Raw genomic sequence first — 72,089 nt, forward strand, 5'->3', positions numbered from 1 at the left:
TCATCTTCCATTCACCCCTAATAGTGGCAAAATATCTTCTACATCCAAAGAGACCATCTTCACACAATGCATAGTCTGTATCCCAGTGTGTGCTGTGTAGTGTCCTCCGCTGAAGCTGCCTTTGACCCTCTGGCACTGCTGGGTCTCATCATTGCCGGTCCATTAGGGATGCTAGAGTAGGTCTCCAAATGGGCATGCTTCTGCTGCACCACATTACTCCTCCCCATCACTGTTGGCCTGCATGGTCCCCTAGTGGCCAGGTCATGTCATGGCATGGGTGCCCTGTGAGTGAGCTTGTACCGGGGCTGCCCTTGACATGCCCCCCCCCCCCCCCCCCCCACCCCCCCCCCCTTCGGCAGAGAGGAGAGAGCAGACCGTCCGGATAGGGCATCAGGGGTACCAGCTGGTGCCAGCTGCGTGGGGAGGTTTCCAAGGTGGCAGACACCTGTCCTAACTTGCGCCCCCCAGCTCCCAGAATGCGTCAGCTGCTGCCCGGCAGACCCATCGTGGGGAAATGAGGCGCTAACCTTGAGGAGAAATGTTCCCAGCGTCACATTAAGAGAGAGCCTAATTGCCCAGTGCTACCACTGCCAAACGACATTAGGAAGTGGTGTCGTTTACTTTAACATAATGGCTCAGTGTGTTCTTTGGCCGAAGCTACTTTGCCTCTCTTAGATGCATCAACGTGACATCCATTTTGTCCCATCTTGACCAATCAACATGGAACTTGAGGACAATACTACAACTGCAGTTTTCTGAAAACTTTTAGGAGTACATCTAAAGGAACCAGTGGGACTAATGTCAGCATAAGAGAACATGCCACAGTAAAAAATAACTTCCAGTAACAGCATAGGTCTATGGGACTGCCATTCTTAAACTACTAACATCATTCATCCGATTTAGTAATTGTATTATTTATTTCCCTTTATCAGACCACATGGCGATACGACTGGGTCGGTAAATGACACATTAATACAGAATGCACTCAGTGTGATTAAATTAAACAAGCACACCCATTACATTATGCATACAGTAATAAGAATAGCCCTGACCGCTCTGCAGAGGTACAGTAGGCTCCGCCGAGACTGATCACATGTCTCGCTGCTGCATCAGATTTTGGGGCGCCCATTAGCAGAACAAAAATCACCTTTGATTTAATGAAAGGTCCTCATTTGCTTACCGGCTCCCCTCACTTATGGGCACATGGCTGAATTAAGCCCTCCCCCATCGTATAAGGGGGTGGAGACCTTCAGCGTCCTCACTCCTGCAGTATAATGTTGTGATAATTCTATGATCTGGTGTTTCAAGTCTGCAGGAGTGTCAGGAATCCACTGCAAGGTGCTTCTAATTGCAGATACACCTCAGCACTTGAAAGTAATGAATGTGAGCACGGTGAAACCTCCAAGGATCCACCGCTAGTAATATATCATCAGTTCTGAAAAGGGTAATTCGTTTCCCTTCGCCAAGCAAAATATTAGAAGTTCACATAGGGGGTTTATTATTAATTTATTCCTTCCCTCAATACATGATTTTGTAATTGAAGTGCTATGAATAAAGTGACCCATATATCTTAGTGAGCTCCTTGCCTTGACTAGACGTGGGATTTGAGCGTGTAAATATTGGTTGTAATGAGGAGCAACAAGGATGCTTGTTCTTCAAACAGACAGATGAAATGTTTGATTTGGAATGAAATATCTCCTAAGACATTTACAAACCATTTACAACTGTGTCTCAACTTCAAATCAGAGTTCTATCCTGAAGGTGCATATGGAAACCATAAAATATTAAGTAAAAAAATAATTAAGTAAAAAAGATTGTTATGATAACAATCTTCATGTACAATATGTTTCAAATCCAAGCGTACATGCACCATTCATTGGGCTCTTCACAGTATGTGTACCATGGCTATATCTATGCATCTAATCTAAATTATTCCTAAATCCCACTACACCAGATACCTCCTCAATACTTCACCTCCAGCCCCTAGGAGGTAATCGTGCCATAGGGACTTTGTGAAAACAGTCCAGGAGTTCACTTGAAGACCGCCTCTTACAGCAGGTCGACCTTTGCGGCCACCAAGCTGTTGACCCCAGCAACGTCGGGGTAACAAGTTCAAAGCCCAGCTGTCTGTCCGTGATCTCCCCCGTATATGCCATGGTCGTTCACCATGGGGCTACTTCCCCGCTGCTTGAGACTGAAGTAAAAAAAAAAAAAAAGGGACATGCCATGCTCTCCAAATGGTGCATTAAATTGCTGGAGTGCAGTTGAGTGAAGAGTGTGTTTGTGTGTTCACTAGATGTAATTTACAGCCTTGTGTTGAATGCTATAACTTCCAACCTTGCGCTGAGTGTGGCGACTGCACATGTCTTATGTGCTCTAACCTCCGCTGTAGAGTGAGCTTAACAATGTGCCTTTCACGGGCCAGATGATATCCTGCTGTGAAGAAGAGCTGGGACAGGAAGGTTAAGAGAAGGGCAAAAGAGAGGTATTTTAGATAGCCTTTTACGAGGTTCAGATAAAACAGAAATAGTTAAACCATCAAGTCAAAAGAAGTAGGAGAGATTTATAAAATGGTAATTGTTAAAAACACATATGGAAACATAACATTTTTTCATTGTATGTCATACTTCTACTTTTTGATCTAATTAAATCATCATACAGTAGCTCTATTTCTCACATCCACTCCTCTCTCATGTAATTTACAAAGAGAGCAGTGAGATGGGCGGCTGTTGAACCAGGGCCTCGGCAACCTGTCATCTGCACCGACCGGTGAGGAGGTGAGTTCCTTCTGGGGGAGTGATAGGGGAATGGAGGGGTCCGAGGGGCTGATAAATGAGTCTCTCCCTAACTCCATATGGTATGTGTTTTAAACTGTCTCCCCCTTGGCCGCTCCTCGTAGCGAGCCATCCTTCATGGAGAGTTGAGGGGAATTCTGCCTTACGTGGGGCCCCCTTTGTTGCCAGACCAGGCCCCCTGCATAGGCTCCATATGGATCTGTGTGTGTGCAGGTTGGCTGCTTTTCATAGATCGTTATGGCAGTCTTAGTTTTGGCTTTACGACAGGCAATATCAGGGGTTACACTGTGGCAATTTACCATTGGTGCATTATTATGGTATTTATGTGTATGGTGCTGTCAGCCTTACATTGTAAACAAGTCACTCTGGTCAACCTTCTGTTCCAGGAGGACAAAAAAAACATAGTTATACACACCCCAGTGCTTAAATCCATTTTCAGAAACAAATTCCAATAAATTCCACTCCTTTACCAAACACCCTCTCACGAAATCTCCTTTCTGTAGGAGTCAATGCAGTAAGATTTCATATAATCCCGCAATACATTGAAGCAAATACATGCAGAGCATCACACCTGCAATGCTAGTAAACTTCATAATGACAATACAGGGATGTGACCTTTGACACAAGGAGGAGCATCTTATAGCTCATTCTTCCATCTTATAGCCCATAATGCCATGGTGGGTGCTCAGCTCACCAAGCTACTCAGCACTCTTTAACCATCCAGCCGGACACATATGCCCTGCGGTTATTCCACTGGACCCTCACCGCCTCCTTATAATAGCCCCCCCCCCCCAGCCTCTCACTCTTTCCAATGTATTCTACTCATTGTTTACAGTACATGTGGGTCTAGAGTAATAATAAATAAGGAACGTGTGTGCCGTGCCAACATGATTGATTACGACAGGGAGGCAAGGTCAGGATGGAGGAACAGGCTAGGGCTGTCCGACTCATTGAGTTAACACTGTATCTGTGTTGTATGAATGTCACCAGCGATCCCGTGATTTATTACTACAACCACTGCTCCATTCTCTTTCTATCCCCAGTTTTATTTTTTGGGGTGTCTGACCAAGATACATGATTTTAGTAAAAATTAAGTCAATAGAATATAGACGTAATGCATTTGTATACATTCATATTCTGTAGATTTGCTATAAAATGTGAAAGAGATTGCAAATATATGAAGAATGGAGGAGCAAAGTACATTTTTCACCCATTTTCTTCGTGGTAACATATTACATTTGATATGAAGTAAAGTATACACTCTAAGTATTCATTCATTTGACTTATTTAACCAGGTTTGTCCTCTTAGTAACAGGAATAACAGACAGGCGTAGGATCTGCAAACAATGGCATTACAAAGTTTTAAAAAGATAATTGATTTGAATATCCAATAAATCCTATTATCAACTTCAACAGCAGTCCTTCAAAAAAAAATCTCTCTCTTGTATTCCTATTTATGCATTTTGATAGGATATAACCTTAAGTCTGTGGCTGGAAAAACAATGGCCCTTAGGACCTCTGGACTGCTCACTGTTTAGTGCATGTCAAGATGCCACCAGTCTGGACTGTTTCCTCTGGGAAGAGTGTAAGCAAGCTCCACGCTCTGTCAGTCATCCTAAAATGTTTCAGTCTGAAGATGGATGGTGACGACGTGTCACTGTTGCCTAACCGGACTTTCACTGCCGTGCCCATGTCCTGTTCCTATCAACCCAGCAACTGAATCCCTAGATATTGTCCATTTCGAGTTCCACAGCAGAATGACACAATAGAATTATTTCACTGGAGTAGCTCGTACTTGTTACAACACTGATCCATAGCGACATTATTGGTTCTCCAAATACTTACATTTATTTCATATTATGGATGAATGTGGTAGCTAAAAGGCTGCATCATTTGGAAATGCTAAATATCAAGAAGCACATGTAAATTCAAATAGCCTAAGTATGACTCAAAGGGCCTGACTCAAGAGGACCTTGACATGTAAAGTCTTAGGGACTGACCTTTCTATCTGACCTCCTCCAATATGTTTCCACAGGCAATTCCGTAATTCTCCAGCCAACATTTAAAGGCTTCCTGTTTAACAGGAAGTTCCCCATCACTCTGTGGGACCAGGAGCAGCGCTCAACAGCGCGAAACGAATGGCAGTATGCAGGAACCTGGTATAATTTATACCACGTCTCATCACCTCATCTCTCATATACCATGTGGATACACTCACGAACATGTCCACATGTGCGTACAAATGTGCTCACAAATACGTACACATGTATGAACGCACAAATAAAATGAACTTGTATTTGTCATATGCGCAAAATACAATAGGTGTAGACTTTACCATGAAATGCTTACTTACGAGCCCTTTCCCCACAATGCAGAGCTAAAAAGTAAGTAAAATTTGCTAAATATAAAAAATAAATAGTAACACAATAAAATAACAATGCTATATTTTTATTTAACTAGATAAGTCAGTTAAGAACAAATTCTTATTTACAATGACGGCCTAGAAACAGTGGGTTTAACTGCCTTGTTCAGGGACAGAATGACAGGTCTTTACCTTTTCAGCTCAGGGATTCAATCTAGCGACCTTTCGGTTACAATGCTCTAACCACTAGATAACTTGCCGCCCTGTACGCACTACTCTATACAAGGAGTAACGGTACCGTTTCAATGTGCAGTGATATAAGGTAGTTGAGGTGAGGTAATAAACTCAGCATAAAAATAAACGTCCTCTCACTGTCAACTGCGTTTATTTATAGCAAACTTAACATGTGTAAATATTTGTATGAACATAACAAGATTCAACAACTGACTTAAACTGAACAAGTTCCACAGATATGTGACTAACAGAAATGGAATAATGTGTCCCTGAACAAAGGTGGGGTCAAAATCAAAAGTCAGTAGTCAGTAGTCAGTATCTGGTGTGGCCACCAGATGCATTAAGTACTGCAGTGCATGTCCTCCTCATGGACTGCACCAGATTTTCCAGTTCTTGCTGTGAGATGTTACCCCACTCTTCCACCAAGGCACCTGCAAGTTCCCGGACATTTCTGGGGGAATGGCCCTAGCCCTCATCCTCCGAACAAACAGGTCCCAGACGTGCTCAATGGGATTGAGATCCGGGCTCTTCGCTGGCCATTGCAGAACACTGACATTCCTGTCTTGCAGGAAATCACACACAGAACGAGCAGTATGACTGGTGGCATTGTCATGCTGGAGGGTCATGTCAGGATGAGCCTGCAGGAAGGGTACCACATGAGGGAGGAGGATGTCTTCCCTGTAACGCACAGCGTTGAGATTGCCTGCAATGACAACAAGCTCAGTCCGATGATGCTGTGACACACCGCCCCAGACCATGACGGATCCTCTACCTCCAAATCGATCCCGCTCCAGAGTACAGGCCTCGGTGTAACGCTCATTCCTTCGACGACAAACGCAAATCTGACCATCACCCCTGGTGAGGCAAAACCGCGACTCGTCAGTGAAGAGCACTTTTTGCCAGTCCTGTCTGGTCCAGCGACAGTGGGTTTGTGGCCATAGGCGACGTTGTTGCCGGTGATGTCTGGTGAGGACCTGCCTCAGTCCAGCCTCTCTCAGCCTATTGCGGACAGTCTGATCACTGATGGAGTGATTGTGCGTTCCTGGTGTAACTCTGGCAGTTGTTGTTGCCATCCTGTACCTGTCCCGCAGGTGTGATGTTCAGATGTATCAATCCTGTGCAGGTGTTGTTACACGTGGTCTGCCACTGTGAGGACGATCAGCTGTCCGTCCTGTCTCCCTGTAGCGCTGTCTTAGGCGTCACAGTACGAACATTGCAATTTATTGCCCTGGCCACATCTGCAGTCCTCATGCCTCCTTGCAGCATGCCTAAGGCACGTTCACACAGATGAGCAGGGACCCTGGGCATCTTTCTTTTGGTGTTCTTCAGAGTCAGTAGAAATGCCTCTTTAGTGTTCTAAGTTTTCATAACTGTGACCTTAATTGCCTACTTTTTCCTAATTGCTGTTGTTGTCTTAACGACCGTTCCACAGGTGCATGTTCATTAATTGTTTATGGTTCATTGAACAAGCATGGGAAACAGTGTTTAAACCCTTTACAATGAAGATCTGTGAAGTTATTTGGAAAAACAGGGTCCTGAAAAAGGGACGTTTCTTTTTCTGCTGAGTTTATGTACATGTGGTAGGGGCAAAAGTGACTAAGCAATCAGGATACACAATAAACATGGTAGCTGTGTGTGTGTGTGTGTGTGTGTGTGTGTGTGTGTGTGTGTGTGTGTGTGTGTGTGTGTGTGTGTGTGTGTGTGTGTGTGTGTGTGTGTGTGTGTGTGTGTGTGTGTGTGTGTGTGTCAGTGGCGGCTCCTCGGAGGAGGAAGAGGAGAACCATCCTCCTCAGTGAAACATTAAAGTTATCCATTTTATATAAAACAATAGTACATATATTCACATCACCAAATAATTTATTTAAGGTCTACAGTACCCTCAACAGCACTCTGTAGGGTAGTACTTTCACTTACTTAGCTAGCAAATGCAGCTATCTAGTTTAGTCTACTCAAACACCCGGCTCAAACAGAGAGGGATGCTATGTAAGCTAGCTGGCTATGGCTATCCAACACTGGATTTCTTTCAAGTCAACGTAAGCTTTTGGTTTTATGAAATTGTTGCCTCCGGGGCCCGCCGGTGTAACTGCTAAACTGCTTGCTGACTGTACACTGTACTGCATGATTGTAGCGGGTTTACTAATGTGTTAGTTCTAGTAGTTATGTTGACTATGATGTTAGCTAATATGGTGACAACGATGTAGGCTGCATTTAGCGGTTATGATAGGTTTGGCTTGGAATTTTTTTGGGCTTGGACACAGACAGCTGATGTGTTGTGCACTGAAGTTCACAAGGGAAGGGAAAAGGTGAGAGGAGGAGAGCGCGTAGATGAGAGAAGGAATTATGCAACGATCAAAGGGATCATGTTGTTTGTATGTGGCTGGTATGAAAGTGAACTGTGTTTGTGTGTAATCAGGGGTGTATTCATTCCACCGATTCTGTTGAAAAAAGTTTCTTAAAGGGAAGCAAACGGACTGAAATGGGGATAAACATACATGCATTTGTCCAATAGAAACTTTCCTTTGCAACTGTTGGACTAATGATTACACACTAGATCAACTAGTTGCAGGCAAGAGTGTGCAAGGCGGTATTGAATGTGTCAATGTCTGTCACCTTGATTACTCACATTTCTCTCGACCTGTGCACCTACGTTGTAAACTTTCATTCATAGGCTAGGTTGTAGCAATCTCATGATGGGTATATGGAAAATTTGAGTATCATGTAGTAGTCTAAACCTATCAATGTTACATTGAGCTGGGTGAATGGAATATGATTGACAGTCATCCAATTTGGTGTAATAAAAAATCGTCCTCCCTCGTCTTAAATGGCACCGACCACCACGTGTGTGTGTGTTTGTGTTGAAGTGTCAGTGTAGTATGTGTGAGTCCAGTGACTGTGCATAGAGCCAGTGCCAGAGAGTCAGTGCAAGAAAAAAAAGGGGGTCAATGCAAATAGTCTGGGTAGCCATTTGATTAACTGTTCAGCAGTCTTATGGCTTGGGGGTAGAAGCTGTTCTCAAGCCTTTTGGTCCCAGACTTGGTGCTCTGGTACTTCGTGCTGTGCGGTAGCAGAGAGAACAGTCTATGACTTGGGTGCTGGAGTCTTTGTCAATGTTTAGGGCCTTACTTCTGACACCACCTGGGATATAGGTCCTCGATGGCAGGGAGCTCAGCCCCAGGAATGTACTACTGTCTTTAGCGCTTTAGGGTCAGATGCCAAGCAGTTGCCATACCAAGCAGTGATGCAGCCAGTCAAGATGATCTCAGTGGTGCACCTGTGGAACTTTTTGAGGGTCGGAGGGCCCATGCCCATGCATTGCCGATCCCTCTTCACAATTTTGTTGGTGTGTTTGGACAATGATAATTCCTTAGTGATGTGGACACCTAGAAACTTGAAGCTCTCGACCCGCTCCACTACAGCCCCATCGATGTGAATGGGGGTGTGCTTGGCCCTCTGTTTCATGTAGTCTACAATCAGCTCCTTTGTCTATCTGACATTGAGGGAGAGGTTGTTCTCCTGGCACCTGACCTCCTTCATCGTCGGTGGTCAGGCCTACCACCATGGTGTTGTCAGCAATCTTAATAATGGTGTTGGAGTCGTGCATGGCCACGCAGTCGTGGGTGAACAGTGAGTACAGCAGGGAACTATGCACGCACCCCTAAAGAGCCCCTATGTTGAGGATCAGCGGGGCGGACGGGTTGTTGCCTACCATCACCACCTGGGGGCGTTCTGTCAGGAAGTCCAGGATCCAGTTGCAGAGGAAGGTGTTCAGTCCCAGGGTCCTTAGCTTAGTGACGAGCTTGGAGGGCACTATGGTGTTGAACTCTTAGCTCTGGTCAATGAACAGCATTCTCACATACGTAGGTGTTCCTTTTGTATAGGTGGGAAAGGGCAGTGCGCAATTGAGATTGCGTCATCTGTGGATCTGTTGGAGCGGTATGCAAGTTGGAGTGGGTCCAGGGTGTCTAGGATGATGGTTTTGATGTGAGCCATGACCAGCCTTTCAAAGCATTTCATTGCTACAGATGTGAGTGCTACCGGGCGATAGACATTTAGACAGGTTACCTTGGCGTTCTTGGGCACAGGGACTATGGTGGTCTGCTTGAAATATGTAGGTATTACAGACTGGGTCAGGGAGAGGTTGAAAATGTCAGTGAAACCACTTGCCAGCTGGTCAGTGCATGCTCTGAGTTCGCGTCCTGGTAATCCGTCTGGCCCTGTGGCCTTGTGAATGTTAACCTGCTTAAAGATCTTACTCACATTCGTCCGGAACAACTGGTGCTCTCATGCATGGTTCAGTGTTGCTTGCCTCGAAGCGAGCATATAAGGCATTTAGCTCCTCTGGTAGGCTCGCTTCACTGGGCAGTTTGCAGCTGGGATTCCTTTTTGTTATCCGTTATAGTGTGCAAGCCCTGCCACATCCTACGAGCATCAGAGCCAGTGTAGTAGGATTCGATCTTGGTCCTGTATTGATGCTTTGTCTGTTTGATGGTTCGTCGGAGGGCGTACCACAATATTTTATAAGTGTCCGGATTAGTGTCCCATTCCTTGAAAGCGGCTGCTCCAGCCTTTAGCTCAGTGCAGATGTTGCCTGTAATCCATGGTTTTTGGTTGGGATACAGTATGTACGTACGTTCACTGTGGGGACGACGTCTTTGGCGCACTTATTAATGAAGCCGTGACTGATGTGGTAAACTCTTCAATGCCATCTGATGAATCCCGGAACATATTCCAGTCTGTGCTAACGAAACAGTCCTGTAGCTTAACATTATTCAGACCACTTCCGTATTGAGAGCGTCACTGGTACTTCCTTTTTGAGTTTTTGCTTGTAAACAGGAATCAGGAGTTTAGAGTTATGGTCAGAGTTACCAAATGGAGGGCGGGGGAGAGGTTTGTATGCATCTCTGTGTGGATTAAAGGTGATCTAAAGTTTTGTACGCATCTCTGTGTGGATTAAAGGTGATCTAGAGTTTTGTACGCATCTCTGTGTGGATTAAAGGTGATCTAGAGTTTTGTATGCATCTCTGTGTGGATTAAAGGTGATCTAGAGTTTTGTATGCATCTCTGTGTGGATTAAAGGTGATCTAGAGTTTTGTATGCATCTCTGTGTGGATTAAAGGTGATCTAGAGTTTTGTATGCATCTCTGTGTGGATTAAAGGTGATCTAGAGTTTTGTATGCATCTCTGTGTGGATTAAAGGTGATCTAGAGTTTTGTACGCATCTCTGTGTGGATTAAAGGTGATCTAGAGTTTTGTATGCATCTCTGTGTGGATTAAAGGTGATCTAGAGTTTTGTATGCATCTCTGTATGGATTAAAGGTGATCTAGAGTTGTGTATGCATCTCTGTGTGGATTAAAGGTGATCTAGAGTTTTTTCACCTCTAGTTGCACAGGTGACATGCTTTTAGAAATGAAGTAGAACGGATTTCAGTTTTCCTGCATTAAAATCACCGGCCACAAACACCTGCATCTATGCACCAACAGACACCACAGTCTCTCAATGACCGATAACTGCCAGCTAGTTATATAGTGGCCATAGACCACTCGTTAAAGTAAAGTCTCTACGACAATGTTTTTTTTCACACTTCTTCTTTTTCTCTCTCCTTTTCTCACTCACTCACTCACTCACTCACTCACTCACTCACTCACTCACTCACTCACTCACTCACTCACTCACTCACTCACTCACTCACTCACTCACTCACTCACTCACTCACTCACTCACTCACTCACTCACTCACTCACTCACTCACTCACTCACTCACTCACTCACTCACTCACTCACTATTTCACTGTGTTGTTATTGGAATGTGTGTGTGTGCTGGTGCGGACTGTGACACTGATGAATGACCAGCCGTGGCAGATTCATAGTCCGGATCCTGGTGCAGCTGGAGAGGAAACTAATGGCAAGCTGGGACTGTGGAGGTCTCAGAGCTAATACCTGTCTCTTCCATCAGGAGACCTGGGGGCATTTCTTCTCTCACCCAGCCAAATAAGAGCCACCCCCCATGCCGCTCCTACTTTTAACACCATTCTCCCCTCCAATAGGAGGATGCACACACACGAACGAACACACACACATGCATGCATGCTGTGGGCGGCTGGTGGCAGACTTTCAGACTGGTGTGGGTACTGTAGCATCTGTTGTTTGTGGGTGTCAATGTGTGGGACAAGGATGGCAACTATACTTAGGGTTGCAAAATTCCTGGAATGTTCAATAAATTCCCTGGTTTCCCTGAAATCCCGGTTGGAGAGTTCCCGGAATAAGCAGGAAATCCGGAATCCTCCAACCAGGATTTCTGGAAAACCAGGGAATTTATTGAAAGTTCCAGGAATCTTTCAACCCTAACTGCACCACATTTTGGCTTTAGCCCCCCGCTGCTCCACCTCAGTGCTATAGCAGCTTCTCTCTCTTTCTGTACTCCAAAGATGTAGTTAGAGATCTGCCTAATGTATTAGTAAATATATTACAGTAGTAACTTCCTATACATTCCTCTCATTAGGTTAACATACTCATCCAGAGAGAGGAGCTACAGGAAGTCATTAGTCAGTTTGGAGTGTGCATATGCTCCATTGACCTACACTATGTAAATTCCTGCATGCGATGCTGGGCCTGCATATGGCCAGAGTCCCCACTGCACTGGAAGCCCGTCCGGCATGGTGCCTCATTATACACCAGACTTCCCAGAGTCCTCTCTGTTCATTAGAGCGTTTCGTGTGCCATGTGACTTTAGTGGTCTGACGACCTGCGGTCAGGGTAAGGACGTAAAGATCTGGCGGTGTGTCCGTTTGTCTGTCCATTCGCTCGTTCACCCATCTGTCTATTTATCTGTTTGTCTGGCTACTGTATTGGACTCGATCCATCTGATTGTAATTTATCTATCTGTCTGGCAAATCATGGCTGCGGACAATGTATATTTTTGTGACTGTATAATCACTAGGAACAAGTTTTTAAAAATTGCCTTTTCAGCTGCTTGTCAGAATGAGATACAGTCAATGAGTTTACCTCCACGGCGACAACACAGTACTGTCAGCTCGCCACCATTCTCTGGTTTAATTGTTATTAATCTAGAGGAATTAAAATGTGTTTCACTGTCAGTTTTGTTTTCATGCTTTGACAAGCATGGATATCGTTTACATGCAAAGAGAAACTGTTGAAGAACATTTCCAAGCAATGTCACTGCCTATGCATCGCTCTCAGCAATTCCGGAGCACATCGCGATAAAGCCCATATTTGAATAGGAGTGTCATATCAAACACATTCATTAGGTTACAAGCTTCACTTGATTAATTATATCTGAAGAAAATTGTGGGCATTTCGGATCTTAGTCTGGTAGTATCGCCATGTGCCACGGATCCCTAATTTCCAAAAGAAAAGGGGGGGCTAGGGGATTTTTTTTCTCCCAGACTATCCAGGACAGCCTGCCCCTCTCCCAAAGGAAATGAACGTATTCAAATGTATCTCCATCAATGAGCACAGTAATTATGAATTCAGCACTAATTAGTAGATACACTACTTTCCTTGCATATTTGATTTCCACTGTGAGATGGTAATAAGGGAAGTGCCCATTTTTGTCCTATCTCGTAAAATTCCAGAATGTTGGAGAGGGGGAGGAGGAGGAGGAGAAGAAGGAGGGGAGGGGGCAGATGGCGAGGGGGGAACAGGGGATGCATTAAGTATGCATGGAAGTCGAAAAAATAAGTTTACAGATAATTGGTGTGGTTACTGCTGGGGCTAAAACAACACTGCTTACCTTAGTTAACATTCTGCTGGCTAAACATGCCTTTTAAAAGACACACATTGTATCACTATAGCTGTTCTCTTTGGGCCCCATTTTTCTCCTTGTTCAATACAAATACATATTTTTCCCCAGAAAAGGCACATCAAATTACTAATGTGAGTCTTTCTTCATGGTGCATGTACATGATTAATAATCTAAATGATTGAAAATGCGAACTCTTCTCTCCTTTCGCATGTTGTGAAAGAATATCTGTAAATGCAGTGCTTTCTTACAGTGCCGAGTGGCATGTGTTTTCCTGCAAGGGAAAGTGAGCACATACTGTATACATACTGTATATCAAAAGTTTGGACACACCTACTCATTCATGGGTTTTTCTTAAATGTACTATTTTCTACATTGTAGAATAATAGTGAAGACCTCAAACCTATGGAATAAAAATTAAAAAGTGTTAAACATATCAAAATATATTTTATATTTGAGATTCTTCAAAGTAGCCATCCTTTGCCTTGATGACAGCTTTGCACACTCTTGGCATTCTCTCAACCAGCTTCACCTGGAATGCTTTTTCAACAGTCTTGAAGGAGTTCCCACATATGCTGAGCACTTGTTGTCCTTCACTCTGCTGTCCAACTCATCCCAAACCATCTCAATTGGGTTGACGTTGGGTGATTGTGGAGGCCATGTCATTTGATGCAGCACTCCATCTCTCTCCTTCTTGGTCAAATAGCCCTTACACAGCCTGGAGGTGTGTTGGGTCACTGTCCGTTTGAAATACAAATGATAGTCCCACTAAGCGCAAACCAGATAGCATGGCGTATTGCTGAAGAATGCTGTGGTAGCCATGCTGGTTAAGTGTGCCTTGAATTCTAAATAAATCACTGAGAGTGTCACCAGGAAAGCACCCCCACAACATCACACCTCCTCCTCCATGCTTCATGGTGAGAACCACGTATGCGGAGATCATCCGTTCACCTACTCCGCGTCTCACAAAGACACGGCGGTTGCAACCAAAAATCTCAAATTTGGACTCATCAGACCAAAGGACAGATTTCCACCAGTCTAATGTCCAAAGTCTCTTCTTCTTATTGGTGTCCTTTAGTATTGGTTTCTTTGCAGCGATTCGACCATGAAGGCCTGATTCACGCAGTCTCCTCTGAACAGTTGATGTTGAGATGTGTCTATTACTTGAACTCTGTGAAGCATTTATTTGGGCTGCAATCTGAGGTGCAGTTAACTCTAATGAACTTATCCTCTGCAGCAGAGGTAACTCTGGGTCTTCCTTTCCTGTGGCGGTCCTCATGAGCCAGTTTCATTTTAGCGCTTGAGGGTTTTTGAGACTGCACTTGAAGGAATGTTCAAAGTTCTTGAAATGTTCCGTTTTGACTGACCTTCATGTCTTAAAGTAATGATGGACTGTCGTTTCTCTTTGCTTATTTGAGCTGTTCTTGCCATAATATGGACTTGGTCTTACACAATAGGGCTGTCTTCTGTATACTATACCTACCTTGTCACAACACAACTGATTGGCTCAAACACATTAAAAAGGAAAGAAATTCCACAAATTATCTTTTAACAAGGCACACCTGTTAATTGAAATACATTCCAGGTGACTACCTCATAAAGCTGGTTGAGAGAATGCCAAGAGTGTGCAAAGCTGTCATCAAGGCAAAGGGTGGCTACTTTGAAGAATTTCAAATATAAAATATATTTGTATTTGTTTAACACTTCTTTGGTTACTACATGATTTCATGTGTTATTTCATAGTTTTGATGTCTTCACTATTATTCTAAAATGTAGAAAATAGTAAAAATAAAGAAAACCCCTTGAATGAGTTGGTGTGTTCAAACTTTTGACTGGTACTGTATATATATATATATATATATTTCAAGTCAGATATTGATATCTATAAAAAAATATGTTTCGGTCAACGATTTGGTTTATTACTCTAGGAGACGTTATCACTTTGACAGCTGCCTGTTTTTTAATCTTCTCAGTCATGAACGAAAACGACAACAACCAAATAAATGAAAACATTGATGAAGACAATACTGTAACATACAGTAACATACTGTAAAGGGGATGTGTAATACATTCCGAGTATTTATGTTGGGGATGTACAAGACAGGGAAGGGAGGGGTAAAAGTATGTAGGCTGTTTTTTTTCTTCTTCATGAGTTTGGATGTCTAATGTTATGGCTGTAGGCTGTTTTTTTTCTTCTTCATGAGTTTGGATGTCTAATGTTATGTCTGTAGGTTGTCCTTTTTTCTTCTTCATGAGTTTGGATGTCTAATGTTATGTCTGTAGGCTGTTTTTTTTCTTCTTCATGAGTTTGGATGTCTAATGTTATGTCTGTAGGTTGTCCTTTTTTTCTTCTTCATGAGTTTGGATGTCTACTGTTATGTCTGTAGGTTGTCGTTTTTTCTTCTTCATGAGTTTGGATGTCTAATGTTATGTCTGTAGACTGTTCTTTTTTCTTCTTCATGAGTTTGGATGACTAATGTTATGTCTATACCATGTCATTGTTTTGGTTGTGGATTTTTTTTTGACGCAATGCATTTTCTGTACGTTTCTCACATTTTTGGGACCAACAGACAATGACGTCTATATATATCCAAACAATTTTGATGTCAGAAGTGAAAGACGTCATATTGCCATCCCTCTCTGATTATGGCCCAGATAGTCATCCTTTTATCAGTGTCACTGTGCGGAAGGTTGTACCTTTACCAATACCACTGGCGTATTTCTTGAGCACACAGAATTACAAGAGATACAGTGGATTTATATAATGTATCTAATCATTTCTCTGGAATGGAGATTTTATGCCTATTTGATCTCCTCCTTCTTGACAGGATTGGGCTTTTTGGTGCCAGCCTGCCAACCTAAGAGGCTGGTCCCCTTCTCAAGGACCTGCTATCGCCATGTGGCGTGTGCGCCAACCTCTCCCTGTATCAGGGAGATAGCGAGCTCACACAAAAAAAGCATTCACGCAGGCACACACTCACACGCACCCACCCACACGCACATACAGGATGGGGTATAGACAAACATCGGGTGTCACTCCGGGTCTTACTCTATGTAAAGATCCCTGCTGCAGTAATGAAAGAAGAGGCTACTGAGGAGAGTGGCTTAATGACTCTTCTCTTTCTCACTTACACACACACACACACACACACACACACACACACACACACACACACACACACACACACACACACACACACACACACACACACACACACACACACACACACACACACACACACACAGCCCCCTCACACACAAAGGCGGCCCCCTCACACTCTTATTTGACTTTGTGTGCTTCGCCGGGTTTATTATGACAGGCTGAGCGGCGGGGAGGGAATTAAACTGTTAAGCAGACATCACAGGCTGTCTAATGTTTAATGCAGGAGCCGGGGCGTGTGCTGACTGATAATGAATACAAACAGGGCAACGTCTTATTTGTTGTGCTTTTCATTGGGAACGACTGGAGTGCTTGACATCCTCAGCTAATGTACTGTATGGTCTATTGTTGCACCCCCCCTCATCTTTTCCCCTCGCTTTCTATTCTTTCACTTGTCTTTTTTCATTGTGCGGATTCTCAGGGATATGCTGGCTTTATCGTCAGACACATGCTCACATGAGTTGAATGCGTCTCACCCTAATGTTGTAATTCTTATGAATCACGGCCCTATAATGATAATGTGTGGATAGGATGTGGTAATGGTTGTTAAAAGGTTGCCCTGTTGAGCTGTAATTGGTTCTTTCACACCTCCCTACGTTTACCAGGACGGAGGCATGACCTCAAGTGCAGTCGCAGTAAATATGCCATCGTGAGAGGTGTAATTATACAAGCCAAACTTCTTGACTCTATTTCTCACAGATTAAGGTACTACTGGTGACAATATTGACAATTCCCATTGTAATGACATTGTCATAGTAGTGTTATAGCATGTATCAACACTGTTCTGAATGTTGAAATATTTCAGTAAAATATTTAAATGAATTTCTTTGTGCTTTAAGATGGTGTTTTATGGCTTGTCATCTGCGGTTATGAAAACCACTCTTCTGTGCTGACTTCCACCATAATACCAACACTCGTGTTATCAAAAAAGGCGAAGGAGCATGCAATGGAACACAATACTGCAAGAAAGCACTAAAGTGGAGATTAATGGGGAGAGTTCCTTCTGGTTGTCACTGCCTTCTCCTTTGAAAGGTACTGTACGTCTCAGGGCAGGCAGGCCCATACCACCTCCCTGCCGTATTGTACGTCCCACTGTACTGTTCTTCTTGTATCTCATGCACTAAGTCGTCCATAACGCTTGGGCTTGGGTGGGGGGAAGCTGAGTTTAGCAGTCCTCTGACAGTAATATCGGCAGATATCTTTCCCTAGTACAGAAACTCATTGAGATACATATCAAAGGAGTCAGTGGGGCTTTATGAAGTGCATTCATTTGGCCATTTGACATGTTTCCTCACTAGAGGACGGTTGTGATGAATGAAGCAGATTTCCTCTCCCACCTCTCAGCTCTCCCCTGTGATTAGTAATCCAGAACCTAACCTCCCACACTAGATGAGAATTGTGGGCTTGTACCACACACATGTCTAGGATCATCTTCAGGTACCCTGTTTCATTAACCTGGGTCTAAGCTTTCTGACTTCCTTGATTCATTGTTATCACGTGAGTACTTTTGTTGTCGACATGTTGAGGGCAACATTTTTATCAAATGTATCAAAACTTTTGCATTACATGTTTCCCGCCCCTGCTATTCATCTTAGAGACATTTATGATTGTTGTTCAATTTCACAAAGTTTATGCTTTGTTTCACCTCTCACTGGAGTGATGGAGGCATCCAGGCTAGGTCTCACGCTGTAACTAACCAAAGGTCACTACTCCCCAACCATGTATCTAAACTACTCACCATGGGCCGTGCTTTAAGAACACTTAAACTTTCAGATATGTTATTTACTGTATATATAATGTACAGTTCCAACTATAAATGCTACCCTTAGGTCAGGGGGATGAAGTCAATATGTTCTAAATGCTGAATCCAGTGAATTAAAGTGGGCTGTTTCAGTGTTGGGGGATATACTGCTGTGGAGGGGCGGACCAGGGAAATGTAAGTGGGAGAAAAATGTACATGCTCAGCAGAACAGCTCCAAACCAAACATATTATCTTTCCTAAAGCCCTCCTCTTCATAGCTCTGATGAGTTGTTCACGGGGTGTAATTTGCTGGCATGTTCACACATACTGGAGACTTCGAGGTGAAGCTTCTAACAAAACACATTGCTTTATGAAAGAAAAAGGGTTTTTGACCAATACTTAACATCACATCTTTGTCTAGTCCAAGTTCATATACTTTAAATCAAGTGAAATATTGAAACACAAGTAAAGTGAAATGACCTCTTATTTTATGTTTTTGGCCAGACATGAGCAGTTTTAGGGTAGCCTGTAATTCTAGACCTACAGTATATAGAGCATGGGGAAAGCAGCTATGTTTACTGGCCAAATAATGACATTAACAACCCATGAATTGAAATTGGGCATGAAAACGAGGAGACACTGCAGTCCTTGAGGATTACAGAGGTACACTCCTGCTCCATCCTCTGCCCAGGTCTCAGTGACAATACTTTGGGAGGATGGGTCAGATGAAAGACCGGAGAGAGGAAGCAGGATCAAAAGCCACATGCGTTCCTGGATGCCTGCTTGTTCTAAGGGCCATACATAGTGCATTGGATTCATATCTCAAGGTCTTTGTACAGGCAGAGACCGCCAACTAGCAGTGGCCTTATTATTCTTTACTTCAATAACAAACCCACGTCTGTCCTCCTCTCCATCAAAGGCACAGAGCTCTCCAGAAGTGAAAATACACCTCTTCCATGAAATGTAAATAACTTCTTTGAACACTGTCTTTGGTACCATACTACCCGGTATATGTCAGCATGTTTAAAGACATAGCAGCCCTCCCCTTCACTTCTTTTCATTTTAAACATGGTATAAGAAATGTGGTTTTCTTTATCACACTGAGAGAAACTACAGCACATAACTTCTCATAGCTCTCACGCCAACTCCATTGCCAGCCAGTAAACACGTCCACTCCCCCGCTCTGAGTGACAATGACTAAGTTGGCCACATCCATCCAGAGCAGTTATCCGAGCGTAACCTATAAAACAGAAATAACGCGGAGGTTTACTCACAGTGAGGGGTGATCCGCAGACCGGACCTGGGCAGCCATTTGTAGTGACAGGACCGCCCATCATGCTACTCTAACGGGGTCAGGAGGCTGCATGGGGACTTGATCCAGAGCGAGGCCAAGGGGAGAGGGACCACAGAGAGGATGGATGGAGCCGGGGAAGGAGGGAAGGACAGGCTGATTACATCATTTTTCAGCACCTCCAAAAGCCCTGTAATGACCACTGGGCGACTGGATTGACAGCTGGCCTCTCTGCTAATATATTTTGGAGTGATTTGTCAAAAATGAGGAAATTGTACTTGCTGACCCATCTCACTGAGGCACGAGTGACTCAATTGGCCAGTCTTGACAACAAGAGCAACATATAGCTTCTGTAGCTCATGTTGAATGGGTGATACGAAAAGTCATAACAAAACAATCACGAACATACCAGGAAATGCTTTTTTTTTTTAAATAGTAGGTCTGTAGATATGGTTAATATATCAAGTGAAATCTGACAGAGTGTGGCACAGATTAAATCACTTGCATAATGTAATGCTGTGCTGTATCATTTGTTTTGTTGGAGGGAAATGTTTTGTTTTTGTGCATTTCCTGAGTATCTACAAATATTCCCTCCAGGCACGCTGTGGTACTACCTGTTTTCAAAGGAAACTCAATCCCTAGGGCCCCTCAACAAATCGTCTTCTCTGTCTCTCCTGCAGGGTAAGAGACACAATCACTCTAGGGTTTTGGGTGTCACATCAGGCTGAAAGATGCTATGTTCAACACTTTCATTTTTCCAACAGGTAAAGGAAAAACCTCCCTAGGCTATAATGGAAAACTAAGCAATTATCAAATTAGTCAAAGGATCTGAAATCTAAAGGAAGATTCTTCCTCTTGTCATTAATCCATCTGTTTATTGAATTGGTTATTATCCGTTTCTTGCCTCCAGTAATAAAGATTAAATCCTGTAAATTCATTTTTGCTCCCTGCCGTCATTACTCCGTTCAAAACAGAACATTTGCTTCAGTGCAGTCAGATTAATTTTGTCTCATTGTTTCAGAATTGAAGGCGTAATGACTGACCTGGATTCATACTCCAGTTTTCAATCCCCACCTCTCTCTACAAGGTTACTGGCCAAAATCCAAAGGTTGTTCTGGCATTCTACTTCACCAGCCGAGGAGGCAGAACATCATGCAGAGTAAATAATAATCTGGTCTGCGGTTTACAGATGTTACACATTGAACACAGTGCTAACCCCACACAACGCAGAGGCCTTAGAGGTTGTTGTAGTAGACCCAGATCTGTCTCTGAGTCCCACTATGACAGACGAGCACGAGAAAGATGGCACCGAAGTTAATAGAGGAGACTTGCTAGGTGTTGAACTCAGATCCAGCCACTTGATTGTCTGCTGGTGTTGCCAAGGTGAATCATTTCCACCATAGCCGTGACTAAAGTTTCTCATCTTCATGTTTAAACCTTCAGCTTTTTAAAATGTTTTTATCTTTAGAACATTCACCATTAATTGTATGTGTTCTGTGGCGTGAGAGAGAGGGAGGATAGTTTGGAGGGGGTGGTGCCATGTCAAACATATGTTCTTTCTATTAGCTGTAAAAGCAGAGGATGCACTGCGAGCAATAACCTTCACTGTAACACACTGCAACATTTATTACCAGACTTCTCATCTCAAGGGCAAAGCAACATCATGTCTCATGTTATGACAGTCTAGAATACTTACACTGTGATAACTATGATTAGAAAGCACAGCGAAAGCTTGGATTTATCTAGCAAACAAACATGGTTAAAAATTGAAAGCTGAAGTTTTCTAACCTCAACCCTTTTCCTAAGAAAACAAAATCAGAGGAAACAAAGTTTACTTATTTACTGTCTGCCATACTTATTCACTAATGATGAAACTGACGTCTGTCAACAATGCCTTTTTTAAGGAATAATGAATATATTCACAAGTAATTCAGAGCCACAGTTGCCTCTAGACAATTGAGCTTTCCCTTCATCCACTTCAGTGTATTATTCAAAACTGCAGCCTCACAAAAGGAAAATCTTCTATTATCCACCCTTACATACGAGCTTGAGAAGAAACACAGGGTAAAACAGTGACTTAATATTTCATATTGGTAAGATTATTCATCCGCACTTCCTTTCCCCCCGCCTACATTGCAACGTCCTCATTAAAAATGAGACAATAACGTTCAAACATTTAAAAAAAATATATAATATTGCCCTTCAATCTTTCAACAGTTTATATCTAATGAACTTAGATTTAATTTGGCATGGTTTAAAAATCCATTTGCATGGTTCATAATTAGAAATGCAGGCATGGTTATTAAAATGAATGGCTAAAGCCAGCACTAGGTTCTGAAGTGAAACACTATTAATTGGTTCCACCTTAAGAATTAATTGATTGTCTTTGCAAGAGAGTAAGTTTAATCACCTCTTACATGAGAAAGAATACACACACACACACACACGCACACGCACACGCACGCGCACACGCACGCGCGCGCGCACACGCACACACACACACACACACACACACACACACACACACACACACACACACACACACACACACACACACACACACACACACACACACACACACACACACTTACAATGTTATTACGGTGCGTATTTCTCTTCAATCAATCTGGAGCTATTTCATTTGTCTGTCTTTCAGCCCCCTAGAGAGAAACAACCTAGCTGCTAACACAGCTTAGCTTTTGATTGTGTGTCAATATCTGAATTTAAAGCAGGATTATGTCCTACTGTCCGCAATAGCGGTAATGGTTTTACATGTGTTAAAGTTAACGCCAGCCCTTTAATGTGTACAGTTCTACTTTAGATAATCTCATGACAGAAGATGCATCTGTCATTCAACTTTTGACAGACCAGCTTTCCTGTGAATGATCACACACATTTACAGAGGGATTCATTCACTCAATACTGAGAGACTCCATGTTGTGCTACACATTCCTTTTGCTATGATTTGGTGTTTTCTGGGTATGAAGGAGAGACAAAAAAAATCCCACAGCTCGCTTTTATTTGTATAAATGTATGTAAATAAAAAAAAATCTTTGTCTGGATGTTTCTTAAGCATGCTGTACAAAACAATCCTTTGCCTGGGTTGTGGCTATACTGTATGCACACACAGGCAGTCATTCGTGATCATTCTATTCCAGGTGTGTGTGTGCATGCGTTTCTGTGTGTGTGTTTGTGAAAGAGTTGTGCCACCCAACTGCTCGCGTTCTATTTATTCTACAGAACATGTACACTGTACACAGTACGCCTCTCCTGGTGTGACTGACAGCAAACACCCCCACAATGCTGTGAATTACATGCAGGTCTATTAGACACCAGATCACATGATGGGATTAATGGACTGGCGTCTTCAAAGCTGCTATTACAACTCCTGAGATGTGATACAGGCTCCCCCACCGCTCTCTGCAGGAGTGTGTGGATCTTCCTCTGAGAATTACCTGACACCGCCGCGTCTCCCTGTCTCTGCTCTGGGAAACAAGTGCTCTGGCTCAGAGTAGAACAGCAACATCAGTCGGAGACGACCCCCCCACGCTGTGCAAAGCCATCAAACCTTACATTAAGTCCCCTGTGTGAGCCGCCACCATGGTTACATGAGCTGACATCAGAGAAAGGGAGTTATGGTGGTAAGGGTGGTATGATTGGAGATAATGTGGATTAATGACGGGGAAATGCCATCATGTTTGAATGGAGAGGAACGCTCAGACGTTATTCCTTGATGGCAGTCTGAGGTCTTATGTGATCACCCTGGAGTAATCTTAGGATTGTCAGAATTAAATGAGTGGGGATGTAGCTGTAGTGGCTGTAGTGGCTTGTGTGCCAGAGCAAATGACAGGCCAAAAGGGTACCTAAAAAGTGATTGTATGAATGTTATAAAGATAGTATTGTACATCGATGAAATCAAACAATAATTTGATGTTCTAGGTACTGGTTTACAAACCACATGCACAACTGAACTGTACCTATGATTGGTTATGATATAAGCTACATACAATATATAACTCTAGCAATAGCTTTTGCCTTACTACAGAAATACACCATGAGGTTGTGTGAGAAAAAAAGCAACGCAACATCAAAAAGTGATTGTGTTCTGAACTTCGAGTTACCTTTTCTGGGGATGAACGTTGGGAATTTTGGACCTCCCAGTGCAAACATTAACGGTCTGAAATGCAGCTTTGGATGTAACAAAGGAAACAATACCAGGGAAGAGAGCCAAGAAGGCAGAGCTGGCACGCCTGTTCCTGGGACCATGGGAATTTGGCTCTCAGAAATAATGGGTTTGAACAGGATCCAGCAGCCAGCACCAATGCTACTGTAGCTGGAAAATGGCGCACAGAAAGCCAGGCTTCATCCGCAGAGATTTACAAGCAGGGAGGAGAAAAGGAAATATACAGTCACTCTTACTTCTCACAGTGTGGTGAGATGAGTAAACATTTCAGAGAGAAAGAAAGGAAGAGTCTTGTGTTTCCCGAACAACGTAGGTGTAGTCAATCGAAAAGGCTGCCCATATAAGATACCGACTTTGAGCAAAAGAATAACAAACACAACATACCGTATGGAGAAACTAGTAGGACTACCACTACGTCTCACTTGATGAAAACAGGACCCAACATATCCTGAATATGATAGAATACAGAAGGCTGCATGGATTTTTCAGAGTGGAGTGTGTTTATTGTTTGAAGGTTCAGGTAAACTAATATCCCTCTGATTGTATGTGCATAATATTGGAAGTGCTAATGCTAGTGTCTCCACTCCAGCCTAATTAGGACAATAAAGGGTTATGGGCTAATGTATGACTGCCATGCTACAGCTAATGAATGCGTACTATACCTTGTTTCCTCCCTAGCGTCCTTGGACTGTCATCTCCAACCTTTTGATGTTGTATCTGATTATCCAGGCAGCGATTAATCATGATTAAGTAAGCACCAATACTTTGAGAGAGGGGGTGGACAGCAGGAAAGTTGCCCAGAACCAGGTCTTCATTTTGGCCAGCACTGGTTGGCCCACCCCCTCTTTCTCTCATCTGCCAACTGGACTCTTGTGTTGAGAAAGGAAAGTAATACAGTCATGGGATCATTTTTTTAGTTATGAAGAGAAACGTACTCTTTCCAAGCCTGGTGAGGCTTTCAAATACTCCTGGTGCTATGTGGTGATCATTTTACTTGAAGTCCATTGCATCTTTTTATGCAACAAACATCAACATTTGACAAATCCATTTTTGCATGTTATGGAAATGTACTGAAATCCCACCACATCTCTCCTCACACCTCTCCTTCTCCCCCTTCAACAAATGTTTTCCTTCTTTGATATCACTTGATGGAATATAAATGGGTTTGAGCAGACCTAGGGTAACCACCTATTGCCCTTCATGCATTTCTAATGTAACCTGGTCTGCCTATGCTCACAGAGAAAGCCTTGGTTCATTACTCCAAGGCGCTGAGTCTTTTGCCAGAAGCCTGACTTTTCAGCGAATAGGATCACCCTGGTGACCAGGGTCTGTGATACAGTATGCAGCACCTGAAATCCATAGCTGTTTGCCCAGGTGCCAAAATAATCAGGTTCAGCCCGCATGGCAGGCCATGAAAGAATATTAACTGTGGGAATAACCCAGCGTGACATACGTCGCCTGCGCACATGATCAAACGAGAGCTCGCTCCGAAAGGACTTTTCCAGGTAGGCCTACTGGCAGGGAAGTCTGGATGGCTGTCTCAATCATTATTACTTTGAATTCAGAGGGGTCAGTGTTGTAGTGGGTTTGGACAGAGGTACAATGATTCTATTGTTTTTGCTTTTCCTCTCGTTCTGCTAATGTGTTTAGCATTCAAATATGGTAATGGTTTTCCCAGTGAAGAGGAATGGAAGCTGTTGTTGATACACGGTTAACGATGTACCAAAGGACGCAGAGCAGAGGTCCAAGGCATCTCTACTAACCAATAATGTAAATGTTTAGTAGTCCACTAGGAATAAAGTAATAATACTTTCACTTTTACCACCAAACTGCCCCTTACTATGGAATGCATTTCCTTCTGCAAGCTTCCCTGTAGAAATATTCCATTTCAATGATCAACTATGTTATGGTTTTCCGGTCGGCGTTTGTCTCTGTGAAATGTTCCAAAATATAGCTTTACTTACAGGATTTAATGTTTCCTCTGCCATGTTTTCCTCCCACAATTTCCATCAATCTTTCCTTCAAAAACTAGTATTTTAGACTTAAATTATAATATGTGGTGTATGCTCATGGTGCTCTGTAAAAAAACAAATTACAACTGGTAACTTTATGGTAACTTGACATCTCACTCAAAACAAAACAGTCATGTGGAAAACTTCTTAACCACAAAGACCCAACTCCTGATAGTGTTTTATTGAAACATTTCAGAATGAATATGGAAACAGGAGAAATAAGGAAGCATGAAGATATGTATTCTAACCCCTTTGGACATATGCAGAAGTCTAGAAGATCACCATAATAATTGGCTGCAGTGTGTACTTCTCTCCAGTTCCAACACTGTCCTCCAGTTCAACGCAGGCTTTGAAATCTGGATTCAAAGCTAGTGGACTTCCTTGAATCACTGAAAACCCTCAGGACATGGCTTGGCCTTTGCAGAGGTGGAAGACAAATATGAGGCTCGGAAGATGAAGCACCTTGGCCTATCGTCTGTTCCTGGTAGGTGTTCACTCCTGATAAATATTTCATTTTGGTACAAAACAAATAACTTGACATACTGTAATTCATCCCTCTCTCTTCTGTGTGGAATGGCGGAGTGTCTGATTTACACGGGAGGAGAGGTGTAAAAGCGGAGAGGCATGTCACTGAGGTCAGTGTGCTGCTAATAGCTTAGCTTACTCCACAGTCAACTGCCTCGTACTAGGCTCCAACCAGTGATTCTTTGCTTCGCAACACACATGACCGCCCACCGTGACAACATTCCAACGGGTTGAGCCACCTCACATTGCAGCACTTAGAAGTGTCCAACCGCAACATGTGAACTTACTGTCACGATCGTTAGAATAACTGGACCAAAGCGCAGCGTGATCTGGGTTCCACATCTTTTTATTTCTAGGTGAAACTCACAGCAAAACAACACAATAAATCTCAAAACGAAACATGAAGCTAACAATAGTGCTAACAGGCAACTATCCATAGTCAAGATCCCACAAAGCACAAAGGGGAAATGGCTGCCTAAATATGATCCCCAATCAGAGACAACGACAAACAGCTGCCTCTGATTGGGAACCATACCTGGCCAATATAGAAACATAATCCCCTAGATGACCCACCCACACTTACGGTATGTTCTTAATTAACTCCATTTCAAGCACCCCCTTTAAACTCGCTACACAGTGACCCCAGCCATCGAGCTGAGCCCAACCGTGCATCCGGGTCACGGCACCAAGTGTGACCGGTGTAGATTGCCTCTGCATTGTGTTTTGATCGGCTTACCTATAACCATAGGATCCGGGTTGGTGTAAATCTTTTATTCTCTGATAATGACAGGAAAAACATCCATAAACAAATGCTCTGCTGTATACGCCAACTCCTCACTTCCACATGGCTACATCAGACAGGGCCAATAACAATCATGTTGTTTCACATAATAATGCAAATGCAATGTACAGTATTTAATGTAAATGTACAGTAGCCTATAGGTCAAGGCTAGCCAACTTTCTCAATGACAGCCAGGCATTACGTACAGCACAGTAGGCGAAGTACACTTTCAAACTGCGAGCAGTAAAATGTCATCAAAATATCTTATTAAAAACACAACATATCTGATAATAACAGGGAAAATGTCCATAAAACAAATGCTGTCCTGACCTTATACGCCAGTTCCTCTGCAAAGTATAAATTAACAACAAAAGGGCTCAATGCTAGCCCAATGACGACATGTACAATAAAATGTACAGTAGCTAGCTAGCATGTAAAGTAGGGACACATTACAAGATAAAAAGTTAATAGATGACTGAAATGCATACATATCATAACATAATCGTGGGAGACCATTATAGTACACGGTCAGTAACCATATAAACTCATACTGTGTTTTAACATATAGGGTTGATTTTCATGGGATGATTTTACAGTATCCTACCTCTTCCACAAGTGTACAGTAGACAGGGAAGAGGTAAGGAGGGCAGGAGATGTTTATGAGGGGGAATACAGGAAGGGAAGGAAGTGTGCAGCATTAAAAAGGGCACTCACAACAACAAAATGAATGCACAGTAATATTTAGCATGGAACTACTCGATGTTGTGTAATTATACAACATGAAATTCAACACTTGTAACATGAGCTAGACTCACCAGCTAGCAGGTACAACCAGTGAGGCTGACACTGTACTATGGGGAGCTACGGGGAAAGACATGTTCTTGAATTCTTTAGTTTTGTTTACAGTGATGAGGGACTTCTAAAGCACCACACAATAACAAACACTGACAGTTGGCTTATTGACTGTCTATGAGCATATTGAAAGTCACAGGACATAGTTCATAATATGACCCCCCCTAAAATGTTTTCTTATTTTTCGCATTTGCAGTATAGGGCCAAAGTTATGTTTAAAGTGGCACTCCAGTCTCCTTTCACATAATTTAACACCTCATTTATTTAACAAAAGGCACATTTCATTTGGTGGTCCAGGTAAGTCATGACAACATCACACAAGGGGGTGGGATTTGTCTTTTGTTCTCTATTGCTCCTCTATTGTTCCTCCAGCAAGAGAGAGGCCAATGACATCACATATTCCCATCAGACCAACTCCTTAAATGTCCTACTACATGAAGTTTGCAGTTGTGTCTAAAAAACGCTATTTTGCTCAAAACATATTTTTTACCCTTTAGTGTGTGTACTTTACTGTATTAATACTTGGGATATCGCTTTTCAACAGTAAAAGTTCCAACATTGCTGGAGGACGTCTTTAAGTGCCATTGTTGACTGACAGTAAGGAGTTTTAAGTGCAGATACTGAAGCCACTTAGGTTTAGTTGCTTGTCCATTAGAAGATAACAGTGGATAATTTGTCTGACTAAGCCACAGTTAAATATAGAGTCATAAAAGGACACATAAATCCAGCCACCTCAAACTTTAACACTACTCTGCCAGTACATTATCTAGTTAACTATTTTCTCATTTCTTTCTCCATGAGCGCTCGAGGCAGTCTCTGCTTTGTTGCATTTGTCAATCACTGTAATTTGGGCTTCGTTTCCAAAAATAATTATCAGGTGAGTGGCAGCCCTTTGCCTGGAGTGCCAACTTGGAAGCGGCGTGCCCAAGAGTATTAATTATGCCGCTCAAAATATGAAGTCTTTTAATAGAGGGGCTGACGTGACATCATTGTTTAGAGTCTTTCTTTCCCTACAAACATGACAATCATGGCTGTCCCTCTGGTCATCAGCAAAGACGAGGAGGAATTGTCAGAGGAAGTTATTAACAAGCTGTGTACCATGTGATAAAGTCAGTCAGACTCTCACTGATACCGTGTCTGCTGATGTTCATAGAGGAGAAGTGTGTGTAAGTCAACAACTTCAAGACGGTAGCGAAAGGGAGAAAGGGAAAAATGGAGAAAGGGAGAAAAAGGGGTGGGGGGAGAGATCGAGAGAGAGAGAGAGAGAGAAAGAGCGAGAGACAAAGAGAACAGCCAGAGTGAAAGCATCAGAAAGAGAGGATGAAAAACATGGGCCAAAGTACGTACATCAAGAAAAATAAATACTTTGAAAAGGGAAAAAAGACATCTTTCAACGTTCTGTATATGTTTAGTGTTGTCCACAAAGAACAGCGAAGCACAACACCATCCCTACCACTCAGGCTTCTCATACTATACTCTATAGGCCGAGCTGTGGTTCACAAGCAACTGTGGTTGCTCCTGTAAAACCCTAAGAGGGAGAGACAGCTTCCAGGGCTCATTAGCATCCTGTAGTGGCTAAAGCTGCCTTCCTATTACCGTGTGAAGAGCTGAAATTCAGTTGGAGATGAGCACAGCCCAGGGGGCTTAGGGTTGCCAGTTTAATTAGAGCCTGATAATTTCAATAATGAGTGACAATTCATTGGGGCTTTTTAGGTTGGCCCACTGTTGGAGTGCAAATCGATAATCCGCTGTTTCAGTCCCCACACTTTCACGACCAGATAAAGGGCAGGCTGGTGTGTGTGTGTGTGTGTGTGTGTGTGTGTGTGTGTATGTGTGTGTGTGTGTGCGTGTGTGCGTGTGTGCGTGCGTGCGCGCGTGCATGCATTTGCCTGTGTGCATATGTGTGTGTCCATGTGTGAGGGGGAAGAAGATTCTATCCTCTTTACACAAATTAAATGAAAAGAATCAACTTGGAGAATGTCCCTTTGAATCCCAAGGCAACAAGGCAAGCCTCTGTGGTATGTGTTGATGGTTTTGGATGAGCAGGTGGGTCCTTAGTAGCTATTGAGGGGGTTCAGAGGAAAAACAATTTGCCTGGAGTGATATGGGTAAGTGAGTGGAGGGTGAGGGGCGTCAGATCCTCCTCCTCAACGACAAGCAGAAACACATGCAGTTTTGATCAAGGTGTTATAAGTCGACACGTTGACTTCATAAGGAGCGTTAAGGACAATCTTGAGACCAGTTATTGGAAGTTGCATCTATTAACCTGTTTTTTTGTGTGGAAATATTTCATTCAATTACCCAATTATTCCCCTCGATACCGGAAGCCAAATGTAGAGGTCGACCCTAAATGAAATTTGAACAGAATGATGATGACTGAAAACTAGCTATACTAAATATGAATGGGTTGAATAAACAGTCAAAAAAGGAAAAGACAAAATAGCATTCTTGTTTATATATTTTTTTCAAATTTTATTGAAACCTCCCTCTGGTATTGTGACATGGCCTAAGGCGTCACATTTCACATCATTTCAGAATTTCTCTGGATTATTCCCTGGAGCTTCACAGCCTACTGAAAGAGATCTTTAACAGGAATGTAAAGAATAGGTGATAAGGTTAAAACACACACTTGTCATCTTCATTGGCATAACTACTGTATATGACATCGCATGCTGAATTCTTAGATATGAAGAGTTGATTTAAGGTGATAAGGGTTAAAGTATTACAATTTTCATTAGCATATAGCACCCCACATGTACTGTATGTCACACATTTATCACACACTTACTGGTACTGGAACTATGCATTTACCTCGCAATTGATTTATTCAATATTGAAAACATGCTAAAAGTATATTCATCCCTTCCTGACCTGAGTGGATGAGCTCCATACAGCACTATAGTGTAGTGAGACAGGGGCAGACTAGGAGAAGAATTTGGCCTTAGCATTTTATCCACACCATAAAATGCTCATATTACCATGCACGCCGTCATTGAATGTGTGTTTTTGTGACCTCAGCTCAGGTTATCAGAAAACTGGGCTGGCCCATCTTGGGATGGAGGCCGGCCGTTGCCCAGTGATCAGGCAAAGGGTCATTATACACTGAACAAAAATATAAACGCAACATGTAAAGTGTTGGTCCCATGTTTCATGAGCTGAAATAAAAGATCTCAGAAATGTTCCAAATGCACAAAAATCTTATTTCACAAATATTTTGTGCACAAATTTGTTTACATCTCTGTTAGTGAGCATTTCTCGTTTGCCAGGATAATCCATCCAACTGACAGGTGTGGCATATCAAGAAGCTGATTAAACAGCATGATCATTACACATGTGCACCTTGTGCTGGGGACAAAAAAGGCGCTGTAAAATGTGCAGTTTTGTCACACAACACAATGCCACAGATGTTTTGAGGGAGCATGCAATTGGCATGCTGACTGCAGGAATGTTGACCAGAGCTGGTGCCAGAGAAGTTAATGAATGAGACCAGCTACCAGGACAGCTGATGAAACTGTGGGTTTGCACAACTGAATCATTTCTTCACAAACTGTCAGAAACCATCTCAGGGAAGCTCATCTGTGTGCTCGTCATCCTCACGAGGGTCTTGACCTGACTGCAGTTCGGCGTCGTAACCGACTTCACTGAGCAAATACTCACCTTCGATGGCCACTGCAGTGAAGCCGCTCAACATTTGCTTTACATTCAGTCTTCTAACAGACTCCCATCCAGAGTGACCCACAGAAGCAACCAGGGTCAACGCCCTGCTCAAGAGCACGTCGACAGATCTCCCACAAGGTCAAAAATGGTAAACCGAACCGGCTAACTATCAGCCACCGGCCCAAGCTCCCAAACGCCAGGCTACCAGCCCTCCAAGATCCCCCCCACAGTTCCCCAAGAGCTGCCCCTCAACGATCTGAGCCCCCCCCCCCCACAGTCTCCCTCAATAAAAAAAATCATAATAAAATAATTCCATTCCCCACCCCCAGGTCCCCCGCCCACCTCCTAAGGCCCTGTCCCCGTCACCCCAAGATCCCGTCCCCCAATGCACCAACAACCAACAAAATCCAAGATGGAGTAGCAGTCTGTTGTCTTGTCCCGTCCCGTCCCATGTATATATCTTTTTCTTCGTATATATTTTTTATATTTAAAAAAAATCTCAATTCCCATCTACAGACTGAACATACTCCTGCAACCCGCCTCACCCAATGTGGTACGGATCTGCTATTTTTTTCACACATTAGAACTGGAACCCCCATCAGAAGCTAGCCAGCTAACTAGCTACTAGCTAGTGGTCAGTTAGCCACTGCTAGCGGTTAACTCGGACATAAGCCAGCCTCAACCCGGTCAATTCCTGCCAGTCTGCAAGGTGCGATATCAACCCAGAGCATATCGGACTGCTTTTTCTCTACCACATCTCCACATCTCCGGATTCCTACCACAAGCTCTGAATCTTTACACCGGATCATCGCAGCTAGCTAGCTGCTATCCGAATGGCTACTCCTGGCTAACGTCTCTGTCCCGAAGCAAGCACCAGTTAGCCTGGAGCTAGCCTGGAGCAAGGCCCACATCTGAAGATGTCCATCAGCCAATTCTTGGGCTACAAGACCTATTTTGCCAATTAACCTGGACCATTTTATGCCGACACGCAGCCCCGCCGATCCATCACAACTGGTCTGCCAACGTAACCGTTCGAGGGGGTCCCAACAGGCTCTTCCGTCACGATGTCCCCCAAAGGCCCTTCTGTTAGCCTGCTACATCCGGCCCGCTAGCAGTCTGAATTGCCATGTCTCCAGCTCGCCTAGCTACTCACTGGACTCTATGATAACTTGGCTTCCCATGCCTCTCCCTAATGTCAATAGGCCTTGTCCATTGCTGTTTTGGTTAGTGATTATTGTTTATTTCACTGTAAAGCCTCCAGCCCTGCTCAATATGCCTTAGCTAGCCCTTTTGTTCCACCCCCCACTCATGCGGTGACCTCACCTGGCTTAAATGGTGCCTCTAGAGACAAAACCTCTCTCATTGTCACTCAATGCCTAGGTTTACCTCTACAGTATTCACATTCTACCATACCCTTGTCTGTACATTATGCCTTGAATCTATTCTTCCGCGCCCAGAAATCTACTCCTTTTACTCTCTGTTCCAAACGCACTAGACGACCAGTTCTTATAGCCTTCAGCCGAACCCTTGTCCTACTCCTCCTCTGTTCCTCTGGGGATGTAGAGGTTAACCCAGGCCCTGCAGCGCCTAGCTCCACTCCCATTCCCCAGGGACTCTCATTTGTTGACTTCTGTAACCGTAAAAGCATTGGTTTCATGCATGTTAACATTAGAAGCCTCCTCCCTAAGTTTGTTTTATTCACTGCTATAGCACACTCCACCAACCCAGATGTCCTAGCCATGTCTGAATCCTGGCTTAGGGAGGCCACCAAAAATCCAGAAATTTCCATTTTCCAAAAAGATAGAACTGACAAAGGGGGCGGAGTTGTAATCTACTGCAGAGATAGCCTACAGAGTGCTGTCATTCTATCCAGGTCTGTGCCCAAACAATTTGAGCTTCTACTTTTAAAAATCCACCTTTCCAGAAAAAAGTCTCTCACAGTTGTTATAGACCCCCTTCAGCCCCAGCTGTGCCCTGGTCACCGTATGTGAATTGATTGCCCCCCCATCTATCTTCAGAGTTCGTACTGTTTGGTGACCTAAACTGGGATGTGTTTAACACCCCGGTCGTCCTACAATCTAAGATAGATGCCCTCAATCTCACACAAATTATCAAGGAACCTACCAGGTACAACCCTAAATCCGTAACCATGGGCACCCTCTTACAATCATCCTGACCAGCTTGCCCTCTAAATACACCTCTGCTGTCTTCAACCAGGATCTCAGCGATCATTGCCTCATTGCCTGCATGCATAATGGGTCCGTGGTCAAACGACCACCACACATCACTGTCAAACGCTCCCTAAAACACTTCAGCATGCAGGCCTTTCTAATCGACCTGGCCTGGGTATCCTGGAAGGATACTGACCTCATCCCGTCAGTAGAGGATGCCTGGTTGCTCTTCAAAAGTGTTTTCCTCTCCATTTTAAATAAGCATGCCCCATTCAAAAAAGTATAAGTAAGAACAGATAAAAACCCTTGGTTCACCCCAGACTTGACTGCCCTTGACCAGCACAAAAACATCCTGTGGCGTTCTGCATAAGCATCGAATAGCCCCCACGATATGCAACTTTTCAGGGAAGTCAGGAACCAATATACTCAGTCAGTTAGGAGAGCTAAGGCTAGCTTTTTCAAACAGAAATTTGCTTCCTGTAGCACTAACTCCAAAAAGTTTTGGGACACTGTAAAGTCCATGGAGAATAAGAGCACCTCCTCCCAGCTGCCCACTGCACTGAGGATAGGAAACATTGTCACCACCAATAAATCTACGATAATCGATAATTTCAATAAACATTTTTCTACGGCTGGCCATGCTTTCCACCTGGCTGCCCCGGCCAACATCTCAGCACCCCCTGCAGTGGGGTGCCTCCAACTTTGCCTCCATGGCCTATTTAATGCCTTACCGCCCTACTCTTCTACATTTGCACACACTGTACATAGATCTTTCTATTGTGTTATTGACTGAACGTTTGTTTATGTGTAACTCTGTGTTTTTGTTTTTGTCGCACTGCTTTGCCAGGTCGCAGTTGTAAATGAGAACTTCTCAACTGGCCTACCTGGTTAAATAAAGGTGAAATCATTATTATATATTTTTTTAAATGAACAAAAGAGAAGAAAAAAAACAACAATGCAAAAAACAAAAGACTTCAAGGACAATAAAAATCATAACAGCAAGGCCAACTGAATATGTTTGAGTGCATGTATGGCACTATTTACATGTGTGTATGTGTCCATGTATGTGCACGTGTGTGCGTTTGAATGAGAGTGTGTGTATATGCACTACATCACCCTCAGGCAAACAGGCATTAACCGTAACAACGTTGCCCCACAGTGCCCATCAAATCCACTCCCACTTATCTCCAATTCCACATCACAACCCTCAGCTTCCCTCAGCCCATCACACTCATCACTACTGGCCACCCTCTTCGGATTTCTACGCACAATATATCTTTCATTTTCTATTAAAATATTTTTTTGTGTGAATTTCGATCATCCCACCAGCAGTAGCGTAGACATGCTAGTCCTTCAGACTGAAGTGAACCTTAGAGTGTGAGTCAGTCCTGGTATGAGTCAGTTACTGTATTATTCCCACCTGGGACATCATTTGGAAATTCACAAGAGTAAGACTACACCACCCCTTATTACTTTAGCCCCACCATCACCCCAACCTCAGTCTCCCTACATTGCAGAGGTAAGAAAGAAGGCATCACGCTAAAACCTGAGAAGATCAAGAGATTATTGATATCCCGTCCATGACATACAGTTCATGGCCCCTTTCGTGCTTTTTCAGTGTCAGTCTTTTTAAAATATTCATGATGGGGTTGCCTTATGGGTGTACAGCTGAATTTCTAATAGGGCAGTCAGTAGATAAACAATATGGCCATAAGCAGGACCATCACAGTGGTCAGCTCAAACAGAGATATCATGATTTGGCCTGAGGGCTAATTAGCAGTTAGCATGCCCTGTTTGCAGGGGTTTCACCTGTGGGCCAAAGGATCGCTGAATTCAGCTTAAATCACAGTATCCTGCCTTTGAAGCTTCAAGAGCTCCCTGTCTATAGCGTAATGACTGGGAGGTGAAGCGCTTCTACTGTGTAACATGATAATCATCAATTAAGGTAGGGGAAATAGCAAGACGAGGGGATTTTAGCTCATTAAAACAATCCCACAAGAAAAAGAAATATCTCTAGATTTTTTCCCATTCCTCACTCTCTCCTGTCAATGTCTCCCATCGTTGTTATTCTAATGAGTTTCGTTTTTAAAGGTGAGCGGAAATTTTGGGATTTCATTATGAAGCCGGGAAACAGACATACAGTACTAATGTAATGTGGCTAACATATGAATGACATTTGTTGTAAGAGGAGATTGGCTTGTCATGGTTTTTTGTCACACTCATTACTTGTCAATATCATTCAATTATGCCAACTGTCATGTTACTGCACAGTGTGGCAGCCACTAAGGTCTGTCATTAATTCCTTAATGATCCCAGCAGATAAGTATCCGAATCTGACTCCATGGACACTAGCTGAAGATCTAATGGATGGAAATCTGGATCTGCTAATCCACAGATCATCATACTAATATAAACCATTCAGATTTTATAGACTTGACTCGAGTGACCCACATATTTACAGTATTTGGCAAAACTGGTTAGAGTACAATGTTTTGCCTTCTACAGTGCACAAAACAGTTAACCGAGACCTGCTAACACAATCTACAGTATAGCCCAGTATAGTCCAATAATTATGTCTCGATGATGCCAGCATTACCAAATCGTTAACGTGGATCCAGGTAATTTGTTAGCATGCTGAGGCGGCTGCTATAAGGACATATAGCTCATCGCTTCACTGGATATCCAGACATGAAAAAGAATTTCAGATTTCCCAGACTTCTTTGATGATGCGCTTCTTTTGAGAGAGGGTTTCTTTTGAGCATATCCAAATGTTTCTTTTTCCATCTGATATATGGACCAATTCAACATAATCTAATATAATGTACCAAGGATAATCTTCTGATACACAACAAAAGTTGTTGGTAAATTCACCATATAAATTGTTGATAAAAGAGATGTCAAGGTGTTACTCAACTGTCTTTCTGTATGATTCCTCTGTAATACAGTATACAATAAACATGATGCTGACCACATAGCCAACACACACACACACACACACACACACACACACACACACACACACACACACACACACACACACACACACACACACACACACACACACACACACACACACACACACACATATATATATACACACACACACACACACACACACACACACACACACACACACACACACACACACACACACACACACACACACACACACACACACACACACACACACACACACACACACACACACACACACACACGCACGCACGCACGCACACACACACACACACACACACATTCCTGAGAGATTTACCAACCAAAGACTGGTCCTTTAGTATGGAGATTATGGTTATTTACTTATTTTTTTTAATGAAAGACCTTTCCCTAATTTGCTCATTAATGAGATGGAAATATATTTCTGTTGTGGCACAAACTTTGAAAAAGATGTGCCCATTGAGAAAGCTCTAAATGTAAACATTTGAAAAGGAATTAGTAAAGGAACCTTTTCATTCTTGTTCTGTAAAAAATATATGCAGCGCATGTTATATTTATTACAAGGCTGGCTGTCTATCAACTTGCCCGGACTAACAGAAATGAAAAGTGACAGCAGCCTCATCAAGAATGAATGGCATTGTATTCTACGTAGAGCAATAATGATGGGGGAAATCAGGAAATTAAATAATACTTTAGGACACCTACAAATCCTTGAAAACATAGTAACAAAAACAATATATATTTTTCTTAATATCTTTTCAGTGATAGACATAAACAATTAAATGGGTATCGTTGTTCCAAAACTCACTTTCCAAAATCCATATTTTACAAATATAAGGACCAATTACATACTGGTAGATAAGTAGCAATATTAGTTGCCCATAATAAAGTGAATATATTTCATTTTTATTGCAATATTTCCTTGTGTTACTGATTGCAGTTTTAGATCCAAAAGACATTAATATTTTCTAGTATTACTCATTACAGTGTAGTTGTGATCTGAGAATGCTGCTGCTAAATGGTCAGGTTCCCATGTGAGCCAAATAAATGAAATATTAGTTTATTACATATTTAAATCTCTCTCCCCAGGCAGTTTTTCCCTCTCTTTCTGGGTTTTTGCATTATAATGTTCACCAAACAGTTTCCCAGCTAATGGCTTGCAACAACGTGGTCCTGCTTTTCCCCTTGATTTTGGTCTAGATTTTCATAACAAATTACCCTGGTACTCTGAGGGGAGGGAGAATACTCAGACTTCCTGAAGAGGCAAGAGGGAAAAATCTGTCTTTAAAGGGATACTTCAGGATTTTGGCAGATGAACTCATGGATACCATTTTTATTTCTCTGCAGCCAGTATGAAGGAAGTTAGAGGTAGTTTCATGAGCCAATGCTAACTAGCGTTAGTGCAATGACTGGAAGTCTATGGTATCTACTAGCATGCTAGCAGATACTATAGACTTCTAGTCATTGCGCTTACGCTAGTTAGCAATTGCATTAACGTTAGTTAGCAATTTCCTTCAAACTGCATGCAGAGACAAAAACGGTATCCACAAGTTCATTTGACTCAGGGGAAGTAGATAAAGGGCTTCATTGCCAAAATCCCAAAGTATCCCTTTAAGAGGTACAAAGTCAAGCATTGCTGATGGAACATTTTGACAGTGTGTGTCCGTTAAACATTGAGTAGACAATCAACTGTGTAAAGTAATTTTTGTCAAGAGCCCTGAAGCACCATTTGAAAAGTGAAAATCAATATTTTGCTAATCGGTATTAGGAGGTTAATTCATAATACTTGTTTTTCTTGTGTGAAACAGTTTGATTCCAGTGATGAAACATCAAGTTCAAGGCCATCTTTTTCATCTCAGATCTTTCCAAACTAACAATGCAAGAATCATCCTTTTAGACGCCAATACATGAAAACAGAGGCCCCAAAAAGAGAGACATGATCTTTGACGGGCTCTGAATAATCATTAGGGCCCCCTCATTCTCCTCATCTCAGGTGTGTGATTAAAATCAATTACATCACTCCTCCGGTGTCAACCGAAAAAGTCTCCTGACAAATGAAACGGTGCTTTAGGAGGAGGAGGATGTTTCTACTAGTCCCTGGTCCTGTCGGAGCTTCGCTCATATTCACAAATGAGATTAAGATTAGGCTGCTCAGGGATTTCAAAGGGCTGTTTTCCATAAGAGCATGAAATACCCTGAGAGGCCGTGTAGGCTACATTAAGTTGACTTGAAAGTGTCTGCTGGAGTGATCAGCCATCGGCCCACAGCGAGGGGAACAGCATGGCTGAGAAAAATTAAATGCTATTTACCTGTTCCTGTTAGGCATACATTAGAATATTTACTTATGTGATATTTTGAAGATACATATTTGATTGAATACACTGTACCGTGAGTTTGTTTGACAATATACATTATATGTTTTTGTATTCTTAGTCAGACAATCTACTGCTATTGTGTCTGCCTTTTCAATTTCATCAAGACAATGATGGAATATACGAATATCAATTAGATGAAAAATAGTTTCTTTGGTAGATACGGCACCACTTTCTATATTTAATGTACAAGAGTGTAATTTCTTTCTCTCTCTCTCTCTCTCTCTCTCTCTCTCTCTCTCTCTCTCTCTCTCTCTCTCTCTCTCTCTCTCTCTCTCTCTCTCTCTCTCTCTCTCTCTCTCTCTCTCTCTCTCTCTCTCTCTCTCTCTCTCTCTCTCTCTCTCTCTCTCTCTCTCTCTCTCTCTCTCTCTCTCTCTCTCTCTCTCTCTCTCTCTCTCTCTGACCTGTGTTGATCAGATGGGAGGTGAGAAATGAGGACTCCCCTTGCACCGGCCTCTTTATGATGAGGAGCAGACAAGTGAGATCTGCTGACCCCATCTCCAGTGGGCCTCTGTAGCCGTCTTCTGTGGCCCTCCTCTGTAGCCCCCCTCTGCAACATTACGCAAGGCGCTAAATCAAAGTGTGGAGTCAGCCCGCTGTGTGTTTATTGTCCCCCTGCTCTTGTCACCAACGACCAGGGGCGGGCTGCCACGTGTCCTTGGCCTATCCCCTGGTGTCCTATCACTCCTTTATCTGTCCACAGGGCATGGCTCCTCTACCAAACACAACCACACATGCATGCTCAAGGAGGAGAGGTTTCTTCATCTCAACACTCAGGGAGGAAATTAGACGTTCCAAATATTCCTCCCCAGCACATATGTCTCTGTTTAAGACAATCATATTCAAACAGCTTAATCATCTGGCACATATTTATGGATGGGCAGTACAGTCTACTATATACACAAAAATGTAAGTTCCAAGCGCAGATCTCAAATCAGAATTTAGCTTGTAAAGTGCTGTATAACACATCTGAAATGTCATAGGGAAGAGAACTAATCCAAAACTTACAGCATACCTACAGTATATAGGACTCTGACCTGCATTTCATTTTGAAGTAAAAAAAAACATTATAAAATACTTTTTAAACTCTGGGGTTCTATGGGGAAAACAATCAAAGACAGAATGTTTATTCTCAGTGATGCAACACAGCACAAAGAAAGAGCATCTATGCCAAGGGATTTCAGTTATTCTCGAAACGTGTGCAACAAATATTCCCAGGACTTTTATGAAAGGAGGGATCATATTGAGCAGTAAAGTACATTTTATATTTTTTGCCCGTCTTTGCTTAATGAGGAGGATAATCCCTTAAAGAGCAACTTTATGAATATTTTTTTTATATTATATTTATATTTTATAATATTTTTTTTGGTTAACTGACTAAGTCAGATTTAGCTGAAGATATCTACTTAAAACGTAAAAAGGTCTAATTTAGATAAAATCCATAATGTTATTTCTCAATCTTGGTCAGCAAATGAAGTCATTTTTGGACACATGACATGATGATACAAATAGAACACTAGAATCAGGCAAAACTGTTGAAATGATACATTTCTGGAAAGAACTGATTTACAATAGCATGGCCTCAGTTGGGATGACAATATTCTTCCATTTTTAATAAGGCCTTATTTCCCATGGGCACCAGGGCTTTGTGGGTCAGGAGTGTAGCGGAGGCCACAGCTTGTTCACCACAATTTAGACCCTCTAATTGCTTGAGGTTCTCTGTGTTACTTTGTCAATTTGTCATGGTGGGGAAGGTCCTGATTGTCCCATTCTCAAAACAAAAGGAAGGCTTGCAATACCATAGTTACTTCGTTATGTAGCATTGTTAGCGCCATCCAATGTATTTGCTAGTATGTGGAAATTGATAAACAAATGTAGGATCTTAATGTGACCTGTATTGTCACAGAAACATAACCCTGCCACAACAGGATTTTTATATTTAGTCCAATATGTTGCTTGATCTGTGGTTAGGCTATTAGCTGGTCAAAAGTAGTCTAAATGAGAAGTAAAATACTGTTAATATATCCATGTGTTAGTGTGGGTTTACTGTGAATTTAAGTAAATCACGAAGCTCATCTGCATTTCAAGCAGTGCAGGAAAGTTCTCAGCAACAAAAGAGTGATCAAATTAAGATCCTATATCTGTAGGCCTAATTACGCATTTCAGATTTGTTTTGAATTCTTGTTTTCACTTTATCCTGGGGTGTCCCCCTCCCTTTTTCCAATTGTGGTAATGTTATAAATGTAACAGAAATATTTGCAGTGATCCCCTGAGTGCGTGGTCTAACTCTATCATAATAACCCAGGGCAGTGTCTGTCTGACTCTCACCCATTCTCATTCCTGATTGCAGCTGATGCTCTAACCAGAGCTCCTTTCCTGCAGGCAGTGCTGAAGGCTAGCTTAGACCAGGCACACGCACACGCACACACGCACGCACACACACACACACACACACACACACACACACACACACACACACACACACACACACACACACACACACACACACACACACACACACACACACACACACACACACACACACACACACGCACACACACACACCACCCCCAAGGGATGAGGCCTCGGTTACAGTGCTTCTTACAAGAATCAAGAACCAAGAGGAGCCAGATAAAAGTGTTCCACAGTGGCCGGTAGCCACTCTCTACCATGGAGCCAGTGGTGATGTCCAGGTGTGTGTGTGTGTGTGTGTGTGTGTGTGTGTGTGTGTGTGTGTGTGTGTGTGTGTGTGTGTGTGTGTGTGTGTGTGTGTGTGTGTGTACACACACTTTCATTCTCTCCATTTCTCCTCCTCACTCTGTTTTCAGTCAAGTTACTGTTACTCACCGGATGAATACAGGAATTAGTCACCAGAGAAATGCAGGAGGCACTTTTTAGAGGTTTTCGGAGTTTAAAACGCTGATTACTGAAAGTGGCAAAGTTGTTGTTGTGGCAAAGTTGCGTTGAGAGACCACTTCAGCTCTAAAAAACCAAGTGGCTTTCATTGAACTCCAAAGAGTTCTTACTGGCAGGCAAACATGTTTTCCCTGTGAAACATCTCACAGTACAGAGCAGTAATGTCATAAGGGGATTTGATCAGTTTTACCTGCTCTGAAAAGTTTCCTCTTTCAGCACAAAGGGAGAGAGGAGATCCTTGTTCAATATAAATGTGGCTGTTTGGAAAGAAGCTGTGGATTGATCAGTAATCGTCCCTCACACTGGAAAAAGAAAAATCACAGGAAAGAAAGTGAAAAGTTAAGTAGGACACTGTCAGACGCTCCCAGGGCTCGAGTCTCAGAAAAACTGTACAGCACAAATGGAAAAGAACAGAGGGAGCTGGTTGGGGAATTCAAAAAAGAATAATTAAAAACTCAAATCTGGATCTTAACTGTGAGAAGAGTGGTGTTTTACATCCACCAACAAGATACACTGGGATTGAGAAGTGTGTCTGCCGTAGGCTATTAAAATATTAACCACCGCTGTCTGTCCGAGCTGAGTCTTTTCCTCCTGGTACAGTGCAGTATCCTCGGCGGCACACGGCCAAGGAGAGAGTGGGTTTGCTCCTGCTCGCTATTGCCCTGTGGGAGCCTGGCTTCCATGAGGAAGTGTTTTAATGTTCTTCAGATTCTTGGCTCACTCAGGGAGCTTTGAGAGGGAAACTATCCACTGAGTGATTGAAGGTGTGCACACAGGGAGCTAGCTAGGTACTGAAGCTATAGCTGTGGGCCTGGTACGGTACTGGGCTTGTGTCAGGAAAGGAATTCGGAGGAAGTGAACTTATTCCACACCCCTGTATTGGAAATCTTACAAGGGTTAGCCAAAGTAACAAGTCATTGACTTAAGTTCCAATAATAATGTGTGTTTAGTGGCATTTTAAAATACATGTACAAAATACCTAATACTTACTCTCTGTGTAGCTTGATTGATCAAGAGCTTACAACCAACACATCTTAAAATAAATGGGATTATTTCTAAAGCATATCTTAAGCATTTGGCAGAATGTCACACATGGTGGACTACATATTCTTTTATTTCAAATGGCTATGTTTTAGAGGCTTTTACTAGTTTTAACAGATAACAGCGATTATTTTCAGTGAGTGTGTGTTTTAAACTCTGCCAAATGCAAGTTGGCAGTTTACAAAAAGACAAGTGATTCTCTTTGATACACAGACAAAATACAAGGGAGTATTTAAAAAAAAAAAACTATAATAAGTTGCCAGCTTTGTTCAGGTTGAATATTTCAATTAAAACTGAATACACAGAGTAATTTAAACTGTAAACAATTACCTTTGTATGGATTTTGTTTTTAAATGGCTACGTATGTGAAAGTTAAAGGGGATTTAGGACATTAAGCCTTTTTTCCTACTAGCCAGAATCAGATGAACTCATGGATAACATTTGTATGTCTCCGTGTGCAGTTTGAAGGAAGTTGAAGCAGGGAAATAGACCTTCTAACTACTCCAGAGCTGGGTGGTTGGTCATTTATAGTCTTACAAAGCTATACAGTAATCAATATTGTATACATGTGCTCATTTTACTGATAATCATAAGAAACAAGACTCTATCCACTTCCTCATTCTATCCCGTTGTCGGCTAAAGATGTATAGGGATCGCAACGTTGTATCTGTCCCATTATGGCGTCTGTGAGCGCACGGGCAGCACCATTGAGACAGGAACACCTTCCTAATATTTAGTTTGCCCTCAGAATAGCCTCAATTCGTAGGGGAATGGACTCTATAAAGTGTCAAAAGCGTTCCAAAGGGATGCTCGCCCAAGTTGACTCCAATGCTTCCCGCAGTTGTGTCAAGTTGACTGGATGTCCTTTGGGTGGTGGACCATTCTTTATACACACAGGGAACTGTTGAGCATCAAAAACCCAGCAGCATTGCAGTTCTTGACACAAACCGGTGCGCATGGCACCTACTACCATACCCCGTTCAGAGGCACTGACATGTATTGTCTTGCCCATTCACCCTCTGAATGGCACACATACACAATCTATGTCTCAACTGTCTCAAGGCTTAAAAATCCTTCATACCCGGTCTCCTCCCCTTCATCTACACTGATTGAAGTTGATTTAACAATCACCTGGTCAGTCTATGTCATCGAAAGAGCAGGTGTTCCTAATGTTTTGTACACTCAGTATAGATTGCAATGTTGTATATGTCTCAATGGTGTTGTATGTTCGCTTACAGACGCCATAATGGGACAGATACAACATTGCGATCTCTATACATCTCTAGGCGACAACGGGACAGAATGAGGAAGTGGATAGAATCGTGATTCTTCCAATTATCAGTCAAAATTAATGGATTTATAAAATATTGATTACTAGCTTTGTAATACTATAAATGACCAACCACCCAGCTTTGTAGTAGAAGGTTAGAAGGTATATTTCCCTGTTTTTGAGAGGAGCTGGCTAGTAGTTCCTGGAGACTTCCAGAAATTGCGCTAAGCTAACGATATGCTACCAATCAATCCACATCACGGAAGTTCAGCTTTACAGACTGAATAAAAATGCCTCCTGTAAATGCCTAAATCCCTTTAAAACCAATGAACCAGTTGTCAGTGTAGCAAAGAATCATTAAACAACAAACTGCCAAGCACTAAAACGGCAGAGTACAGGCCTTACAGACTAACATGTTCCTGAGTTGTGCGGACGACCGCGGACCGATTAAAGAACCAGTTGGTCAGACATCATCACTTTCTCTCCATGAGGTCACATACACTAAACAGACTAACACCACTCGACCCAACTCCGAAGATTCTTCCTTCCTTACTTCTCCTCTTCTCCTCCTCCCTCCCCCCGCTTGTATGCACGGCCTAGCAGGCAGATGGGGCAGATGAGGATAGCAGGGATTGGCTAATCCCTATTCTGCTGTCTCCTTGCCACTCTGGACCACTAAAAGAGAGCGGGAAAGAGAGAGAGAGAGAGAGAGAGAGAGAGAGAGAGAGAGAGAGAGAGAGAGAGAGAGAGAGAGAGAGATGGAAAGAGACGATAGAGGAGATGGAGCCAGCTGTCAGATGGAGGAGAGTCTTTCATGGTCCTGCGCACAGAACAGCTGTAGAGGGCCCGCCTGCTCGGCTCTGCATTATTAAGCATCTTTTTAGTTGATTCCAGATGCAGGCCTAGCTGTGTTTACCCAGCCTTTGTGCATTTCACATTGCCCCCCACCTCCTCCCTTTCCCTTTCTCCGTTCACTCGTCCTCACTTTTTTGTGTTGCTTGGCGTAGTCATCATCTCATATGTGTCCCCATTTTGACGTATCTGCCAAGTACATCACCATTCACCTCAGCTCTGTACATGAGGGGACTAAAACACGGGCTAAAAATCTAACACTTGCCATTGGCAAAGTGGGAGTTGTGGCGGTCCAATGTTGGGCAGGGTGCGGCAGCATAGAAGAAATTATGATGTGAATTTATGTCCATTTTATGCATTTAATCTCCCCATAAATCCTCTACCTCAGGCATAGGCAGTGTTGCTTTTTCCATGTTAGGATATTGGATGATTGTCAAAAGGTGTAACTACAAGGTAACTACATTGCTTACCTGCAATTACATATCCTTGAATTGTTTCGACAATTCCAACTTACTTGGACACAGTCACACACACAGGCATGCGTGCATGCGCACACACACACTAACCTTTTGTGAAAGCTGGGCTTTGAGGGGCTAATCTGAGCTCCAGCCTCGTCGCTTGTCAAGTTCAAGAGGGTTAACAAATCTTTACCTCCAGAACAGCCCTCCTCTTCCCCTTTTCATGTCCACATTTGTTCACTGGATGTCCAAAAATCTACAGAGGCTCGTCCCGACTCAGTTGGGATTGGTTAGCTGGAGCGCTGGAGGCCTTTCAGTGGCTGGCATCTGTTGTTCCTCATCCCAGAGCTGAGCTGCTGGCAGTGAGTTAATGGCCAAGCTTGGGAGGCAGAGAGAGAACAGTGGCTGATTTCCCTAAAGCCAGCGCACCAATCCCAGCTCACCACCCTCTCCAGATGAGCCACCAGCAGCTAGACCATTCCAGCTAATGCTTCACTTCTCAGAGGAGCTGAGGGCAGATGTTGCTCACTGCACTGTCTTTTCCATGGCATCTCCAAATGTCTTATGGTGTTGGTGTTGTTGGTGAATGGTTTGATTTAATGTAAAACAACAATATACTTTGATTGATATTGAAAGGTGCCATGGACAAGACGTTCCCTCGTGAGAATAATAAAGTTATTGTAATCTTAATAGCCAGAACTTTCTCATTAATGTGGATAGGAATTAGAAGTCCTATTTTGAGTACCCGTTTGTGTCTGTTTCTATTCAGTGCTGTGTTGATAATGCTTCCAATGGATGTTATGGTTGGCCCTGATGTGCACTCCTCTCCGTCTCCATGATAGTGAAGGAGGCTACTATGATTTAGTCAGTATCTTGTGACCCTAGAGAGTAAGGCTGGATATGTTATCACAGAGGCTGTTCAAATTAATAATTAATTAATTAATTAATGCCTTGATGATTAGCTGTCACATAAGCAATTAAAAGGACTACAAATTATTCATTTTCAGAAAGGTACAGCAAAAAGAAGAGTGGGATTGCTTCAAAATATCTTACATTTGAGCTGAAAATGTTATGTACTTGTTATTTTCAGTATTCAAATATTCATATTGTATTACTGTTCGTTCATAATGTCTTAGTCTCTCCTTAACTTCAGCTGCTTAGTAATAGTCACAAAGATATTTCTAACAAAACTATGGAATATACACAATGTTTTGTCTTCTTTGGAATTGTACTCTGGTCTTCAGATGAACTAGTCATTGTTTGTTAGCATCATTGGTGTAAGGCTTAACTGCTCTGTGCTTTTGTCAAAGAAACAACAAAACTCTATTTGTGGCTCATTCTCCTTTTCGGAACAAATTATTAATTGTGACTGGCATAGTCAAATCATCCTCACAACATTCTCCTTTCTGACAGCCGCAGCAACACACACTTGACAGCTCAGGACCTCGAATCCCACAATGAATACGTCCCTGACACATCCTTAATGACAGTCATCTTGATGATAGTAAATACATTATCATATCAGATCACGTCTGTGTCGCAATCATCACCTCCATTTCCTTTTAATTAAACAGCAAAGCTGACACCACATCTGTCAAAAAGGATGTGAGACTTTTTGACAACGGTGTGAACCTCAACTTCCCTTGCTTACTTACTCCTCTCTTTCCATGAACAATAGAGGAGGAAATGGCTTTGAAAGTTGCAAGCATTATCAATGCTTATCTGTCTCCTGTCAATGTCTTTCTTTCTTTCTCTCTTTCTTTCTCTCCATTTCGTCCTCTTGCACACTCTCTTTCTCTCTCTCCTCTCTGTTCTACTTGAAAGTCAGTGTAATGTGAAGGCTGTGTGAGGGAAGGAGGGTGTCTGACTGACTGTCCACAGAACACCAGTTGTCTGCAGAAGAAGTGAACATTTACTGCAAATGAGACGACGCCAGTAAATTCCTTTTTATTTCGATTACTGTCATCATACATTGCCGCTTCCCTTGTAAACATTTGGCCCCAGCCTTTGTGACGAAGTGCCATTATTTGCCAGATTAGGTTATTAAGCTATTAACACGTCAAGTACGGAAGCAAACAATGCAGGGCTACACTTAAACAAGCAGACGAGAATGGAGGAGGTGTCACTGACTTGACATATGAAGGCAGTTAATAGCTACAGCGCCGAGGACTGAGGAGTAAAATTAAATAGACAGCTTTCAGAGGGAAATGGAGAGAGCTATCGCAAGTACTCTGCAGTGACAGAGCTGTTTCGTTTAACACGGTGATTATTTCCTGAGCTGAGATAACACGTTTTCTGTACCAAGACAATAAGAAACATATTTCATCTTTGTGTGTATGTTTATTGTATTAACATGTTATTGGTATCAGTATTAAAGTGGGGACAGCTTTCCTTTTTTATATTTTGCCAACAGAGCAGACTGTATTTAATGGAACACTTAAAATAAAACAGGCATTGTAGATATCCATCATAGCATTCTGACTCATTGTTGAACTGGTCTTAAAATAAAAAGGACATTATAGACATCCATGCCATGGGCTTATTTTGAAATTACTGGGAAAATCTGTTTTGTTTTGTTCACCAGATATTAAATAAAACATGTCTTCATCATGAAATAAACAGAAGTCCCTATGGTCACATGAAGGGACAGTATACATGGAAAGCCAAGTCAATGATTTCCAGTTGAAAATCCACGGTAACCTATTGAAACGGTTCAACTACAGCCAAAATCAGGCACAACAACAGCTACTTGAGCCAGCAACCCAGTTCAGCCAATCCGACAGCTTAGCAGTCTTAACACACAATCCACCAGTTATCATCGTCGGCATCCAACACCATGCACACTCGACCATGAAGAGGCTTGAGTTAAGCTGGTTAAAATAACACAAGACAATACAGGCACAACAGCTTCCGCTCTCCCTTTTGATGCCTGCTTAATTTGAATGGCACAATAGGCTGCCCTACCAGAGGACCACGGAGCTCTGTCCATCTCCCTTCCACATCAGGGGCTGCTGGAGGAGACCGGGGCCCCCTGGTACTGTGTGGCCTTGGCTGATAAAGGCTTATTGCAGGGCCTTCCAGTCAGTCTGTATCCCATTCCCCATAAGGGACACGGACAGACATTAAGGCAGGCTGACACTAGAAACGGGAGAGAGGGCAGATAGAGAGAGAGAGAAAGAGAGAGAAAGAGGGCGAGAGAGAGTGTGTGAGAGGGTGAGAGAAGGGGGCAGAGAGAGAGAGAGAGTTTGCAATGCATATGACACATTCGATTGGTAGTTTACCATTTAATTTATTTCACTTTTCTTCTTGTTTTCGAGGGGTATGGTTTGCCTCATGGTTTTAGACTTACCTTTTAGGTGCTGACACATGACTGAGGTCCTATTACTGCCACCCTGTTAGCTATTGAGACAACTGATACTCACAGACTGGTTCTGCCCCTGTGAAACATTTTACCTTGGGCTCATCGAGGATCTGACATGACCTTTGAACCCGAGGAGCACAGCTGTCAAATTGTTCCCCCTGCCTTTCCCTTCAGAGACACACTGATTCCTCACAGGCCCCCACACACTCAGCCCAAACACACACGCACTCACCCCCGCACGCATGCCAGATGCGCGGACGCAGGCAAACGTGCACACACAGTCCCCAAACCCAGAATACTGTGGATAGCAACAATTATTTGAAAACATTGGATGTAGTTTCATGAATAACCCCACAACTCAAAAAGTTGTAGGAGGAGAACAAGGGAAGGAGGACATTAGATGTTAGATATACAAGCCCTGTGTTGGTGATTTCAAAACATATTCGGATTGTACATGGAAAACATTGTTTTGAAATAACTGTTCTTAATCCTTCATATTCAAATCTAAATTTGCATGGTTACTCCATATCTTGTCAGGCAGTTTTCTACAGCCAAGCTTCCACTGATTCTGAAAAGAACCCATGCAATGACTGTAACTGCAGCCCCACCAACTGGCCAAATGATGTCTCACCGTTACAAACAAACTGACTTTTACCTCTTATGCTATTCACTAAAAGATTACTCACATGTACTCCATTGCCATTTCTACATCTGAACAGTCTTGATATATTATTAGTGTGATCTTAAAAACAACAAGAAGGGAAAAAAATTGTTTTCCCCCACCTCCAACCCCCTCGGAGTGGTTGACTTCATGGTATCCATCATCATGCATCTTTAATGACGTCAGGCCAGGGTAAAATCACTGTAGTGGCCCCAGGCTAAAACCAGCTAAAATGAGGTGCCCGTCCCATATGGAGGGAGGCGCACACACACGCAAGCACACACACCGGCCGAGAGGGAGAGAACATCACACCCATCGATCGCTGGGGCTGTAGCAGCCTGGCGGCCACTCACTGGTTTTAATGGATACGTTTGTACCCCAAAAAACTCTGGGTTGGATCGTGGTGGACCTCAGCTGAGAAGCGGAGAGACGGAGAGGTGACAGACGATAGACGCCTTGATTTATGGGTTCCCCTATCTGACTGGGGTAAGGACAAGTTCCCACCCAATTTGGTTTCAATGTGAAAGGCCTATAGAGAATTATCCAACAGCCCTGAAAAAGTAGAGACACTTTCTCCATTCAAAACAAGTGAACAACAGCAAGAAGGTAACACAATGTGCTTTTGTCTATCTAAGTAGTTATTGCAAGGTACAGTGTGCCTTGCCGTTTCTTCTGACATTGTCTCTTGTCTCTTATCAAAGTTTGCATAATCAAGTATTACAGTATTTATTCTCATTGGTGAATGGACAGAAGTGTAGTTGACCTTAATACTATTTGCTCAAATATACACCAGTGGACATTCAATACACAGCTATATTAAATACAGCTCTGTGGCAAAACAAAAGAAACAAGCAATAAAAGATCTCCCATATTCCCAGCCTCTCTCCTGTAAAACTATACGATAGTTAGAGTGTGGCTTGGAAACATCTTTCATTTGCCGAACCCCCAGCCTTGACCCCAGGGGTCAAAGTCAGTCAGGCTCTTCCTGTCTGTGGCTTTTCCCAGGATCCCCTGCCTGTCGACGTGTCAGCACCTCTCCTGTCTCCTCACCAACTCAGGATGTTGCTTTTGCCTTCCAAGAGTTTCCTGAAACTCGAGAAAAAAAGATCTGTTTCCATGCAGGGGTCAGCTTATGTTAAAAAAGAAATACCATTAAAAATGTTTTACGCACGTTACAAATGTACGCTGTACAGTACTACGCTCTGACTCGTTCCTATTTGTGGAAACGAGGATGCGGGAACCTTAGGGACCATAGTTGCACAAGAAGAACTATTCCTACATTGGGCGTTTACAAGATCCACCCACCTCCTGTTCAATACAATTCAGAAATAATGCTTCAGCCGCCCATTCAAAACAACTCCGGCTCACAATTTTACCTCCAGTTTCCAGTCTAGACATTAAACAATAAGTACTAACACTGAAGGCTTTGAACGCCTACAGTGAGCATATTACTACTTACTTTCACCCTTTTTTTTTTTTTTTTTTGACTTTACCATACAGTAAGCTCTACAGGAATTAGAAGAAAATGTGCTGAAATCCAATGCAGATTTCCCAATGCTCGACCAGCCAGATAATGAAGCAGAACATTAAAATGGGGTCATGTTCCTAATGGTCACATTAGAGGGCAGGATGGACCATTAAGGATGACGCTGCTAAAATAGCAGAGGGTTTGTACGGAGGTGAGTGGAAATGGGGCACATCATTAAACACTATGCAGGTGCCTCTCAAGGTACACAGGAAGAATGAGTGCCGATGACAAGGTCGCACTCGCGGCTACACATGTCCTGATTACTTTGTCTCACAATCACCTCAGTAGCCTACCCATGGTCTTTATAGCACTCTAACAATGGTCTTTATACCACTCTGATATAAGCATGCATCATTCTGGAGATCCTGTCAGTTTCATTTAGGGCGTAATTCAATTCATGGTAGAAAATAAACAATTACTCCAAAAACATAAAGCAGTTTGAAAATCTTTTTACCCTGGCCTCTATTCCCTCGTTGGACAGCCCAAACAGTGTGCGTGTAAAAATGGAAGGCCTGTCATTTCACATTCATTAAAAGTGAAGCTCCAAAATTAATAATGTAAAAATATGGGTTTTAATTAGTCTTCTATTCTGCCCAATGTACTTAAATTGGATCATCCGCTCCCTAATGCCCTTTCACTTAATAAAGAATTAGCCTGTGATGTTTGGAGCTTGACAGGTAGAATAAAGTGGAGGAAATCGCTGCGGTTAAACTAAGGATATATCCGTTTCTAAGTCATTTGCAGCTTAGTACATTTGACAGGAGGAGGGTCTCAGGTTTGAATTCCGTGCATGGGATCCTATTTAACGCACTTCTATTATGTCATGCCATGCCATTGCTTTGCGTAGCTCACTTCTCACATACAATTAATTGGATTAATCCAATTTGACTAGATGTCTGGTTCACTGTAAATAGTATGTTCTGTGAGCATAGTGGATTCATGATAAGTGCACATTGGATAAGTGCTGCTAAAGTGATGTGCAGTTCTCGTAACATCTTACTTTCTTGTCTGCATGCTCTGGCTCAGTGCGCACATTCACGGCAGTAACAAAAGGTAACAAATATCTGGAGAAAGCATTAATTTATGCATGGATTAACGTGGCTTGATTGCATACATTACTATGTATTAAGCTAAGGGCATGGGTCATGTCTACACCTTAGAGTCTATTAGACAAAGGTTTGAGTTGAAAACCTATGGCATCTATGAATGATCCTTTACACGCTACGGCCATGGTGTTGTTTGTGTGTCGTTGAGCGGGCGACAACGTCGTGCTATAAGCAGGCAATGAGCCCAGACAGCTCCTTGCCTTCTCTCGCTCTCCCCCTCGCTTGGGACAGACACAGCTGTCAGATCAAAATCAATCGCATTTTAAAGGACGTGCGAGCTAAATATTTCATTCTTGCCTTGGGAACCAATTAAGTGCTACACATGAAGTCAGAGGGACTGGTTGAGCCGGAGTCGTACTGGTACGTACCAGCTGCTTTGCGGCCTACACCCCCATGCAAATGTGTCAGTCGGAGTGTTCGGCTTCAATTACCTAGTGATGTTTTAAAAATGCACCAAAGCCAGACTGGCAGGCCGGAATTGGAGGGGATCCACCCCAGGTATGTTGTTTATTTTGTTGTTGTCTGTTCCTCTGGCTGTAACCCATTTGCTCTGATTGCAGATGTGAGGGGTTGTTGTGAGGAGGGGCCCCAGGCCTTCAAAGAGCCATGTGTCAGAGAACATACCACACCAGACTGGTAGGCTGGGACAACTGGCACCTATCCCTCAACCCACATGACCTCCACACACAGTTACAGAGAGTCCTCAGCAGGTGATGCACTTTATTCAGATGTTCTATAAATCTCCTAATGAGGTTGATAATTGTATGCTTCATCAGCACATACTATGACACTCTTTAACATATACTAGTACAATAATGACAGTTAAAGAAAAAAGGAAGACTGTGTGAGCCAGAGAAAGAGATGGATAGAGAGAATTATAGAGAGAATGAAAGCGAGAGAGAGAGAGAGAGAGAGCAAGATAGGAACAGAGAGAAAGCAGGAACAGAGAGAAAGCAAGAAAGAGAGAAGGACAGAAAGTGAGAGAGGGACCGCTGGAGAAAGAGAGAGGGAGAAGGTATGATTGATAACGGTGCTGACAGAGGCCCTCTGGCCATGCTCTCTGTGGCAGAATGGGGAGACAGGGCCTCCCCGTGTGAGACTGAGAGGCCCCTCTCCTCTGTCCCAACACACACTCCACATCTGGTGGGATCGCCCACACTAGGTCAGGGGTCAAGGCACCATGGGGCTACCCCAGGACTCACACCCAAGGACTCACACCACAGGAAACTTGGAAAACACAAGAGCTGCTGGATCTATGAATGAATCTAGATCTATTGTGTATAGGCCCAATTGACCTCAATATATTTCTCTTTGTACTGTAACGGATCTCAGGCATTCAGAAGTCATGTTATATTTTTGTAAATTAAACACATTGACATTTTTTTAAAATAAGATCATACTAAATGGAAACAAAGTCTAAGATTGTAGGGGTGCTTGTTTGTGTTGCATTGGTGGATGTGTGTGCGTGTGGCTGTGTGTACAGTACGTGTGTTCCTGCATGCGTACAAGTAGACAGCACTGATGAATTTGACATAAATTATGAAGTAGCTCAGGGACTGATTTGTGATAGCAAGAGCGCCCATCAACAGGGAACACTAATACTTTTGAATGCTATGCCGTTTGATGTTGATCAAGTTCAACTTGGTTGACAGGGCTGAGAAGACTGTGGGGAGCTGAGAGACCATACCAGAGAGCACACTCAGACAGGTGAAAGAAGAGAGGGACAATAACCCACTCTCTCTCTCACACACACACACACACACACACACACACACACACACACACACACACACACACACACACACACACACACTCTCTCTCTCTCTCTCTCTCTCTCTCTCTCTCTCTCTCTCTCTCTCTCTCTCTCTCTCTCTCTCTCTCTCTCTCTCTCTCTCTCTCTCTCTCTCTCTCTCTCTCTCTCTCTCTCTCTCTCTCTCTCTCTCTCTCTCTCTCTCTCTCTCTCTCTCTCTCTCTCTCTCTCTCTCTCTCTCTCTCTCTCTCTCTCTCTCTCTCTCTCTCTCTCTCTCTCTCTCTCTCTCTCTCTCTCTCTCTCTCTCTCTCTCTCTCTCTCTCTCTCTCTCTCTCTCTCTCTCTCTCTCTCTCTCTCACACACACACACACCGGTAAACTGGAAAATTCTCCCCACTGCCCAAGTGCTATTTAACATAAAATCTTGGTTTATTGGATTTTACCTTCTGATAACATGTTGAGATGTTATGCTCCATAGACATTTTTCTGAAACCTTCCTTGAATAATGACTCATATGGTGAACAACTCTAACTGACTGGTGCATGCCAGTCTATGTAAGCATGCATAATAGTATTCATGGCATTCTATTGTCATTTAGTTGCATGGGAGGCAGATCATTTGATGCCGTCACCATTTAACCAGAGAGAGGGTTGGGGTGTCCACACCTCCTTCCTTAGCCCATGTGGGCTGAGTTAGGGTGGGTTTGTGGAGACTGGAGACCATTGCCTCATTATGAAGGAGATAAAGACTGTTAAGGCTGTTTGGTCTTGGGCTGGGTCCAGCCCCTATGGTGAAACACACCTGCTCCCCTCTTTAAAGAGCCCTGCTCCAGTTTAGCTCTTGGCCACGGACGGGTAATGACCTATCCAGGGGGCCGTAACGCCTGCTTCGTTTAGCCTGTCGTTAAGACCCAGAGTCAGCAACATACTGCGGCACAGCACCCTGCCAACAAGACAGTACACCACGTCCTTGCCAAAAATCTAATATCCAAACCTATTCTGTTAGACAGAATATAGGTGATAACTACACTATATGATGGTGATGTACTAAGTGTTTAATATCTGTCTCCTATTGGAGTGAAATCAACGATTTATAAGCCCCGTTTATACCTAGTTGTAACTTGCGTCCCTTGTCCTGATCTTGTCCGCATTCTGATTGTGCCCACATTTTTAGGCAGGTGTGGACAATCAAAAGACAGATCATCCTGCCCACCTCCGTAGGTAGTCGGACACACATTGTGTCTGGATATCTTACAAGTGTAGACAGATCTGGACAGAGAAACCATTTAAATCATATTTATTCTCTCCTCTAAAATCATTGACATTTGGCACCATTGACTCATTACATCAATACATATCTTACAATGAATAAATAAATACTATTTTCGAAGAATAGCTGTGAAATAATTTGCATAAAGGAAGGGACCAGGAAATCTGGTCACAATGCAGACACAGTGGACGGATAACAGACACATTTTAATACCATATGTAGTCACATATCTGGAAATGTGGGCACAATCAGAATGGAGACAATATCAGGACACAGGACCCATGTTAACACCAGGTATAAACAGGCCTAGAGATGGGTTGTTAGGTGCGTCTCTATTCATGTAACTGATGTGTAAAAACACTTTAATACATAAAAACGTCAGACATTGCTAAACAGCATACTATGTGTGTGAGTGCAATACTCGGAAAACATTCAAGTGTATGTGCATATCGACACTGTAATTAGAGAACAGAAAGCTGCAGCTTGACACTGCTTGGTTTTCCATTGTCGTTCGGTCTTTGTTGTTCCACGCAAGAAGAAAAAAAGATTTCCCAGTTTCCCAGTTATGTTTTCATCAAAGCTTTTCTTTGGCACTTCAGAGCAGAGTCAGTATGGAAATGTGTTGTGCTGCCTGGAAAGCTGTCAAAAAGCTCCCACCTTGGATGAGAGACCACGGTAATTCAACTGGGCTTCTGTCTTCTGCGTGTTCAGGTCTCCTCATCATTCAGCTTTGCAGGGTAATGGCGTCTTGCTCTGTTTTATCTGTCAGCACACAGGAAACTATAGTTTTTTAGCCCTGTATATTAGATGCTAGCATCAAAGGTAGCTGTCTAAAGAAAATACAAATAGGGAACACTCCCAGTAAGGCAGAAATGGAATCTCTTTACGTCTAGGGTGATGTGTGTATTGAGAATAGATTTTCTGGTTGGCATCTATGTGTTTGTTCTCGAGTAAACAGCACGGCTTGTTTGGGTGTAACTGTCAGGTATCTGTGTGTGTCCCGTGTGAAAATGGGTTTGTTCGCAAAGTGGGAGTTAGAAAAAAAACACCAACACAAATGCACTCACACTGTCTGATCAATGGGGAGTTAAGTTACCAGCGACAACTGCATAAGTGGAGTCAGGAAAGATGCACCACTGGCATAACAGCAACGCCAGCCACAAATTCCATGAGCAAGTTTCGGGATGTTTTTTCTTTTTTTGCTTCAACCGAATGACACAAAAAGTATCTTACAAACAAGAACATGGATTTGGGCCAGCAAGTTTGTTTTGAGTTTGATTCATCTTAGATTGGTAAGTTATCCTCTGCTGTATGTGTTCATATGGAACTACTGTGTCCTTGGGTGGTGGCCCCCACCAGAGCTTTAGTGGTGGCAGCAAGGTGTATGCGAGCGTAATGTGTGTGTGTGTGTGTGTGGAAGGGCTCTTCAGAAGGCGTGGGTAGAGCAAATTAAAACTCACCGCAGGAAACGTGCGCTCTTGGCACTCTTGTTCCCCAGCAGCTGCACACACCCCGACCATCATCTGCCATTTTGACACATCCACAGGGCGTAGCGGGGGTGCCAACTTGACACCCCACAGCTCCTAGAGTCTCCAGGCCCCTGCCTCCAGCCAAACAGGTGTGTGACATCATGCCGCTGGTTCCTCTTCGGGGGCCAGGGGAACAGGCACAGGGACTGGAGAAGACAGGGGAGAGGTGGAGGGAAGAAAAGGAGGTTAGGCCTTTACCTGACAAGCTCATTGATAACGTTTGGGAGCAGAGCCCTGAAGTCTGTGGAAAATTGCATGTGATGTCCCTGCAGATCGCTGGCCAGTGTCAGGTGCTGGGCACTAAATGGACTCATTACTTATGATTTCTTGGATTTTCACACTCTATAATAAATAGAGCATGTTACTGTTAAGCCAGAGGGCTCTGTGAGGCTGGATATGTTATCAGTCTGTGAAGGGTTATTGTTATCCAACTGTTGTTTAAAATCGAAACATTACAAATAGCACATTTACTGAATTGGAGATAGGGATTCATGTATAATATATATTCATGTATATTATACATGATAATCAAGAATTTATCTAAAAGAATAGAAAAGTATTGATATACAGATGTAGGATCTTAAGTTGATCACTCTTTTGTTGCTGACTTGCAAACTTGTAGTATATTCAAGGTTTAAAAAGGCTTCTAAAGTTTATAATTTCCACTTTAAAACATCAGACTTGATTTGCCTTACTCAAAAATGTATCAACCCCCACAAAAAATATCTATGAATTATAATCCACATAATAATTCACATTTCCTGTTTTTTTCCTGCTGTAGCAAACTGTCTCAAATTAAGATCCTACATCTGTAGCTACCTGTTTAGAATTCTGCGTCTGTTTCCAATACACTTCTTTACGTTCCATACTTCAGTCAAATCCCTAGACAGATTGCATAGCAGAGGAGAGGGTGGCTGTGAGTAGCCTGGGGGGTTCCTGAAGGCACCCGTCTGGGACCTGTTCATTATCACTGGACAGACACACAGACACAGAGACACACAGACAAACACAGTCAGCGTGGTGGTACAGTTATACAGCCTTTCTCCCCCGGCTGCCCCAGCCCCAGTCATTACCCCAAGGCTACCTCTTAAGGTGATCCCCTGGTCCAGTCTTTCTTCCTGGGCGAGAACCTCACATGTCGTCAGGTGTCTCCAGAGCGTGTTGAATGAGACCTGGATGTTGATGAGATGTTTCAAGTTTCAAGTTTTAATGTCTCATGCACAAGAACAGTGAAATGCCTTTCCTGCATACTCAAAACAAAACAATGCAATAATCAGTAACAATGTATCACTAGAAAAAAACACACAAGAAATAAGAATAAGAAATATGAAATACACAATAAAGTAAGTAAGTAAGCATACTATATACAGGAAATATTTTTGAATTGCAGTTACAATACCATATTTACAATGTGCAGGGATACTGAAGTGATGGAGGTAGATATGTATAGGGGTAAGGGAACTAGGCAACAGGATATTAGATAAACTTAGTAGCAGCAGCTTATATGTGAGTGGGTGTGCCGGTGTGTAGAGTCAGTATAAATGTATGTTCATATTATGTGTGAGTGGGAAGATGATGGAGTGTGTGTGTGTGTGTGTGTGTGTGTGTGTGTGTGTGTGTGTGTGTGTGTGTGTGTGTGTGTGTGTGTGTGTGTGTGTGTGTGTGTGTGTGTGTGTGTGTGTGTGTGTGTATGTTTGAGTGAAAGTGTGTGTGAGTGTGCATACAGACAGTGCAAAATACTGAAATAAACGGTCAATAAATACACAAGATAAACTCTGTCCATGTAGCAATTTTGTTAGCTATTTATCAGTCATATTGTTTGGGGATAGAAGCTGTTCAAGAGCCTGTTGGTGTCAGACTTGATGCCCCGGTATCCCTTGCCGTGCGGCAGCAGACAAAATAGTCTATGGCTTGGGTGGTTGGGGTCTTAGACAATTTTCCGGGCCTTCTTTTCACACCGCCTGATATAGAGGTCCTGGATGGCATGGAGCTCGGCCCAAGTGATGTACCGGGCTGTCCGCAAAACCCTCTGTAGCGCCATGTGATCAAGGTCGGTGGTATTGCCATACCAAAAAGTGATGCAGCCAGTCAATATGCTCTCAATGCTCTCTGAACCTTTACACCGTATCATCACAGATAGCTAGCTGCTATCCAAGTGGCTACTCATGGCTAACGTCTCTGTCCCGAAGCAAGCACCAGTTAGCCTGGAGCTAGCCTCGAACTAGGCCCATCTCCAGGTTAGCCGACGAGATCCATCAGACAATTCCTGGGCATCAATTACCTCTTTTGCCAATTGGCCTGGACCCTTTGCTGCAGACACAGAGCCCCGACGATCCATCACGACTGGTCTGCTGACGTAAACGTCCGAGGGGGTTTCTGTCCCGAAGCAAGCACCAGTTAGCCTGGAGCTAGCCTCGAGCTAGGCCCATCTCCCGGCTTGCAGAAGAGATCCATTAGACAATTTCTGGGCTTCAATACCTCTTTCGGCAATTGGCATGGACCCTTTGCTGCTGACACGGAGCCCCGCCGATCCATCACGACTGGTCTGCCGACGTAACCGTCCGAGGGGGTTTCAACAGGCTCTCCCATTGCGACGACCCCCTGAGGCCCATCTGATAGCCTGCTATCCTCGGCCTGCTTGCTGTCTGAATCGCCGTGCCTCCAGCTCGCCTAGCTACTCACTGGACCCTATGATCACTAGGCTACACATGCCTCTCCCTAATGTCAATATGCCTTGTCTATGGCTGTTTTGGAGAGTGATTTTTGTCTTATTTCACTGTAGAGCCTCCAGCCCTGCTCAATCAGCCTTAGCTAGCCCTTTTGTTCCACCCCCCACACATGCGGTGACCTCACCTGGCTTAAATGGTGTCTCTAGAGATAAAACCTCTCTCATCGTCACTCAATGCCTAGGCTCTGCTCCTTTTACTCTCTGTTCCGAACGCACTAGACGACCAGTTCTTTTAGCCTTTAGCCGTACTCTTCTCCTACTCCTCCTCTGTTCATCTGGGGATGTAGAGGTTAACCCAGACCCTGCAGCCCCCAGCATCACTCCCATTCCCCAAGCGCTCTCAGTTGTTGACTTCTGTGACCGTAAAAGCATTGGTTTCATGCATGTTAACATTAGAAGCCTCCTCCCTAACTTTGCTTTACTCACTGCTTTAGCACACTCCACCAACCCGGCCTTCTTAGCCGTGTCTGAATCCTGGCTTAGGAAGGCCACCATATATCCTCAAATTTTCATCCCTAACTATAACATATTCCAACAAGATAGAACTGCCAAAGGGGGTGAAGTTGCAATCTACTGCAGAGATAGCCTGCAGAGTTCTGTCATTCTATCCAGGTCTGTGCCCAAACAATTCGAGCTTCCACTTTTAAAAATCCACCTTTCAAGAAAAAAGTCTCTCACAGTTGCCGCTTGTTATAGACCCCCTACAGCCCCCAGCTGTGCCCTGGACAACGTATGTGAATTGATTGCCCCCACATCTATCTTCAGAGTTCGTACTGTTTGGTGACCTAAACTGGGACATGTTTAACACCCCGGCCATCCTACAATCTAAGATAGATGCCCTCAATCTCACACAAATTAACAAGGAACCTACCAGGTACAACCTTATATCTGTAACCATGGGCACCCTCTTAGATATCATCCTGACCAACTTTCCCTCTAAATACACCTCTGATGTCTTCAACCAGGATCTCAGCGATCATTGCCTCATTGCCTGCGTGCGAAATGGGTCCGTGCTCAAACGACCACCCCTCATCACTGTCAAACACTCCCTAAAACACTTCAGCGAGCAGGCCTTTCTAATCGACCTGGCCCGGGTATCCTGGAAGGATATTGACCTCATCCCGTCAGTAGAGGATGCCTGGTTGCTCTTCAAAAGTGCTTTCCTCTCCATCTTAAATACGCATGCCCCATTCCAAAAATGTAGAACTAAGAACAGATAAAGCCCTTGGTTCACCCCAGACTTGACTGCCCTTGACCAGCACAAAAACATGCATTACCATCGAATAGCCCCCGCGATATGCAATTTTTCAGGGAAGTCAGGAACAAATATACTCAGTCAGTTAGGAGAGCTAAGGCCAGATTTTTCAAACAGAAATTTGCTTCCTGTAGCACTAATTCCAAAACGTTTTGGGACACTGTAAAGTCCATGGAGAATAAGAACACCTCCTCCCAGCTGCCCACTGCACTGAGGATCAGAAAAACTGTCATCACCGATAAATCTACGATAATCGATAATTTCAATAAACATTTTTCTACGGCTGGCCATGCTTTCCACCTGGCTACCCCTACACCGGCCAACATCTCAGCACCCCCTGCAGCAACTTGCCCCCCCCCCCCCCCCCCCCCCCCCCACGCTTCTCCTTCACCCAAATCCAGACAGCTGATGTTCTGAAAGAGCTGCAAAATCTGGATCCCTACAAATCAGCTGGGCTAGACAATCTGGACCTTTCTTTCTAAAATTATCCGCCAAAATTGTTGCAACTCCTATTGCTATCCTATTCAACCTCTCTTACGTATCGTCTGAGATCCCCAAAGATTGGAAAGCTGCCGTGGTCATCCCCCTCTTCAAAGGGGGAGACACTCTAGACCCAAACTGTTATAGACCTACATCCATCCTGCTCTGCCTTTCTAAAATCTTTCGAAAGCCAAGTTAATCAACAGATCTCCGACCATTTCGAATCCCACTCTACCTTCCCCACTATGCAATCTGGTTTCCGAGCTGGTCATGGGTGCACCTCAGCCACGCTCAAGGTCCTAAACGATATCATAACCACCATCGATAAAAGACAGTACTGTGCAGCCGTCTTCATCGACCTGGCCAAGGCTCTGGCCAAGGCTCGACTCTGTCAATCACCTCATTCTTATTGGCAGACTCAATAGCCTTGCCTTCTCAAATGACTGCCTCGCATGGTTCACCAACTACTTCTAAGACAGAGTTCAGTGTGTCAAATCGGAGGGTCTGTTGTCCGGACCTCTGTCCGTCTCTATGGGGGTGCCACAGGGTTCAATTCTCGGGCCAACTCTTTTCTCTGTATATATCAATGATGTCGCTCTTGCTGCTGGTGATTCTCTGATCCACCTCTACACAGACGACACCATTCGGTGTACATCTGGCTCTTCTTTGGACACTGTGCTAACAAACATCCAAATGAGCTTCAACGCCATACAACACTCCTTCTGTTGCCTCCAACTGCTTTTAAATGCTAGTAAAACTAAGTGCATGCTCTTCAACCGATTGCTGCCCGCACCCTCCCGCCCGACTAGCATCACTACTCTGGACGGTTCTGACCTAGAATATGTGGACAACTACAAATACAGTTGAAGTTGGAAGTTTACATACACCTTAGCCAAATACATTTAAACTCAGTTTTTCACAATTCCTGACATTTAATCCTAGTAAAAATTCCCTGTCTTAGGTCAGTTAGGAGCACCACTTTATTTTAAGAATGTGAAATGTCAGAATAATAGTAGTGAGAATGCTTTACTTCAGCTTTTATTTCTTTCATCACATTCCCAGTGGGTCAGAAGTTTACATACACTCAATTAGTATTTGGTAGCATTGCCATTAAATTGTTTAACTTGGGTCAAATGATTTGGGTAGCCTTCCACAAGCTTCCCATAATAAGTTGGGTGAATTTTGGCCCATTTCTCCTGCCAGAGTCAGGTTTGTAGGCCTCCTTGCTCGCACACGCTTTTCCAGTTATGCCCACATATTTTGTAAAGGATTGAGGTCAGGGCTTTGTGATGGCCACTCCAATACCTTGACTTTGTTGTCCTTAAGTCTTTTTGCCACAACTTTGGAAGTATGCTTGGGGTCATTGTCCATTTGGAAGACCCATTTGTGACCAAGCTTTTACTTCCTGATTGATGTCTTGAGATGTTGCTTCAATATATCCACATAATTTTCCTCCTCATGATGCCATCTATTTTTTGAAGTGCACCAGTCCCTCCTGCTGCAAAGTACCCCCACAACATGATGCTGCCACCCCCGTGCTTCATGGTTGGGATGGTGTTCTTCGGCTTGCAAGCCTCCCCCTTTTTCCTCCAAACATTTCGATGGTCATTATGGCCAAACAGTTCTATTTTTGTTTCATCAGACCAGAGGACATTTCTCCAAAAAGTACGATCTTTGCCCCCATGTGCAGTTGCAAACCGTAGTCTGGCTTTTTTATGGAGGTTTTGGAGCAATGGCTTCTTCCTTGCTGAGCGGCCTTTCAGGATATGTCGATATAGGGCTCGTTTTACAGTGGATATAGATACATTTGTACCTGTTTCCTCCAGCATCTTTACTTGTGTCATGCACAAAGTAGATGTCCTAACCGACTTGCCAAATCTATGGTTTGTTTACAAGAAATTTGTGGAGTGGTTGAAAAACGAGTTTTAATGACTCCAACCTAAGTGTATGTACACTTCCGACTTCAACTGTACATAGGTGTTTGGTTAGACTGTAAACTCTCCCTCCAGACTCACATTAAGCATCTCCAATCCAAAATTAAATCTAGAATCGGCTTCCTATTTCGCAACAAAGCCTTTTTTCACTCATGCCGATAGTCAGTTTTACCCTTGTAAAACTGACTATCCTACCGATCCTTGACTTCGGCAATGTCATTTACAAAATAGCCCCCAACTCTCTACTCAGCAAACTGGATGGTGTCTATCACAGTGCCATCCGTTTTGTCGCCCCATATACTACCCACCACCACGACCTGTATGCTTTCGTTGGCTGGCCCTCGCTTCATATTCGTCGCCAAACCCACTGGCTCCAGGTCATCTACAAGTCTATGCTAGGTAAAGCGACTTATCTCAGCTCACTGGTCACCATAGCAACACCCACCCATAGCACGCGCTCCAGCAAGTATATTTCACTGGTCACCCCCAAAGCCAACACTTCCTTTGGCCGTCTTTCCTTCCAGTTTTCCGCTGCCATTGACTGGAATGAATTGCAAAAATCACTGAAGCTGGAGTCTTATATCTCCCTCTCTAACTTAAAGCATCAGTTGTCAGAGCAGCGAACCGATCACTGTACCTGTACACAGCCAATCATTTAATAGCACACCCGACTACCTCATCCCCATATTATTACTTACCCTCTTGCTCTTTTGCACCCCAGTATCTCTACTTGCACAACATCATCTCCACATCTATCCCTCCAGTATTAATGCTAAATTGTAATTTTTTCGCCTCTATGCCCTATTTATTGCCTACCTCCCTACTCTTCTACATTTGCACACACTGTACATAGATTTTTCTATTTTTCTTTTCTATTGTGTTTTTGACTGTACGTTTGTTTATGTGTAACTCTGTGTTGTTGTTTTTGTTGCATTGCTTCGATTTATCTTGGCCAGGTCTCAGTTGTAAATGAGAACTTGTTCTCAACTGGCCTACCTGGTTAAATAAAAGTGAAATAAAAAATGTTTAAAAAAAAGAGGGACTGCTGCGCCTTCTTCACAACTGTGCGTGTGTGTTTGGGCCATTTTAAGTCTTTAGTGATTTGGACACAGAGGAACTTGAAGCTGTCTACCTGCTCCAATGCCACCCTGTTGTTGTGGATGGGGGCGTGCTCCCCCCCCCCCAACCTACTGTTGAGTCAAATGGAGAGCTACAGTGATTACCGGTGACTAAATTCACAGGCTCTATAAACTCTCTCTTAGATCTATCTTATTGTTGAATCAGTGATACAAAACACCTTTCAAAGGACATTGATGCCTTCATCAGTATTTTGATGTGAATGTATTTCTAATAAAGCATGGCACATCATTGACTGATTTCTGTTTGTTGGTCTAAGCATGTACTGTACAGTAACATCCTTTGATAGTGCTTCAGTGACTTCACAGACAGCTATTCCCTTGGCTACGCCTTAGGGTATTTCTCCCCTTGTTGCTGTTCAACAACACTTCCCAACCTGATAAGTTGCTCCTGGAGCGGCAGTAACCTATGGGCTGCAAAGTATATTATGTCTTTCTGGACATTCTTATAGTTGGCTGTGAGAGCTGGAGACAAACATTTAGACAAACACTGCCTATTTCCAAATGGTACATGGTTCACCAAGATATCTGGAAGTGAGGAGCAGGCCAGTCCTGTGCTGTCACCAGTTTGGTTTGGTTAGGGTTCTGAGCCAGCGGGCTTGAGATATGCTGCATTCATATGTGTGTGTAAACAAATGTGAATGCAAGTCATTCATGTCCATGAAAGACCTGAAGAAAAGTTTGAGTTTCTCAAGCAGGGAGGAGAACATCCTTGCGTCTGTGAATTAATTTGTTTATATTCTGTCTTCCCTGCTTCACCTGAGAGGTTAGTTGGGGAAAGAGATGTTTGTGTGTGTTTGTTACTAGAGGGGACCAGATGTCCCCACAAGAATAGTAAACAAAGAAAATGGGGGGATATTTTGTTAGTCCCCACACTTTCAGATGCTATGGGGTTTAGGGTTAAGGTTAGAATTAGTGTTAGAATTAGGTTTAGGAGCTAGGGTTAGTTTTAGGTTTAGGGTTAGGAGCTAGGGCTAGGTTTAGGGTTAGGGTTAAGGTTATGGTAAGGGTTACGGCCAGGTCTCAGTTGTAAATGAGAACTTGTTCTCAACTGGCCTACCTGGTTAAATATAAGTGAAATAAAAAATGTTTAAAAAAAAGAGGGACTGCTGCGCCTTCTTCACAATTGTGCGTGTGTGTTTGGCCCATTTTAAGTCTTTAGTGATTTCGACACAGAGGAACTTGAAGCTGTCTACCTGCTCCAATGGGTTAGGGGTTAGGGAAAATAGGAATTTGAATGGGAGTGAATTGTGTGTCCCACAAGGTCATTTGTTCAAGACTATGTGTGTGAGTATGTTTTGTGTGTTTGTGTGTGTGTGAGTGTGTGCGTGTGTGAGACTGCATGCTTGTGTAGGGATAGGATTTGATTCATGGTGTGGGAGGGTTACCACCAGAGACGGCCATTGACCTACAGTCTGAGGGCTGTTGGACTGGAACCAGAGCCTTGTTCTGACAGAGCAAGCATTGCGTGAGCTGTGACGGATGGCGCCGGTCCGTTTGAGAGCCCCTGAGCAGGTGTGTGTCTCGCTCACATCTGCAGGGGAGCACAGTGAACCGAGACAAAATGGCAGACGCACTGGGCCCCATCCGTTACCTGTGCACTGAGACACACTAATGATTATGGATGCAAGCCTATTAACGGTCACATCTGTAAGGGAGCATAACAACCAGCACACTGGGAGTGAGTCAGCACTTCCAACTCCCCACTGGAAAATAGACATGCTGGAGTCAATGTGGGAAGAAGTTGCATCAAAATGGTGCCTCTGTCTTCTTCGTAGGGTGTAAGATTTTACCATTCTTCTAGCTTTCAGTATGTGTTGGCGGGAGATATTTCTTCTCTATGCTATAGAGTTCAGAAGTTTGCCAGTTTAACTTTATTATCGACAACTGGATTTCAGCAAGTGGGGGCAGACGTTAAGGACATGGAAGCGAAACAAGAAACTTGCTGATTAAGCTTTACTATCTAATGAATTCATCAACTTAAAAACAGCATTAAATATTAATTCTAAGAGTATAGGTAATAAATTAAATATTACTCATTGACTCACTATTTAAAAATGCATAATATAATTTGCATAGTTTTACTTCTGATAGGAAATAATAATGGGTGGTTGTCTTGTAGCGTCTTTCATGACGGATGAAGCTCGTGTCTTTTTGTCCCCCATCCTCCCTCTCTCCTACTTGCTTCTCATTAAGGTTTAAAAGGAGGCTGTTTTAATTGTCAATCCTTTGACAGGTTGATAAAAGCAACTTGACAATTAAGTTCATGGGCACCGTTATGCATATTAATTAGGTCTTATTTGGGTTTCTATTGTTATTGAAAGGAGCAGTCTTGGTGGAGCTAAATGTCAACCATCAACTTTTTCTCTGCTATGAACTTAATGTAATTAAGCCTGTTATTGTACAACTGCCAGCTTCCCTTCCAAATCAACTTCTGACAATTCTGCTTCTGATGTCTCTGCTGGCAATTTTTCTGTCAAATTTTTGATATAAGCCTAGCATCATCATCCCACGAGCCGGGATGTGACAAAAACTCACACTCATTCTTCTGTTTAATAAATGTATCGTATAGTGTGTTTGTGGCAGGCTTACAATAATGGCAAAAAACACAATTTGAAAGGGGGTATGCAGCTGTAAATTGAATGTTTGAAGGTGTACGGGACTATAAAAAGTTTGCGAACCACTGCCCTAGAGCACACAAAAAACAATGCATACCTCGGCGTAAACATACCGTAAGTGCCACAGGTAACTTCCACAAAGCTGTGAAAGAGCTGAGAGAAAAGGCAAGAAGGGCCTTCTATGCAATCAAAAGGAATATAAAAGTTTACATACCAATTAGGATCTGGCTAAAAATACTTGAATCAGTTATACGAGCCTACCAGACGAGCTAAATTACTTCTATGCTTGCTTAGAAGCAAGCAACACGGAAACATGCATGAGAGCATCAGCTGTTTCGGATGACTGTGTGATCACACTCTCCGTAGCTTATGAGAGTAAGACCTTTAAACAGGTCAACATTCACAAGGTCGCAGGGCCAGACGGATTACCAGGATGTGTACTCCGAGCATGCACTGACCAACTGGCAAGTGTCTTCACTGATATTTTCAACCTGTCTCTGACTGAGTCTGTGATACCAACATGTTTCAAGCAGACCACCATAGTCCCTGTGCAAAAGAACACTAAAGTAACCAGCCTAAATGACAACTGACTCGTACCACTCATGTCTGTAGCAATGAAGTGCTTTGAAAGACTGGTCATGGCTCACATCAACACGATAATCCCAGAAACCCTAGACAGCACTCCACACTGCCCTTTCCCACCTGGACAAAAGGAACACCTATATGAGAATGCTATTCATTGACTACAGCTCAGCGTTCAACATCATAGTGACCTCAAAGCTCATCACTAAGCTAAGGACCCTGGGTCTAAACACCTCCCTCTGCAACTGGATCCTCCTGTACTCCCTGTTCACTCATGACCGCATGGCCAGGCATGACTCCAACACCATCATTAAGTTTGCCGATGACACAACAGTGGTAGGCCTGATCACCGAAGACGATGAGACGGCCTCTAGGGAGGAGACCTGGCCTTGTGGTGCCAGGACAACAATCTCTCCCTCAAGGTGATCAAGAAAAAGGAGATGATTGTGGACTACAGGAAAAGGAGGACCGAGCACGCCTCCATTCTCATTGACGGGGCTGTAGTGGAACAGGTTGAGAGATTCAAGTTCCTTGGTGTCCACATCAAACACAACAAGACAGTAGTGAAGAGGACACGACAAAGCCTATTCCCACTCAGGAAACTGAAAATATTTTGCATGGGTTCTCAGATCCTCAAAATGTTCTACAGCTGCATCATCGAGATTATCCTTCGGTTCTGACTTAGAATATGTGGACAACTATAAATACCTAGGTGTCTGGTTAGACTGTAAACTCTCCTTCCAGACTCATATTAAGCATCTCCAATCCAAATTCGCAACAAAGCCTCCTTCACTCATGCTGCCAAACATACCCTCGTAAAACTGACTATCCTACCGATCCTTGACTTCGGCGATGTCATTTACAAAATAGCCTCCAACACTCTACTCAGCAAATTGGATGCAGTCTATCACAGTGCCATCGTTTTGTCACCAAAGCCCCATATACTACCCACCACTGCGACCTGTATGCTCTTGATGGCTGGTCCTCGCTACATATTCGTCGCCAAACCCACTGGCTTCAGGTCATCTATAAGTCTTTGCTAGGTAAAGCTCCACCTTATCTCAGCTCACTGGTCACCAAAGCAGCACCCACCCGTAGCACGCGCTCCAGCAGGTATATTTCACTGGTCATCCCCAAATCCAAAACCTCCTTTGGCCGCAAAAATCACTGAAGTTGGAGACTTATATCTCCCTCACTAACTTGAAGCATCAGCTGTCAGAGCAGCTTACCGATCGCTGCAGCTGTACACAGCCCACCTGTAAAGACCTCATCCAACCAACTACCTACCACATATTTGTTTTTTGTTTTTCTGCTCTTTTGCACACCAGTATTTCTACTTGCACATCCTCATCTATCACTCCAGTGCTAATTGCTAAATTGTAATTACTTTGCCACTACGGCCTATTTATTGCCTTACCTCCTTACTTCATTTGCACACACTGTATACAGATTTTTCTATTGTGTTATTGACTGTACGTGTGTTAATCCCATGTGTAACTCTGTGTTGTTGTTTTTGTCGCACTGCTTTGCTTTATCTTGGTCAGGTCGCAGTTGTAAATGAGAACTTGTTCATAATTGGACTACCTGGTTAAATAAAGGTTAAATAAAAAATAAAATAAATAAATGCAGAGTCTCAATTTGGTGTTTGTCCCATTTTGTGAATTATTGTTTGGTGAGTGGACCCCAGGCCTCACAACCATAAAGGGCAATGGGTTCTCAAATCAAATCAAATTTTATTTGTCACATGCGCCGAATACAACAGGTATTTCACCTTACAGTGAAATTACTTGCAAGCCCTTAACCAACAATGCAGTTTTAAGAAAAATAAGTGTTGAGTAAAAAATAGTTAAGTAAATAAAAAAAAATAAAAGTAACAAATAATTAACTAAAGAGCAGTAGTAAAATAAAAATGGCGAGGCTGTATACAGGGGTTACCGGTACAGAGTCAATGTGTGAGGGCACCGGTTAGTTGAGGTAATTTAGGTAATATGTACACGTAGGTAGAGTTAAAGTGACTATGCATAAATAATAAACAGAGAGTAGCAGCAGCGTGGGGGGGGGTTAATGCAAAAGTCTGGGTAGCCATTCGATTAGCTGTTCAGGAGTTATATGGCTTGGGGGCAGAAGCTGTTTAAAAGCCTCTTGTACATAGACTTGGCGCTTCGGTACCGCTTGCCGTGCGGTAGCAGAGAGAACAGTCTATGACTAGGGTGGCTGGAGTCTTTGACAATTTTAGGGGCTTCCTCTGACACCGCCTGGTATAGAGGTCCTGGATGGATGGAAGCTTGGCCCCAGGCCAGACGCACTACCCTCTGTAGTGCCTTGCGGATGGAGGCCAAGCAGTTGCCATACCAGGCAGTGATGCAACCAGTCAGGATTTTTAAAATTATTATTATTATTATTATTGTTTTCCCCTTTATTTAACTAGGCAAGTCAGTTAAGAACAAATTCTTATTTACAATGACGGCCTACCCCGGCTAAACCCGGACAACGCTGGGCCAATTGTGCACTTACAGAATTCTACGAAAAATATTCTCTGTGTACAACGTAAAACACCAAATAATGTACGCAGAGCAGAATTAGGCCGATACCAGATAATTATCAAAATCTAGAAAAGAGACGTTCAATTCTACAACCACCTAAAAGGAAACAATAACCTTCCATAACAAAAGCCACCACCTACAGAGAGATGAATCTGTGGAAGAGTTTGCTAAGCAAGCTGGTCCTGGGGCGCTGTTCACAAACACAAACAGACCCTACAGAGCTCCAGGACAGCAACACAGTTAGACCTAACCAAATCATGAGAAAACCAGAAGATAATTACAAATTGGAAAGAATTAACAAAAAAAACTCAGCAAACTAGAAGGCTATTTGGCCCTAAACAGAGAGTACACGCTGGCAGAATACCTGACCACTGTGACTGACCCAAACTTAAGGAAAGCTTTGACTATGTACAGACTCAGTGAGCATAGCCTCAATATTGAGAAAGGCCTCCGCAGGCAGACCTGGCTCTCAAGAGAAGACAGTCTATGTGCACACTGCCCACAAAATGAGGTGGAAATTGAGCTGCTCTTCCTAACCTCCTGCCAAATGTATGACCATATTAGAGACACAGATTTCCCTCAGACTACACAGATCCACACAGAATTCAAAAACAAACCCAATTTTGATAAACTCTCATATCTATTGGGTGAAATATCACAGTGTGCCATTACAGCAGCAAGAGTTGTGACTTGTTACCACAAGAAAAGGGCAACCAGTGAAAAACAAACACTATTGTAAATACAACCCATATTTATGTTTATTTATTTTCCCTTTTGTACTCTAACTATTTGCACATAATATGACATTTGTAATGTCTTTATTCTTTTGGAACTTTTGTGAGTGTAATGTTTAATGATAATTTATATTGTTTATTTAAAAATTGTATTATCTAGTTCACTTGCTTTGACAATGTTAACATATGTTTCCCATGCCAATAAAGCCCTTCAATTGAAATTGAAATTGAGAGAGTCAGAGTGTGTGTGTGTGTGAGAGAGAGAGAGCGAGAGAAAGATAGATACTGAGAGAGAGAGTGAGAGAGAGAAAGAGAGAGAGAGAGAGAGAGAGAGAGAGAGACAGAGAGAGAGAGAGAGAGAGAGAGAGAGAGAGAGAGAGAGAGAGAGAGAGAGAGAGAGAGAGAGAGAGAGAGAGAAGAGCCTGGACCTGCTAGAGCAGTACTGCCAGACCTGGGCCCTGGCAGTAAACCCCAAAAAGACTAAAATAATGATTTTCCAGAGAAGATCCAGATCTCAGGGAATTAGACCAAAGTTCTCAATTGGTACAACATATATAGAGTACTGAACACACTACAATTACTTAGGTTTAAAAATAATTTCAACTGGACACCTTAATGAGGCAGTGAATGAACTGAGAGAGAAAGCATGCAGAGCATTCTATGTCATTAGAAAACTAATTCAAATTGAAATACCTATTAAAATTTGGCTAAAATGAATTAAATGTGTCATTGAACCAATTGCACTTCATGGCAGCGAGGTGTGGGGTACACTTGCAAAACAAGATTTCACCAAATGGGACAAACATCCCATTGAAACCCTGCATGCAGAGTTCTGTAAGATTCTCCTACATTTCCAGAGAAAAACTACAAACAATGCATGCAGGACTGAATTAGGCCAATATCCACTAATAATAAAAACTAAAAAAAGAGCAATAAAGTTTTGGAAACATCTAAAATACAGTAACCCCCTCTCATATCATTACCAAGCCCTGCAATGTCAAGAGCTGAGCAAAGAAAAGTGTCCCCTCATCCAGCTGGTCCTGGGGCTGAGTTCACCAACCTGTTCTACTAACACACTGAAGCCTCAGGACCAGAACATCCAATCAATCAGAATAAACCAAATTACAACACAGTCAAAACAAAACTACATTACTTATTGTGAAACACAAGCACAAACACAAAGCAAAATGCAGTGCTATCTGGCCCTAAATCGACAGTACACCGTGGCAAACTATTTGACCATGATTACTGATCAAAACCTTAGAAAAACCTTGACAAAGTACAGGCTCAGTGAGCACAGTCTTGCCATTGAGAAGGGTAGACACAGGAAAACCTGGCTCCCTGTAGAGGAAAGGCTGTGCAACCACTGCACAACAGCAGAACCTGAGACAGAGCTGCATTTCCTGACAAAATGTCAAAAATATAAAACAATTAGAGAGTGTCATTTCCCCAAATTTGAAACCCTTATTCAAGGTTTCAAAGACCTCTCTG

This window comes from Salvelinus namaycush, chromosome 22 (genome assembly GCF_016432855.1).
Source record: "Salvelinus namaycush isolate Seneca chromosome 22, SaNama_1.0, whole genome shotgun sequence".
NCBI lineage: Eukaryota > Metazoa > Chordata > Actinopteri > Salmoniformes > Salmonidae > Salvelinus > Salvelinus namaycush.